The following is a 71,724-nucleotide window of genomic DNA, read 5'->3' on the forward strand; positions in this document are numbered from 1 at the left end:
TTTAAAACCATGATGATGATGATCTGCAATTAGTTAAGTGATTTACCTTAATTGTCCAGACAATACAGTTTAGGTAGGTTGGCTTTGCCGCTGAATTCCTTGGGGTCAACTAGTTGGACTATCATATTCCATACTGAACACTAGGTTCACCTCACCTAGTCATATGAGTTGTTTTAGGTATAAAAATAATATTAAAATACTTAAATTTCAAGCTAGCTTAATGAATGAAAATACATAAATCAACACACCAAACTATAAATTTAATGGGGTATTCCGATATTAAAAAACTTATGGTGTCAAACAGGCCAAGCGTGTCACACACCCTCAACCTTAACCTAAACTGTTTATATATACGCTTGGCTTGATTCTTCCCCAAATTTCATAGTCCATGGCCAAATCCATCCAAGCATGCTACCATTTTCAAAAGAAGGGTATCAAAAAAAAAAAGAAAAGGAAAGAGAGATAGGATTCGATTTCTCTCTATCCATGATGAAGAGAGAATCTCTTTATCCACCTCATCTGACCATTTGATTGGACGAGACGGGTATTTTGGAACATGAATAATAGGAAATGAGAATTAATGATGAATCCAAAATTCCAACATAGCATTACATCACCATTGGGGAAGAGATTCTTTTTACTCTGGCGAAAAGGAAACTTAACATGAACCTGGTATTTGCTAAGAGTAATGGCCCCCCCCCCCCCCCCCCCCCCACCCCCAACCAAACCCCACCCCCCCCCCCCCCCCCCCCCCCCCCCCCCCCCCCCCCCCCCCCCCCCCCCCCCCCCCCCCCCCCCCCCCCCCCCCCCCCCCCCCCCCCCCCCCCCCCCCCCCCCCCCCCCCCCCCCCCCCCCCCCCCCCCCCCCCCCCCCCCCCCCCCCCCCCCCCCCCCCCCCCCCCCCCCCCCCAACACCCCCCCCCCCCCCCCCCCCCCCCCCCCCCCCCCCCCCCCCCCCCCCCCCCCCCCCCCCCCCCCCCCCCCCCCCCCCCCCCCCCCCCCCCCCCCCCCCCCCCCCCCCCCCCCCCCCCCCCCACCCCCCCCCCCCCCCCCCCCCCCCCCCCCCCCCCCCCCCCCCCCCCCCCCCCCCCCCCCCCCCCCCCCCCCCCCCCCCCCCCCCCCCCCCCCCCCCCCCCCCCCCCCCCCCCCCCCCCCCCCCCCCCCCCCCCCCCCCCCCCCCCCCCCCCCCCCCCCCCCCCCCCCCCCCCCCCCCCCCCCCCCCCCCCCCCCCCCCCCCCCCCCCCCCCCCCCCCCCCCCCCCCCCCCCCCCCCCCCCCCCCCCCCCCCCCCCCCCCCCCCCCCCCCCCCCCCCCCCCCCCCCCCCCCCCCCCCCCCCCCCCCCCCCCCCCCCCCCCCCCCCCCCCCCCCCCCCCCCCCCCCCCCCCCCCCCCCCCCCCCCCCCCCCCCCCCCCCCCCCCCCCCCCCCCCCCCCCCCCCCCCCCCCCCCCCCCCCCCCCCCCCCCCCCCCCCCCCCCCCCCCCCCCCCCCCCCCCCCCCCCCCCCCCCCCCCCCCCCCCCCCCCCCCCCCCCCCCCCCCCCCCCCCCCCCCCCCCCCCCCCCCCCCCCCCCCCCCCCCCCCCCCCCCCCCCCCCCCCCCCCCCCCCCCCCCCCCCCCCCCCCCCCCCCCCCCCCCCCCCCCCCCCCCCCCCCCCCCCCCCCCCCCCCCCCCCCCCCCCCCCCCCCCCCCCCCCCCCCCCCCCCCCCCCCCCCCCCCCCCCCCCCCCCCCCCCCCCCCCCCCCCCCCCCCCCCCCCCCCCCCCCCCCCCCCCCCCCCCCCCCCCCCCCCCCCTGGCCTTATGTACTCTACATGTATATGGTATGCGTTTATCCACAACTTCATGATCAGATATAGTAGGGCATTCAATGAACCCAATTTTATACAAATCTATGTATCCAATTCAACTTTTTTGGTATATGGATGTGCCTATATCTATATTCAATCAAATTGATATCAGGTCACCTGTAAGGCTCTATATGTTTAGTTCTCATTAGTTACTGAGTTATATATCTTTTTTTTTTTTTTTGGGCAAGAGATCATTGCCTGATCGTGTGGCAATGCACATGGGGGCATCAACATGGGTGAAATTTTTTATTTCACAAGGGTGGGATGGTAATTTCGGTATGCTCATGTGTTTGGGCGTAAGATTCACGCGACCAGACAACATTCTTTCTCCCATATTTTTTTAGAGAAAAAGATCTCTACTTGGTGGTGTTTCCTACGCCCTCTCATAGGGCACCGTGAGATGACTCCTCTGGCCCCTGGGTAAATACCCAGGCGCGCTCACCCATCAACCCAAATGCTTGTGTAGAGACCATGTGACCAAGTAGAGATCTCTTGCCCTTGTTTTTTATTGGAGGCAGTTTTCCTTCACGCATGGTCAAGGGAGAATCCCTTGAATGAGGGGTTCAGATGGTTGGCACGCAGAGGGTTCGGAGAACAAATTGTTTATGTCAATTAGAGATTAGCTGATATGTGATCCGATCCTGTGATATTTTTTAACAGGGAAAAGGTTCTTTGAGCCGCAGGGTAGGGAACACTAGCATCTCTGTATCTATTTCTCTCCTCCTCTCATGAAATGATCAAATTGCTCTTCAATGTTCAATGTAGGATATCATTTTGCTGCACTTCATTAGTTCACTTCGATAAATAAACTTGTTGACTTAGTAGAACTCAAAATGGTCAAACAGACAATAGTGTCCATGGATGAACTCTTTTCTTTCTGCAAATTTTTAGGTAGTTATCATGTATTTGAATTTAATTGGACATCCCGCGCAATAGGTGTTCTAGAGATTCAGACCTGCCATGCATTTTCCGAGAATTACGCGTGCTCAAGAAGATACCGACCTGCCAATTTCCTATTTCTCAGGCAGTTTCAGGCTTTTCAGAGGATACGGACCCGCTTCTTTCCTATTTCTCAGCAAGTCAGGAGCTATGAGGGAGACAAATCCGGATCCTCTGCCATACTGCAGGGTGTGCGGTGCACATTGTGCAGCACACATGGCACACATAGGGCCTCTGCTTTACCGCAAGATGTGCACGACACACCCTGCAGTACGGCAGAGGATTTTTATACCAAGCCATACATGCCCATTAATTTCCTTCTCATTAAGAATTAAGAAATGCTCCTTCCTCACCAGCAGAGGCCCCGGTCCAACTTCATTGATGAGGTGCAGGGAAATTTTTTTTCTTGGGGTTCTTTGAAGAAGTAGTGCAGGAACAAGTTAAGCGTAACATCTTTCTCTCTCTCTCTGCTGAAAACCCATGTGGGATTCCTGTTTTCTTTCTGTTCTGTTGAGCAAGATTGAGGTTTTGTAACATTGACTAAGCTATATAGGTGTAAGGTTTAAGACAAGGTTTGTGGGGAAACAACATCAAAAAAACTTTCAAAATGGAAGTATTTTTCAATCCATCCACATTCCATTCCATTTATGAAAAACAGAATAAAACAAGATAAGATGTTCGATCAAAGTCTAAAACTAAAGTTGAGTTCAGCATTGGAGACTCAACTCTTCCAATCAATCAAATAGCAAAAGTTGTCCTATGAGAGAACAGTTTTCCTCCTGTTGTTCCATTTCCCCTCCTCTCTTAGTAAAACCCAGGACCAATACCAAGACAATGCTAACCTCAAATAAATGTGAATAGGACAAGAGACAATCACTTATCTTATGGGGTTCCTGATGACAAAAGATACTTTATGACATGTAGTACTACATAGGACAAGAGAGAAACAAAATAGATGGAGAGAGAGAGAGAGAGAGTGGATCTAGTATTCATTCTTTTTTTCCTATAGAGATCTATTGCAATGCATCATATGGTGTTCTTATGGTATGAAGTTCTTTATAAATCCTTGAATTTTTCTCTAATATGTTAATTCTAAAATATTTATTGGTTTGTTTAATTTCATATTTCTAAGTTTTTGTTCTATTTATTGATGTTCTTAATTATAGACTTAACTATACATAACTGCAACTTTTTCCATTCTTGATTTTTCTATAAAAATTGTACTAATTCTCTTGCTAATTTTCTATTTTCAGAAAAGAATCTTGTTTTGTTTGTTCATTAACAAGTTGAACTACGTCTAAGGGTGACATAGAGACTCCAATATTGGTCTAAGTCTTTCTGGAATACAAAAGGTGGAGATGGTTGGTATTTAGATGATCGAGCTTCTACCACAATTTTGCAAATGGGTCTGCAACAATTTAAAATGTGGAAAATTTGTTAACATTTGTGTTGGACCTACCTGAACCGAGCATCAAATTGCAAACGGAAGAAAAGAAATTTTGCAAACATGGATGGTTTTGAAGAATCAAAGAATGACTTGAATATTTGGATATTCTTTTCGCAGTCTTCTACAACCATTTTCCTACACGAGTTTTCTGCTTCTTTTCACTTTATTTTTTTATTAGTTTTATCTATTTTCTGGGCTTCCAAGAGACACAAAATGCCTGTCCCTGAAAATTCCAAACCAATGTTGAAGAATACATACTTTTACTATTCGTCAACCCTAATATCTTGCATGGGCCTATCTTTTTGTGGTCTTCTCCTATGCACGTTAAACTACCTCTCTGGGTATAGACATGGTTGGTCTGATATAAAGATTGTTGTCCAATTAGATCTTGCATTCAGAACACTCACTTGGTTTGTGATACCTGCTTACTTGCACACTCAGTTTTCCCATTCAAGTGAGTACAAGTTTCCCATTCTACTAAGGATTTGGTGTGCCTTCTATTTTCTAATATCCTTTACATATCTTGTTATACATCTTGGGTTGTATTGGAAATATTCTTCCTTACCATTCTTGCTATGGGCCTCTGATGTTTTATCCATTATTGTCGTTTTGTTATTTTGTTATGCTTGGTTGCTTGGCAAGGGACGAAAAGAAGAAGATTCTCATATTTTGGAGCCTCTTTTAAAAACTTGTTCCAGTCAAAACAATGATGATGACAGACAAGGATCAAGTGCCGATGGAGAAAGTGTAACTCCTTATGCAAATGCCAATCTTATAGATTTTTTTACTTTTTCTTGGATGGGCCCTTTGCTTGCACTTGGGTATAAGAAAACATTGGACCTTGAAGATGTTCCTCAGCTTGCCAATTGTGATAGTGCCAATGTGGTCTTTTCTCATTTTAGAAATAAATTTGAATATGATGGTAAGGACAGTGATAATGATAGTCAGGTAAGCACCCTTAAGCTGGTGAAGGCATTGATTTTTTCAATGTGGAAAGAAATTCTATGGACGGCTCTTCTCTCCATTGTATGCACATTGGCTTCTTATATTGGACCATACTTTATTGAAGCCTTTGTTCAGTATCTCAATAGCCCTAAAAAACTAAAATATAAAGGCTATGTGCTAGTGTTTATATTCTTTCTTTCAAAGCTCATAAATTGCCTCTCAAAGAGGCATTTGTTCTTTCAATTGCGAAAGATGGCAATTACGGTCCGTGCTGTCTTGTTCTCAATAATCTATAAGAAGGGTCTCAGGCTTTCGAGCCAATCAAAGCAAAGCCACACTAGTGGGGAGAACACTAATCTGATGAGTGTTGATGTTGAGAGGATTGGCTTTTTCTCTTGGTACTTGCATGATATATGGAGGATGCCTATTGAGGTTGTTTTAGCATTATTGATCTTATACAAGAGCCTTGGGATTGCTTCACTTGCAGTTTTTGTTGCCACAATAGTTTTGATGTTAGCAAATGTTCCACTGGGAAAGCTACAAGAGAAATTTCAGGGGGAATTGATGGATTCAAAAGATCGAAGGATGAAGGTGACATCTGAGGCTCTAAGGAATATGAGAATTCTAAAGCTCCAAGGCTGGGAGATGAAGTTCTTGGCTAAGATCATTGAGCTCAGGAACTCTGAAACAAGATGGTTGAAAAAATTACTTTATACATCAGCTATTAGTGCCTTTGTCTACTATTCAGCTCCCATGTTTGTATCTATGGTCACTTTTGGGTTTTGTATCCTTATAGGAATTCCGCTAGAGTCGGGGAAGATTCTATCTGCACTTGCTATAATTGAGATATTGCAAGAGCCCATTTATAATCTCCCAGACACAATCTCCATGATAGTTCAGACTAAAGTTTCCCTCAACAGGATAGTCTCATTCCTTTGTCTCGATGATCTTCATCTGAATATAGTACAAAAGCTTCCAAGAGATGGAACCGAGGTTGCAATTGAAATAGTCAATGGAAATTTTTCTTGGGACCTTAATTCCCCTAAACTCATATTAAAAGATCTTAATTTTCGAGTGCACCATGGAATGAGAGTGGCTATCTGTGGTTCTGTTGGGTCAGGAAAGTCAAGCTTACTTTCATGCATATTGGGGGAAGTGCCGAAGGTATCTGGAGCAATTGAGTTGAATGGGACAAAGGCATATGTTGCACAATCACCTTGGATACAAAGTGGCAAGATAGTAGACAATATATTATTTGGCAAGGAGATGGACAAGGAAAGATACGAGAAGGTCCTTGAAGCATGTTCATTGAAGAAGGACCTAGAATTATGTGCCTTTGGGGACCAGACTATCGTAGGAGAAAGGGGGATCAACTTGAGTGGTGGGCAAAAGCAAAGGATCCAAATTGCACGTGCTTTATACCATGATGCTGATATTTATCTGCTTGATGATCCTTTTAGTGCTGTGGATGCTCACACAGGAACTCATCTTTTTAAGGTACGGAGTTGCTCTTTAACCTTTACTTTCAAAGTTTTCTTTGATGAAATTGCCTTGAAGCAATACATCTTATTGCTTACATCACAATTTTGTTCACCAGAAGCTGAAAATGATCTAAAATTGATCTAAGAAGAATGAAATCATGGCTATCCAAACAAACAAGATATATAGACAAGTGATGCATGTTCTTGCATAAAGACTATGATTTGACATTACTTATCGTTATGAGAAATAAATTAGATTAATATGTATAACTAGTTGGCTCTGTAAGTAACTTGAAATTATTGTTGAGTGCCTAAATGTGAACATCTTAACTTTTGTGACAGGAGTGTTTGATGGGAATTTTAAGTTCAAAAACAGTAATTTATGTTACCCATCAAGTAGAGTTTTTACCTCCGGCTGATCTTATCCTGGTGAGAATATGCAGTCTTTCTTTCCCTACTTTGTTCCCCTCAACATGATTTAAGAGTGGTTATTTACCTTCTCTTGTTTTGTAGGTTATGAGAGACGGAAGGATTACTCAAGCAGGAAAGTATGCAGAAATTCTTGATTCAGGAACTGACTTTATAGAGTTAGTAGGTGCACATGAGAAAGCTTTGTCAGACTTTAATTTTATCGAACGTGGGGTTGCTTTAGATAATTTAATTAATGGTGAGGAAGATGATAATATGTTGTATAGAGTGAATTCTATTAAAAATGATGAAGAAAGGGAACCAAAAAATGACAAAACAGAAAAATTGGTTGGGCCAGAAGGGCAACTTGTCCAAGAAGAAGAAAGAGAAAAGGGTGAAGTTAGTCTTTCAGTCTATTGGAAGTATGTTACCGCCACATATAAAGGAGCTTTAGTACCATTGATATTAGTGGCACAAATTCTTTTTCAGCTTCTCCTAATATTCAGTAGTTACTGGATGGTATTGGCAACTCCCGTTTCGCATGATCTAAGACCTCATGTTAAAGGATCCACTCTCATCTTTGTATATTTTGCTTTGACCCTCGGAAGTTCCATTTGTATACTTGTAAGGTCTATGCTCATTGTAATTGCTGGATACAAGACAGCTACTATACTTTTCAACAAAATGCATTTGTGCATTTTTCGTGCTCCTCTATCATTTTTTGATTCTACTCCGAGTGGAAGGATTTTAAATCGGGTTAGTAAATATGTTTAATTACTCTTGGGATCCAAATGTTCTTATTTGATCACCATAAAAGTTATCATAATTTTAAGCTTTTAACAAACTCTATTTTTGTATACAGGCATCCATAGATCAAAGTGCACTTGATACCTCTATCCCACATGATATTGAAGGATTTCTTATGTCAGTCATAGCATTCGTGGGAACTACTGTAGTAATGTCACAGATTGCATGGAAAATGCTAATAGTTTTTATTCCGTTGACTGTGACATGCATCTGGTACCAGGTAATTCTATAGCCACTTTTACTTCTTATGATTAAAAATTAAAAGAACAATCTCAACCATATTTCCCCATGATCATAATACAAGTTGGTTCAACCTTTGTTTTGATCAATGAATTCTAAATATACTTTGTTCACACCAAAATTGATTTAACAGTAGAAGCATATATGTATGAGTGTGAAAGTGGAGATTTAAATCTTAATATTCTTGTCTAATTTATAAAGAATATAGACAAGAAATCCATTTCCCAATTATACATGTTTCATGTAAAGTAATCAAAGTTATAGTCTTTTTGCTTACCAAAATTGTTTGGGAGAAAAGGACTATACAAGTGCAACTTGCGCCTAAAGCAACTTGGCTATGCTTTTATATGCATTAAATATTTTAGATATGGATTGATAAAAATACAATCCTGCCTATTAGCTCTGTTGGTAGCTCAATTGGTTAGAGCTCATTCTAAAAATAGACTAATAATTATAGAAGTTAACATTTAATAAAGGGAGAAGGTTTTCTGGTATGGCGGTCCACATAACCAAGCCATAGTTGGGTACCTACTTCTGCCACATGGCTAATCAAACTGGGTGGAAAATTTGTAGATGGTAGATTCCAAAATCCCTTACTCACATGTTCAATTTCAGCCCAAACAAAGTTATCCATGTGGTGAAGCAGATCGTTGAAAAATATATGGATTTAACATGGGTGCAAGGGACTACCAAGGGGATGTATATACACAAATGAGAGAGTAGGGCGTTTATATGGTGGGCTAAATGATTGAATCTAAGTATGAATTTTAATATGTGGTCTATCTAGACCATCTTTTAGATATTCAATGGTTAGATTTAGCATTTGATCCTTACACATGGTGGAATTAGGTATCTCGACTAACAACCCCTTCCCTGGCCGGTTTGTCGACCAGGGCAACTTTTGTAAATACTAAATTAATAAATAAATTTTTTTTTTTTCTTTTTTTTTTAATACTAGCTAAATGATAAATATAGCAATAACTATAAAAATAAATTAGTAATTTAAAATGATAAATTGATAAATAATTCTAAACTGATAGATAAGTAAATTAATAAATAATTCTTGATAACTAAATATTAAAGGATTAAAGGAAAATGTCCTTTGCAAGGCCTAACTAAGAGCCTTGTTTTAGTGGTCCCACAATTTCGGGTCATGTGGAGGACTGCTTTTGTCAAACCGACCATTCGATAGTTGTTCCCCATTTGTATTAGTGATGTGTCAAGTTTTGGATTCAATACTCTATTGTATGCCCCACACCATGTTTAGGATTTTTATCCCTATGTAGATTCAAAGTTGCAAAAGTTAAATTTTCAACCATTCAGGGTTAAAATTTGATAGATGCATGTGTGATGATTTGAACAATCCACATTGACAAATTAAGACCCAATGGAACTACAATGTGGATGATATTTGGCCAGTCAAGAGAAGTGCCTATCTAGGAGCATCAACTTAGGAATTAGTGCCGCATTATTAATTATTTGATAAATTTCAATGGAAAAATACTTTTCTTCCTTGCTTCAAAAGATTTCTTTTCCATTTTTCATTTTTTCCCCATCTTTCCTTCATATCCTCTTACTTTCCTAAGTGGAACGTGTGGGCTATGCTTTCATTTTATGCTAAGCATGCAAAAACAATTACCCAAAGTGAATTTACTTATCTTGCACGATGCTACTTTTTTACACTAAGCTGCACATTCATGTGCTTTGACGATAAGGAATAAGGCCATATTGTCTCGTTTATCATTACAAATTTTGGATTTAACAAGGAAATGGATATAAACATATGTGGTTGTTAATTGAATTTGAAATTTGATAACATGATAAAAAGTTTTGGTGATAAATTAAAAACTGGATATACCACAAAATTTCAGATATATATTGTTATGTTCATGTTTAGTATAGATTTTATTTAAGAATTTAGGAATAGAAATTTTGGGATATAGTCAACATACAAGTAATGTACATTATTCAATCATCATATACAATTAGAAAATAGTAACCATTCAAAAAGAACAATGAAGTAAATCAAATGGAATGAAATATTTTTCTATAGTTTCATTCATGATGATAGTGTCACTATCAACCATATAAATGTAAGCACATCACATTTAGAAATATCTCATAGGAAAATGCCTATTTCATTTTCTCAGCTAGCTATACAGCCATTGCACAATTTTTTTTATTTTTTTATTTTGTACCTAACCTAGCTTTCTTTTTTATAAACCATGTCTTGTAGCGATACTACATATGCGCGGCACGAGAACTGTCACGATTATTTGGAGTATGTCATGCTCCAATTATACAACATTTTGTTGAATCTAGTTTAGGTTCAACCACAATCAGGTGCTTTAATCAAGAAGAGAGGTTTATGGACACAAATCTTAAGCTGGTGGATGGGTATTCCCGACCCAAATTTCATTTCTCTGGTGCAATAGAGTGGTTATGTTTCCGAATGGATATGTTGGCATCCATCACATATGCCGTTTGTTTGGTTTTCTTGATCTCAATGCCGAAAGGAGTACTTAGTCCTGGTAAAAAGTTGAACTTGAGATCTTATAAAACCATCCTTTAGGCAATCGTGATTGATCATACACATGCATGAAAGAATGATTTTGAATTTTGTTTGTTTTTTTTCCACTCTTGAAGGTGTTATGGGTTTAGCTGTTACATATGGGCTTAATTTTAGTATGCATGGAATCATATGGGATCTTAACAGACTTGAGGCCAAAATCATATCCGTTGAGAGAATACTGCAATACATTTGCATCCCCAGTGAACCCCCTCTATTGGTAGAAGAAAATAGGCCAAATCGTGAATGGCCATCACAAGGGAAAGTTGATATTGTTGATCTGCAGGTAACCCCCAATCTAGATTCCTCAAGTCTTTATCTCCTTACCTATTTACTTGTTTTATGGAATAGACCCATTGAAACCTAATATTGTTGGACAATTCTTCTTGCTCTTATGAAACTCTACTAAGTTTCATGATTATATTATTTGATATGTATGTAGCTCCGATATGCCCCACACCTTCCTCTTGTCTTGCCTGGTCTCACATGCACTTTCCCTGGAGGGATGAAGATTGGCATTGTTGGGCGAACGGGAAGTGGTAAATCGACTCTCGTGCAGGCTCTCTTTCGTGTGCTTGAACCTGTAGCTGGTCATATTTGGATAGATGGTATCAACATCTCTAAGATTGGCCTCCACGACTTACGGTCAAGATTGAGTATCATCCCACAAGACCCAACAATGTTTGAGGGGACTCTAAGAAGCAATCTTGACCCGCTTGAAGAGTACACTGATGAACAGATCTGGGAGGTGGGCTTTCTTTCATTCAATAAATAATCTTTAATGAGTGACTAAGATAGGATGGACATGTCCTCTACTTACTAATGATTCACAAACAAAACAAACACATTGCAATTGCCTAGTTGGGACATGTATCTGTATGAATTCCTTTCTCATGGTCATCTTTTGTTTAGGTTTTTTTTTTTTTTCGTATTTACATCTTTGCTAAGATATTGAATTAAAATCATTTCATTAGATGTATTTGACCTTCTTTAAGCCAGATTGGCCTAGAAGATTCTCTTTGTTGGAACCTAGGAAGTGCACTGTTTTAACTGTCATGTTTTCCATTTCAATTTTGCACCACCTTGCTTGTTCATTTTATATTTTTCTTAGCTCATCCTTAATGTTCAATTCTATGTCATCTTGAATAATCAAGTAGGTGGTAAGTTGACATGGACATTTTGTTGTCATAGGCTGTAGATAGAGTCCAACTTGGTGATGAAGTTAGAAAGAAGGAAATGAAGCTTTATTCTGCAGGTTGGTTTCTTATCTTTTTCACTTTACACTAAGTTGTTCAATATCAATTTATCCACACACAAGTGCATTGTTGTATGTTATAACTAAATTCTAGTGCAAAAGCCAACCTTCCAGTCCCCCAACCCCTTTTCTAACAAGAATTAGCAAAAGAAAAGTTAAGAAAAATATGATTCTAAATAGCTAACCCAATTTCATATGTTGGCTGTCACAGTGACTGAGAATGGAGAGAATTTAAGCATGGGGCAAAGGCAACTAATCTGTTTAGGGAGGGCATTACTCAAGAGGAGCAAATTGTTAGTGCTCGATGAAGCTACTGCATCAGTGGATACTGTAACTGACTATCAAATTCAACAAACTATTAGGCAACACTTCTCTGGGTCTACTGTCATCACAATCGCACATAGGATAACATCAATTCTTGATAACAATATGGTCCTCCTTCTTGATAATGGTTAGCAGCTAGCAATTAGTACACCACAATCAAATGGGTCCAATTAGTACAGTAATACTTCTTCTCATTCATTTTTGGGTGCTTTGACTAATCAGATTGACATGTTTCTTTGTCTTAAGCAGGCCTTGTACTGGAATATGATTCCCCAACCAAATTGCTTGAGAACAAGTCCTCATCATTTGCAAAGCTTTTTAAGGAGTATACTCGAACATGTAGTTCTTAGTATTGAAAGGCTAAATAAGTGGGTTTTAAATTTTCAAATGTAAGCATGCTATATTAGCCTGAGGTGTGATGCATTGCTATTTTGAGTATAACACAAATTTTGTTGGGAGAAGACGGTGGAATAGATATCGAGACTGCATGTAATTCTTTGAGGTGGCATTAATATTCAATTGAAGTATTGGGGGTAGAAACAATATGAGAAAAAAAAATGACATCTTTATTCATGAATGTTTATAAACCTTGGGAAAAATTTAGTAGTTCAACAGTGTCTCTAAACTATTACAAATATATACGACGTGGCACATTTGACAGAGCTGAAATTTTATGGACAAGTAGACTCCTAGGTCCTCTATCCACATGTTAAGTTTTAGCCAAAATGGAGATGGCCATGTGGCAAAATAAAGCTTTGAAAATCTAGTGAAAAATGAAATATTTAAAAAATGGACAGCTTAACATACAAGTGAATATGCCAATCCCTGGAAAGGTATATGCTTGAATCTAAATCTAAAATTTGACATGTTGCTGCCTATAAGATTTTCTAAATATCCATATGATCAAAATTCCACATCACCATTCCATGTGGCAAGATGGTGTCAGTCTAGAGATCCCTCTAGAGCCTGTCAAACAAAAAAAACAAAAAAAATCATAAAGCTTCTAAAATAGATTTTTTTTTTTTTTTTTGGGTGGTAAATTCTAAAACAGAAATTTGGCATATTTCTACAATAGACATGTCTAATGCCAAAATTTCCTTGAATAACAATATGTTATGGTTTCTATGCCTAAATTGTTAATACCAATTCTCGCTATATTTAATTTTCTGAGTTTCCCCACCTCTCAAAGTTTTCCTTCCATGATAGTGCATTCTAACCCAACAGTCTCAAAATTGGTTCCTCGAATAGCAATTTGAATTGTTCCTACAGCCAACCATATGAGAGGTTATATATTCTGGCCTAAGAAATGTATGGCTTTGGTTCTTGACAAAAAAGATATATTCTTAATTAAACAAAACTTTAGGGCATCAACTTTTAGTTGATGTTTTTGGTTTCTGAATTTCTAATATCCTAATTTTTGGTAAATAAGTTAGGAATGTCAAAGGAATTAAGTCTCTATATAACCTTTTAAAAAGTGAATTTTAGGAATTAACATCCTAACATTCTTAATTAACCTTTTAGTTGGTAAATACTTGAGGAGTTCATAGGAATTTGGATACTTATTTGTTGGTACTACAAAACTTTCCTTCTATATAAATTCAAATACCCCTCCGAACTCATTCCCACAAAGGCACAGATCCAACTCATTTCATTCTCTATTTCAGTTCCACCATGACACATCTCATTTTGTTGCTTGGACTTCTCATACTAGCATATTTTAGTGTAAGGAAATTTTTTTTTTTTCCATTATCCATTCATTGCAACTTGGGTTCTTGTTTTATCTTATTTGGTTGTTATTTTTTTTTTCTTCATGAAATTGCAGGGTTCTCAAGCTGAAAATGCCTTCTCACAGTACTGGGAAGAGCATATTAATGGTCTTCCACAGCCTCCACATTGGTTTGCTGCAAAAGCTTCTCCATTAAGCCTCCATCAAATGATAGTATTTATGAAACTTGTGGAGGAAAATCAATTGGCTTCCCACTTGCATTCCTTTTGTAAGCAAGCTAATGTTGCTTGTTCTACAAATGTATTGATGAAGAAGACAAAAGAAGACACAACCCTGCCACCAATAGCTCAATGGAATGGTTTAAAATTGAAATATGATGGCCTTCCAAATGAAACAACCTTATCAGTTGCCAGCCAAGGAGGAGTACCATATTTTCGAGAGTCGATGGCGAAAAAAGGATGTTTAATAAGTATCCCTGATCTAAGAGATCCAATGCCATATAAATCATTCTTGCCGCGACCTCTAGCATCAAAAATCCCATTTTCCTTTGCCCGGATCAAGGAATTGAAAAAGCTTTTTGGTGTGGTAGATGAATCAAACATGGATGAGTATATTAGAGACACCCTTGAGATATGTGAGAAGAGTCCCATTGAAGGTGAGCAATGCACCTGTGCAATTTCTGTAGAGGATCTCATCGATTTCGTTGTCGAGAAATTAGGGCACCATGTAGGTATATGGACTACTGAGAGCATAGAAGGATCTTATGAGAATGTCACAATTGGAGCTGTGAAACTCATCCATGGAAACCTCTCAGAACCACCAGTCTTATGTCATAGTCAGCCATTTCTATTTCAAGTCTATTATTGTCATGTTTTTCAGAAAGTAAAAGTATATGCAGTTGATATACATGCTAGGAAGAAAGTGAATCATATGATCATGGCATGCCATTATGACACATCAACTTGGAATCCAAACCATCTAGCTTTTAAGGTGCTAGGTTTTGGTCCAGGACTAATTGAAGTCTGTCATTGGATAAATGAGAATGGATTGGTTTGGACAAAGTCTCTAGGTTGAGCAACATTTGAAGATTTGATTATATTTTAGTTCCCTTGTTTGTGTTACATGTTGCTGTTTATGCTATTTGAAGGATAAATAATGACATCTTTTGAGCTACATTTTCATGCAAATAGGTTTGGTTATTGGTGCTTTTTTTTTTTTTTTTTGCGCGCAAAGGAGGGGGTGCTTCTTTTAAGTTGTAGAGTATCAGACCACATCCGATTTCTTTCTATGTTTGCCATTGCTTGAGTATCAAGCATGCAATCTCTCATGATCTCTACATTGTCTCCCTCAATCTTTCATTTATAGTATTGTAATCTTTTCTTTATAGTATGTGTATTATAGGTGATTGAGTTTTCAACATGTGGATTCCTTCACCTATTTATACACTCACAATTGCAATCCAAACTAAGGAATTATCACATAAAATATCACTTCTATTATGGTATCATTTTCATGTGAAGGATCTAATTCCAATCGCATTCTCCTTACGAGGCCTAGTAAAGACGGTCTCTACCACCTGCCATCTCCACCGGTCCATGCTCCCTCCACCAATAATGCTCAGGTTTCCTCTTATGATCACTGGCACCAACGTCTGGGTCACCCTCATGACCACTCCCTTCGCCTCATGGTTAATGATGTCAAGCTTCCTTCGTCTCCGCATTTGTGTTCTGCTTGTCAAATAGGCAAATCAAGCCGTTTGACCTTTGTGACTCTCATAATCGTAGTAGTTCTCCTTTATTTTTAATTTTATCCCACTATTTCATCTGATGGACATCGTTATTTCTTAATTTTTGTAGATGATTTTACTTGCTATATTTGGTTTTATCCTCTTAAGGCTAAATCTGATGCCTTCTCTGTGTTTAAGCAATTTCAAACATTAGTTGAGTGACAATTCTCTACCAAAATTAAAAATGTGCAAATTGATTGGGGGTGAGAGTTTTGATCTCACCATTCTTCTTTTGCCACCCTTGGCATTCACCATCGAATTTCTTGCCCTCACACTCATGAACAACATGGCACCATTAAAAGGCGTAATCGTCATATTGTTGAGACCGGGCTGACCCTTATGCATCATGCCTCTGTTCCTCAACTTTATTGGGATTATGCCTTTGAAACGACAGTATACCTAATCAATCGCATGCCCACTCCCACCCTTGGGAACCTTTCCCCTATCATCTTCTATCATCTTATCCACCAGATTATAGCTTTCTCAAAGTTTTCGAGTGCCTTTGTTTTCCTTTTCTTCGCACTTACAATAATCATAAAGTTGATCCTCGGTCCGCTTCTTGTATTTTCCTTAGGTACAGTTCACATCACCACGGCTACCGTTGCATGCATCTTGAGTCCCATCGCATTTATATTGCATGTCATGTTTGTTTTGATGAGCTTAGATTTCCCTTTCGCGAAACCCAATCAACTCCCCCTCCCACATCCCTCACGCCAACATAGGCTTCCCTACCCCTCACCATCTTACCCTATCCGCCATTACCTATTGTCCAAACCCCAAACCCTAACTCACCACAAACCCCCTTACCCCAAACCCCCATCCCTGATGTTGATCCCATATCTCCCTCCCGTAGTCCGCAACCCTCCCCATCCCCAACCCCTCCATCATCTCCCCCACGTCGTACATGCCTCCTAAGTGAGCTGTATGCTGATCCCTCCACAGCCCCTCATGCCAATTTTACCCAAATAACCCCTGACCCATCTCCCCCTTTAGAACCTATCTGTTACACTCAGGCTATGAAGGATTCTCAATGGTGCCAGGCCATGTCTGATGAGTTTGCGGCTTTGCTTAAAAATGGCACATGGTCATTGGTGCCTCCCCCTACTAATGCAAATTTGGTTGGTTGTAAGTGGGTGTACAGAATCAAGGGCAAGGCCGATGGGACTATTGAACGATACAAGGCGAGGCTTATGGCCAAGGGGTTTCATCAACAGCAGGCTTGGATTATGATGAGACCTTTAGCCCTGTTGTCAAACCTATAACCATCAGCACAGTACTCACCTTGGCTATCTGTAATGGATGGGGTGTTCGACAACTTGATGTCTAAAACGCCTTTTTACATGGTATTCTTAATAAGGAAGTTTATATGACTCAACCTCAGGGGTTCGAAGATGCTAATCGACCAAATCATGTATGCAGGTTGCACAAATCTTTATATGGACTCAAACAGGCCCCTCGTGCCTGGTTCAGCCGATTGTCCTAGTTCTTGATTCAATCTAGTTTTCGGTCGTCCCAAGCGGATCCATCACTGTTCATTTATACACAAGGTCCCACGACCTCTTATGTTCTTGTGTACGTCGATGGCATTCTGGTCACTAGGAATCAGCCCATGCATATTGATACACTGTTACAACAGCTTGCTTTTGAGTTCTCGATCAAAGATCTGGGCCGCTTGAATTTCTTTTTGGGGATTGAGGCAAATTAACACTCTGATGGCCTTACATTGTCTTAGTCACACTATATTACTGATCTTCTCCAACGGACTGGCATGTTGGATTGCAAGCCGGCTCTTACATCAATGACCACTATATTTAAAGCATCTACTACAGGGGGTGTACCTTTTTTTGATCCAACTAAGTACCGATCGATAGTTGGTGCATTGCAGTGTATTACTCTATACCCACCCTACCCACCCGGATGTAGGTTTCTCTATGAATCGTGTCTACCAATGCATGCATAACCCTACAGAAGAACATTGGACCATGGTAAAGCGTATTTTACACTACCTCAAACACACTGTTGATTATGGGCTCCATATCACCCAGTCTTCCTCTCAAGATCTCCAGGCTTTCTCTGTTGCTGATTGGGCCTCCAAGAAGCAGAAGATTGTTGCCCGGTCCTCCACTAAGTCCGAATACAAGGCCCTTGCTGATGCCTGTGTTGAGCTCACCTAGCTCCAGTCTCTATTTGGTGAACTTGGCTTCTCCACCTCCTTGGCTCCTGTGTTATGGTGTGACAACATTGGCGCCACGTATCTCTAGGCAAATCCTATTTTTCACGCCCGCACCAAGCACGTGGAAATTGATTTCCACTTTGTTTGTGACAAAGTTGTCAAACGTGACCTTCAAGTCTGTTTTATTTCTACCAAAGATCAGATTGCCGATATTATGACCAAAGGGCTCGGTACGCCAGATTCTCTTTTCTTTGAGACAAGCTGAAGATTCGCATGCTCAAATCTTCATCTTGAGGGGGTGTATCAGACCATATCACACCATATCCGACCATATTCAATTTCTTTCTATGTTTGTCATTGCTTGAGTATCAAGCATGCAATCTCTCATGATCTCTACATTGTGTCCCTCAATCTTTCATTTATAGTATTGTAATCTTTTCTTTATAGTAGGTGTATTATAGGTTATTGAGTTTCCAACATGTAGATTCCTTCACCTACTTATACACTCACAATTGCAATCCAAACTAAGGAATTATCACATAAAATATCACTTCTATTATAGAGTCACTTCTTTTATATGAATTTTTGGGTTCCATTAGCCTCCTTGGTTAGAATGGAAGTGAAGTGACAATAAAATTATATAATAAAACAAAGGGATAAAGTTCTTTGCACTGGGGGGCGCATGGTACACCCAGACACATGGGGGTGGGGGAATGACTAGCCCACCCCCTGAATGACCCAAACCCCACACATGTCCCGCCCCATGTGTCTGGGCACAGCTTGCACCGAGATGCGCTCTCGGATAGAACTTGTGCCCTAAAACAAAATAGAGTTTTGTAGTAATTAGTATGAATAATTGTGTAACTAATTCAACAATACGTTAAATATAAAAAGTAAATTTTGCTTAATTTTTATTCACAATATCATTGAAATTTTTAGTAACATAATAAAATTTAGTTTTCATATTTAATATGTTTTTGAATTTGCCATACAATTTGATCATAAATAACATCTAACCAAATGGGGCTTTAATGAAATTATCTTTTCAATTTTTATTTTAGAAAAAACATATCCATAGGCATTTCACAGTTCGCTGTAAAGGAATTAGGGTGATGGGAAGTATGGTAATTTAAACAAAGGTGCTCTAGGAGTTAGTTCGGGGAAAAGCAAAAATTGGGTAGAGGAAATGTTTGGGGTACTTAAGTTGACTATGATGCCATCTTTATTATAGGTCAACAAGATTGGGTCTAGGCAGATTTAGTACATGGTAGTTGTAAGGGAAAATGTTCTCTGCACTAGGGCGTAGGATGTGCCCAGACACATGAGGGTGGACAAATATAACCGGCATGTCCCCCTGAATGACCAAATTGGCTGCCACATCCTGTCCCATGTATCTGAACGTAGCGAGCTTGCACCCCCGTGCGCTCCCAAGCAGAGAACATCACCCCTTATTATAAATAAACAATAATTATTTGGTATATGATATGCTTCATGAATGTCAAAAATATGATTAATTATTTCAGATTTCCAGCACCTTCTTGAGTCATCAATGAGATCAGAAAGCTTCATCAATAAACAATTTTGAGGTTTAAGTTTGAATTTCCCTATTAGGGAGACTTGAGACCCAATTATCCCCTAAATATTGATGCTTTCACCATTGCCAATCAACCTAACTACTTCCTTTGGAGAGAAAAGTCACAGCCAGGGATCAAGCCATGCCAATAAAGGATGGTTACCAAATGTTGCTTGGAAGAAATTTGAATTAATTGGCAAAATAAAGCTTCATGGTTCATAGGGAGCTGTCATTAGTGACATAAATAAACCTTCAACCCAATTTGGCAAGGTATACAATGTTTTGTGTTTTTAAGTCTTTGAAACCTAATGCATCGGCTTCGTTGCTTCTGGTTAGCTTTTTCCAACTAATCCAATGCATTTTCTTTTCATCGTTATTTTCCCCCCACCAAAATCTGAAGCCGCTCTTGAGATCTGTTGATTGAACATTTACAAGAGGTGTAGTACCACATCGTTTATCCGAGACTTTATATATGTCTTTCCACGTGTATGTCGAAGCCATACATGAGAGGGAGTGTTGTAACAGTGTAGTCCCACATCTGAGACCTTAGATTTGTGTTCATATACTATTGGGCTATCTCTACCTAACAACTTAAGTTTGGATTGGAACCCTAAGCTGTAAATCACTCTGCTATATTTAACAAATATAAATAGAGAGCCGCTATACAAAAAGCTTTAAACGAGGCTTTAGCATCTATATGGACAAAGTCAACCTCAGGAAAATCTCTACAAGGGAGCAAATTTTTGTGTATATTGTGAAAAAAATTGGCCAAGAAATCAAGTAGCATTTTGGATTTCCTATAATGTATATACTTCCTACATGAGAAACTAGATTATTCTACCAAAATATAGAGCTTCACAAATCTTATTGCAAAACATATTTGAGGAACATAACATTTAGAGAGAGAGGTGTCCATAAAACTTGGGCAGGTTTATCGAATCCACCAAGTATAATCCGAAAAAAAAAAAAAAATTCAAGGTTGGGCTTTCTTTGGGCCTAGGGTTAGGCTTTGACTGAAACATTAGAACCTGAGGTTGGGTTGGGCTTTATTTGGGCCAAGGGTTAGGCTTTGACTGAAAAATTAGAAAGTGAGGTTGGGTTGGGCTTGGATTGAAGCCTTAGGTAACTTTACATATCTCGAGCCCAAGTTGCAATCCACAGCCTGTATCTATTTCTCTCCTCTCATGAAATGATCAAATTGCTCTTCAATGTTCAATGTAGGATATCATTTTGCTGCACTTCATTAATTAGTTCACTTCCATAAATAAACTTGTTGACTTCATAGAACTCAAAATGGTCAAGCAGACAATTGTTTCCATGGATGAACTCTTTTCTTTCTGCAAATTTTTAGGTAGTTATCATGTATTTGAATTTAATTGGACATCCCGCGCAATAGGTGTTCTAGAGATTCAGACCCGCCATGCATTTTCTGAGAATTACGCGTGCTCCAGAGGATACCGACCTGCCAATTTCCTATTTCTCAGGCAGTTTCAGAGGATACGGCCCCGCTTCTTTCCTATTTCTCAGCAAGGCAGGAGCTATGAAGGAGACGAATCCGGATCCTCTGCCATACTGCAGGGTGTGCGGTGCACATTGTGCAGCACACATGGCACACATAGGGCCTTTGCTTTGCCGCAAGATGTGCACTACACACCCTGCAGTACGGCAGAGGATTTTTATACCAAGCCATACATGCCCATTAATTTCCTTCTCATTAAGAATTAAGAAATGCTCCTTCCTCACCAGCAGAGGCCACGGTCCAGCTTCATTGATGAGGTGCAGGGAAATTTTTTTTCTTGGGGTTCTTTGAAGAAGTAGTGCAGGAAGAAGTTAAGCGTTTGCCATGCAGAAACATAGAATAATTAATTTGAAGCTTTTTCATCATCAAGGTACATCTCTCTCTCTCTCTCTCTCTCTGCTGAAACATGATAGGTATGGTTAACTACACAGAATTTGAAACTTTTATGGGAAAACAACATCAAAAACTTTCAAATGGAAGTATTTTTCAATCCATCCATATTCCATTCCATTTATGAAAGAAAAAAAAAAAAAAAAGAATAAGACGAGATAAGATGTTTGATCAAAGTCTAAAACTAAAGTTAAGATCAACATTGGAGATTCTTAACTCTTCTAATCAATCAAATAGAAAAAGTTGTCGTATGAGAGAGCAGTTCCTCTTGCCTTATTCCATTTCCCCCCCTCCTCTCTTGGTAAAACCCATGGCAGCCTGTGCAAAGGGGCAGGGGTGGTCATTGCGCCCACCCCCATGTGCTTGGGCACAACCTACGTTGCGGCACAGAGAACAACACCCCTTATTTTTTATTACTATTATCAGAACTAGAGATAGACACTATTCCTTTATAAATAACATGATTTTGTATAATGATCATATGAAATGAATTGAAATGAGTCACTCGACTTGGTAAATTTACTTAACTGGTGATTGATGTATAGATAAAATTAGGTTTAGTGTGGTTAGTTGTGGTGTTGTGTAACTAGCAACTCAAAAATATGTCACCATATGCAACAAATGAAATTGTATTGATAATAGGAGATGAATTTGAATAAATCTCTTAACTTATAGTGTATGACTCAATCTAATTATTGATTTATAGCTGAAATCATGTTCAATGTGGTTAGTAGCAGTGTTGTGTCACTAGGATCCCCCCCCCCCACTTTCGATGATCTTGAAGTTGCCATCAATGGTTTGGCAAGGTTTCTTGTAGAGAGGCCATTCTATGTCAACATTTGACTTTCCTATTCATAGGTTAATTATGTTGTTGATGTTTTTTCTTTGATGTTTATATGGATCTAGTATTCATTTTCCCCCTTTTTGTTTAGCTGTAGAAATCTATTGCAATGCATCACTTGGTGTTCATATGATATGAAGTTCTTTGTAATTCCTTGGATTTTTCTCCAATATGTTAATTCTAAAATATAGATTGGTTTATTAAATTTCATATTACTAAGTTAGTTTTTGTTCTATCTATTGTTGTTCTTAATTAACATAGACTAAACTATACTTAACTCTTTTTCTATTCTTGATATTTCTATAAAAATTTTACTAATTATTTTTCTATTTTTATGTTTTCAGGAAAAAAAAAATCTTGTTCTGTCTGTTCATTAACAGGTTGAACTACGTCTAAGGGGGACATAGAGACTCCACTATTGATCTAAGTTTTTATCGAACTCATAAGGTAGAAATGATTGGTATTTAGATGCTAGAGCTTCTACAACAACTTTGCAAATGGGTCTGTTGCAGTTTAGAATGTGGAAAAGTTGTTAACTTTTTTATTGGACCTGATTGAGCTGAGCCATCAAATTGCAAACAGAAGAAACATGGATGATTTTGAAGAATCAAAGAATGACTTGAATATTTGGATATTCTTTTCACAGTCTTCTACAACCATTTTCTTGCATGAGTTTTCTGCTTCTTTTCACTTATTTTTTTTATTATTTTTATTTATTTTCTGGGCTTCCAAGAGATATAAAATGCCTACCCTTGAAAATTCCAAACCAATGTTGAAGAATACATACTGTTGTTATTCGTCAGCCCTAATATCTTGCATGGGCCTATCTTTCTGTGGTCTTCTCCTATGCATGTTAAACTACCTCTCTAGTTATAGACATGGTTGGTCTGATCTAAAGATTGTTGTCCAATTGGATCTTACATTCAGAACACTCACTTGGTTTGTGATACTTGCTTACTTGCACTACCAGTTTTCTCATTTAAGTGAGCATAGGTTCCCCATTCTACTAAGGATTTGGTGTGCTATCTACTTCCTAATGTCCTTTTCATATCTTTTTATACATCTTGGTTTGTATTGGAAGCATTCTTCCTTACCATTCCTATTGTGGGCCTCTGATGTTGTATCCGTTATTGTTGTTTTGTTATTTTGTTATGTTGGGTTGCTAGGCAATGAGCGAGAAGAAGATTTTCGTCTTTCAGAACCTCTTTTGGAAACTAGTTCCAACCGAAACAATGGTGACGACAAACAAGGATCAAGTGTGGGTGGAGAGAGTGTAACTCCTTATGCAAATGCCAATCTTATAAGTTTGTTTACTTTCTCTTGGATGGGCCCTTTGCTTGCATTGGGGTATAAAAAAACATTGGACCTTGAAGATGTTCCTCAGCTTGCCAATTGTGATTGTGCCAATGTGATCTTTTCTCATTTTAGAAATAAATTTGAATATGATGGTAATGACGGTGGAGATGGTGGTCAGGTGAGCACCTTTAAGTTGGCAAAGGTATTGATTCTCTCAATGTGGAAAGAAATTCTATGGACGGCTCTACTCTCCATTTTATTCACATTGGCTTCTTATGTTGGACCATACTTTATTGATGCTTTTGTTCAGTATCTCAATAGTCCTCACAAACTAAAATATAAAGGCTATGTGCTGGTGTTTATATTCTTTCTTTCAAAGCTCATAAATTGCCTCTCAAAGAGGCATTTATTCTTTCAATTGCGAAAGATGGCAATTAGGGTCCGTGCTGCCTTATTCTCAATAATCTATAGAAAGGGTCTTAGGCTTTCGAGCCAATCAAAGCAGAGCCACACTAGTGGGGAGAACACTAATCTAATGAATGTTGATGTTGAGAGGATTGGCCTTTTCTGTTGGTACTTGCATGATATATGGAGGGTGCCTATTGAGGTTGTTCTAGCATTATTAATCTTGTACAAGAGCCTTGGGATTGCTTCACTTGCAGCTTTTGTTGCCACAATAGTTTTGATGCTAGCAAATGTTCCACTGGGAAAACTACAGGAGAAATTTCAGGGGGAACTGATGGATTCAAAAGATAGAAGGATGAAGGTGACATCTGAGGCTCTAAGGAATATGCGAATTCTCAAGCTCCAAGGCTGGGAGATGAAGTTCTTGGCTAAGATAATTGAGCTTAGGAACTCTGAAACAAAATGGTTAAAAAAGTTACGTTATACATCAGCTATTAGTGCATTTGTCTACTTTTCTGCTCCCATGTTTGTATCTATGGTCACTTTTGGGTTTTGTATCCTTATAGGAATTCCACTAGAGTCAGGAAAAATTCTATCTGCACTTGCCACAATTGAGATATTACAAGAGCCTATTTATACTCTCCCAGATACAATCTCCATGGTAGTTCAGACTAAAGTTTCCTTTGACAGGATAGTCTCATTCCTTTGTCTTGATGATCTTCATCCAAATATAATACAAAAGCTTCCAAAAGATGGAGCCGAGGTTGTAATTGAAATAGTCAAGGGGAATTTTTCTTGGGACCTTAATTCCCCTAATCTCATATTAAAAGATCTTAATTTTCGAGTGTACCATGGAATGAAAGTGGCTATTTGTGGTTCTGTTGGGTCAGGCAAGTCAAGCCTACTTTCATGTATATTAGGGGAGGTGCCGAAGGTATCTGGAGCTATTGAGTTGAATGGGACAAAGGCATATGTTGCACAATCACCTTGGATACAAAGTGGCACGATAGTAGACAATATATTGTTTGGGAAGGAAATGGACAAGGAAAGATATGAGAAGGTCCTTGAAGCATGTTCATTGAAGAATGACCTAGAATTGTGTACCTTTGGGGACCAGACTGTTATAGGGGAGAGGGGGATCAATTTGAGTGGTGGGCAGAAGCAAAGGATCCAGATTGCACGTGCTTTATACCATGATGCTGATATTTATCTTCTTGATGATCCTTTTAGTGCTGTGGATGCTCACACAGGAGTTCATCTTTTTAAGGTAGTTGCTCTTTAACCTCACTTTCGATGTTTTTCTTGTTTTTAATGAAATTTCCTTGAAGCACTACATCTTATTTCTTACATTACAATTTTCTTCACCAAAAACTGAATATGATCTAAATATGTATAACTATTTGGATCTTTAAAGTAATTGAAAATTATTGTTGAGTGCCTAAATGTGAAAATTTTAACTTTCGTGCCAGGAGTGTTTGCTGGGAATTTTAGGTTCAAAAATAGTAATTTATGTTACCCATCAAGTAGAGTTTTTACCTTCTGCTGACCTTATCCTGGTGAGAATATAACATCTCTCTTTCCCGACTCCATTTCCCTCAACCTGGTTTGAAAGTGAATATTTACCTTCTCTTGTTTTTGCAGGTTATGAAAGACGGAAGGATTACTCAAGCAGGAAAATATGAAGAAATTCTTAGTTCAGGTACTGACTTTATAGAGTTAGTGGGTGCACATGAGAAAGCTTTGTCAGATTTTAATTTTGTTGAACATGGGGCTGCTTTAGATAATTTAGTTGATGGTGAAGAAGACAATAATATGACGTGTAGAGAGAAATCTACTCAAAATGATGAGGAAAGGGAACCAAAAAATGGCAAAACAGAAAAATTGGTTGGGCCAGAAGGGCAACTTATCCAAGAAGAAAAGAGAGAAAAGGGTGGAGTTAGTCTTTCAGTCTATTGGGAGTATATTACCACTACATATAAAGGGGCTTTTGTACCATTGATATTGGTGGCACAAATTCTTTTTCAGCTTCTCTTAATATTTAGTAGTTACTGGATGGTATTGGCAACTACCGTTTCAACGGATAAAAGACCTCATTTTAAGGGATCCACAATCATCTTTGGTTTTTTTGCTTTGACCCTTGGAAGCACCCTTTGTGCATTTGTAAGGTCTATGCTCGTTGTAATTGTTGGATACAAGACAGCTACTATGCTTTTCAATAAAATGCATTTGTGCATTTTTCGTGCTCCCCTGTCATTTTTTGATTCTACTCCAAGTGGAAGGATCTTAAACCGGGTTAGTAAATATGTTTAGTTACTATTAAGATCCAAATGTTCTTGTTTGATCACCATAAAAGTTATCATAATTTTAAACTTTAAACAAATTCTATTTTTGTATACAGGCATCCATAGATCAAGGTGCACTTGATACCTCCATCCCACATGAAATTGAAGCATTTCTTATTTCAATCACAGCGCTCATGGGAACTATTGCAGTAATGTCACAGATTGCATGGAAAATATTAATAGTTTTTATTCCTATGACTGTGACATGCATTTGGTACCAGGTAATTCTATAGCCACTTATACTTATGATAAAAACTTAAAAAACCAATCTCTATCATATTCCCCCATGAGTAGTAGGTCATTATACAAGATGGTTCAACCTTTGTTTAATCAATTAATTCTGAATTACTTTATTCACACCAAATTTTTTTAGCAGTAGACGCATATATGTATGGGTGTGAAAGGGAGAAGGTTTTCTGGTATGACATTCCACATAACCAAGCCATAGTTGGGTGCCTACTTCTACCACATGGCTGATCAAACTGGGTGAAAAGTTTTTAGATGGTAGATCCCAAAGTCCCTTGTTGACATGTCCAGTTTCAGCCCAAACAAAGTTATCCATGTGGTGAAGTAGATCATTGAAACATATATGGATTTAACATGAGTGCAAGGGACCATCAAGGGGTGGATGGACATAAATGAGAGGGTAGACATAGGGCATTACATGGAAGAGGGTAAATGATTGAATCTAGGTATGAAATTTAACATGCAGTCTATCTAGACCATCTTTTAGATATTCAATGGTTAGATTTACCATTTAATCCTTACACATGGTAGAATTTGGTGTCCCAGCTAAGAAGCTCGATCTGTCTGTTGCCAAGGCAACTTCGGTAAATACTAAATTAATAAATAATTTCTCAACTTTCATACTTGCTAAATAATAAGTGTATTAATATTATGAAAGTAATTTAAAATGATAAATTGACAAATAACTCTAAAATAATAGATAGATAGTAAATTAACAAATAATTCTTGACAACTAAATATTACTGGATTAAAAGAAAATGTCCTTTGCAAGGCTTAACTAAGAGTCTTTTTTTTTTTTGGATAGGTAGGGAAGGATGTAGGATGTGAACCAGGAGACTTGAACTCAAGACCTCCAGATAGCAATGGGCCTTTATGCACCACTAGCTACCAAGTGCGCTAGGCACTTTACCACCTTAACTAAGAGTCTTGTTTTAGTAGTTCAACAATTTCGAGTCATGTGGAGGGATTCTTTTTTCAAACTAACCATTCTATAGTTCTTCCTTGTTTGGATTAGTGATGTGTCAAGTTTTAGATAATACTCTATTGTATGCCCCCACCTAGTTTGGGTTTCTAGCTATCACTATGTAGTTTCAAAGTTACAAAAACTTTTTACCCAAAAAAAAAAGCGAAAATTGAATTTTCATCGATTCAGGATTCAAATTTGATAGATGAACGTGTGATGATTTGAACAATCCACCTCGACAGATATATGAAACCTCAATGGCACTGCAATGTGGATGATATTTGGCCAGTCAAGAGAAGCCTATCTAGGAGCACCACCTTAAGAATCGGTTCTGCATTATTAATTAATTGATAATTTTCCATGGAAAAATATTCTCCTTCCTTCCTTCAAAATATTTTCTTTTCCATTTTCCTTTTTTTTTTTAATCTTTCCTTCACATCCTTGTTCTTTCCTAAGTGAAGTGTGTGGGATATGTTTTCATTTTATGCTAAGCATGCAAAAGCAATTAGCATAAGTGAATTTACCTAGCTTGCATTGTGTTGCGTGTTTTCACTAACTACACATTGATGTGCTTTAGTGATAAAGAATAAGGCCAAATTTTCTTGCTTAGCATTGAAAATTTAGATTTAGCGGAAAAAAAAAATTGGATATAAATATATGCGGTTATTAATTGAATTTGAAATAATATTATAAAAAGTTTTGGTGATAAATTAAAACCAATAATGCCACAAAATTCCAGATATATATAGTTATGTCCATGTTTATTACAATTTTATCTAACAATTTAGGGATATAGTCAACATACAAGTAATGAAGATTATTCAATCCTCATACACAAACAGAAAATAATAACCATTCAAAAAGAGAACAATTGAAGAAAATAAAATAGGATGAAATATTTTCTTATTGTTTCATCCAGATGATAGTATTACTGTCAACCATATAAATGTAAGCATATATCATATTAGAAATCTCTCATATGGAAAAACCTATTTCATTTTCTCACTAACTGTACATTCATTTCACATTTTTTTATATTGTACCTAATTTTCGTTTTTCTTTTTATAAACCATGCCTTGTAGCAATACTATAGATGTGCAGCGCAAGAACTGACACGATTATTTGGAGTATGCCAAGCTCCAATTATACAACATTTTGTTGAATCTAGTTTAGGTTCAACCACAATCAGGTGCTTTAATCAAGAAGAGCGGTTTATGGACACAAATCTCAAGCTAGTGGATGGGTATTCCAGACCAAAATTTCATTTCTCTGGTGCAATAGAGTGGTTATGTTTTCGAATGGATATGTTGGCATCCATCACATATGCCATATGTTTGGTTTTCTTGATCTCAATGCCAAAGGGAGTACTTAGTCCTGGTAAAATGTTGAACTTGAGATCTTATAAAACCATTCTTTAGACAATCATGATTGATCGCTCACATGAAAGAATGATTTTGATTGATCGCTCACATGAAAGAATGATTTTGAAATTTCTTCTATTTCTCTTTTTTCTCTTGAAGGTGTTATGGGTTTAGCTGTTACATATGGACTTGGTTTTAGTATGCATGCAATTGTATGGGGTCTTAACATACTTGAGACCAAAATTATATCCGTTGAAAGAATACTACAGTACGTTTGCATCCCTAGTGAACCCCCTCTATTGGTAGAAGAAAATAGGCCAGATCATGAATGGCCATCACAAGGGAAAGTTGATATTGTTGATTTGCAGGTAACTCTCGATCTTGATTCCTCAAGTCTTTATCTCCTTGCTTATTTACTTGTTTATTGTTGGATAATTCTTCTTGCTCTTATGGAACTCTACTAAGTTTCATGATTTTAATATGTATATAGGTCCGGTATGCCCCACACCTTCCTCTTGTCTTGCCTGGACTCACATGCACTTTCCCTGGAGGGATGAAGATTGGCATCGTTGGGCGAACGGGAAGTGGTAAATCAACTCTCATACAAGCTCTCTTTCGCATGATTGAACCTATAGCTGGACAAATTTGGATAGATGGTATCAACATTTCTAGGATTGGCCTTCACGATTTACGGTCAAGATTGAGCATCATCCCACAAGACCCAACAATGTTTGAAGGGACTCTAAGAAGCAATTTTGACCCCCTTGAAGTGTACACTGATGAACAGATCTGGGAGGTGAGCTTTCACTTATTCTAAGATAGGATGGACATGTCTTCTACTTACTAATGATACACACACACACAATAAACACATTGCAGTTGATTGGGTGGCACATGTATATATCACTATGAACATCTTTCTTGTGGTCATCTTCTGCTTAGTATTTTTTTTTTCTAGTTTTTAAATATTTCTCTTTAAGAGATTCTCTTTGTTGGAACCTAGGAAGTACACTATTTTAACTGTCCTGTTTTCCCTTTCAATTTTGCACCCCGTTGCTTGCTCACTTTATCTTTTTCTTAACTCATCTTTAATGATCAATTCTGCCACCTTGATCAAGCAGGCAGTAAGTTGACATGGACTTTTTGTTGTCATAGGTTGTAGAGAAAGTCCAACTTGGTGATGTAGTTAGAAAGAAGGAAAAGAAGCTCTATTCTGTAGGTTGGTTTCTTCTCCTTTTCACTTTACACTAAAGTTGCTTAACATGAATTTATCTATGCACAAATGCATTATTATATGTTATACCTGAATTCTAGTGGACAAGCCAACCTCCGAGGCCCCCAATCCTTTTTCCAACAAGAATTAGTGGAATAAAAGTTAATAAAAATATACTCCTAAATAGCTAACCCTTTTCATATGTTGGCTGTCACAGTGACTGAGAATGGAGAGAATTTGAGCATGGGGCAAAGACAACTAGTCTGTTTAGGGCGGGCATTACTCAAGAGGAGCAAATTGTTAGCGCTCGATGAAGCTACTGCATCAGTGGATACTGCAACTGACTATCAAATTCAACAAACTATTAGGCAACACTTCTCAGGGTCTACTGTCATCACAATCGCACATAGAATAACATCAATTCTTGATAATGATAGAGTCCTCCTTCTTGATAATGGTTAGCAACTAGTAATTAATTCACCACAATCAAATGGGTCCAACTGAATTCAGTAATACTTTTTTCTCAACCTTTTTTGGTACTATGATTAATCAGATTGATATATTTCATTGTTTTAAGCAGGCCTTGTACTGGAATATGATTCTCCAACCAAATTGCTAGAGATCAAGTCCTCTTCATTTGCAAAGCTTTTTAAGGAGTATACTCGAAGATGTACGTAGTTCCTAATTTTTGAAAATCTAAATAAGTAAGTTTGAATGTTCAAATGTAAGTATACTATATTAGGCTGAGATGCGTTGCTATTTTGATTATAACACAATTTTGTTGAGAGAAGGTGGAATTAGATAACGAGACTGCATGTAATCATTTGTGGTGGCATTAGTATTCAGTTGAAGTGTTAGGGGTAGAAACAAGATGAGAGAAAATAATGATATCTTTTTCTTCATACATGTTTATAAACCTTGGGAAAATTTTAGTAGTTCAACGGTATCTTTAAACCATTAAAATATATACAACATGGCACATATGATGGAGCTGAATTTTATGGAGAAGTAGAATTCTAAGTCTCTATCCACATGTTAAGTTTTCGCCAAAACGGAGATGGCCGTGTGACAAAGTAAAGCTTTGAAAATATAGTGAAAAATGTAATATTTAAAACAAAAAAAAAACAAAAAAAAAAAAGATAGCTGAAAATTAGGGGTGTCAATTTCAGGCCTGAACCGGCAAGCCTGACCGAGCCCTCCCGGTTAATGCCCAAACCGGCCCAACTAGTAACCATGTCCGGCTCAAGCCCGGCCCGCTTATAATCGATCATTCCCAGTGCACACCTGAGAACCATCGGGCACCCAACCGGTCCGACTTTTTATTAGTGCGACTGAAGTCTGATCCTTTTGCCCCGTCTAAACCTGACCCTTTATTTAATTTTTTATTTTTTCAAACAAATCCATACACTCTTTGTTTTTTTTTTTTTTAATCTTGTTATTGAACATATAAAATTGTCATAGTCAAGGTCTGGATCCATACTCAGGATCCATTTAAATGGAAGTCCAAATGGATCTGACATGCTGCTGAAATTAGGGGGGTAAATGAATAGCTGAAATCCGTATCCGTTTAGCACTATCCGAATCCGTCCAAAAGCTAAACGGATGCGGATACGGATAGGCTATAGCTATCCGAAAAGCTATATTTACATGTAAACGGATAAAATATCCGATCCATATCTGTTTTGTACCATTCAAATCCGTTCGAAAGCTAATCGGATGTGGATGCGGATATAGCACTATCCGAGCCGAATCCGATCCATTTACATCCCTAGCTGAAATAGGGGTTGAATCTGAATACCAACTTGAGATCGTTTAGAGTTAAATGGCTTACTAGCCCGCCTTAGGCCCGGTTTGGGCCCGTTTAACCCGAATATGAGTAGCCTGATTAAAGACCAAATACCGACCAACCGAAATAAGACAAGATCATGCCAGCCCAATGCAAGTCCGAATACTTAAACGGTCCTATACGGTGCAAGGGTGAAAATTAGTGGGGCCCGACTAGGCCCAATGGGTTGACACCCTTACTGGAAATACAAGTAAATATTCCAATACATGGAAGGGTATCTGCTTGAATCTAATCTAAAAGTTGACATATCGCCACCCTGTAAGATTTTCTAAATTTTCCATATGGTTGAAATGCCCCACCACCATTCCTTTGTGGCAAGATTTGGTGCTAGTCTAAAGATATCCTCTATAGCCTACCCAAAAAAAAAAAAAAACTTTTGCCATAAAACTTCTAAAACAGAAATTTGGCATATTGCTACATTAGACATATCTTAATATATCTACTGCCAAAATTTTCTTGAATAACAATATGTTATATTTTTTTACCAAAAAAAATAAAACAATATGTTATGTTTTCTATGCCTAAATTGTTAATACCAATTCTCATCATAATTATTTTTCTGAGATTCCCCACCTCTCAAAGTTTTCCTACTTTGGTCATGCATTCTAACCTGACAGTCTCAAAATTGGTTCCTTGGGTGGCAATTTGAATCATTCCTAGAGCCAACCATATTGGAGGTTTTTCTGGCCTAAAAAATGTATGGCTTTGACTCTTTATAAAAAAGATATATTTTTAAGGGAAAAAGAATTCTGTTTGGGATTGTGGCCTACGCCAGCACCACCATGAGTCAATCTCTCTCCTCCCCATATGAAAAGACAGTTCTGCCCCCTTATTTTGAGGAAAAATAGACACATGAGAGTGCCGGCATAGTCCACACTCCCGGACAGAAAACTATTTTCCTATTTTAAATTAAGCAAAACTTTAGGACATCAACTTTTAGTTGATTTGTTTTAGTTTCCGAATTTCTAACATCCTAATTTTTGGTAAGATAGAAATGTAAAGAAAGTAATCTATCTAACCTAAGGGAAAAAGATCTCTACTTGGTGGTGTTTTCTATACCCTCTCACAAGACACCGTTAGATGACACCTCTACCCCCTAGGTAGATACCCAGACGTACTCACCCATTGGCCCAGCTGCTTGAATAGAGACCATGCAACCAATTAAAGATCTCTTGCGCATAACCTAATTAAGAGAAGGTTTGGGTCCCTTTGTTGAACGTGCTATTCTCAGTCTCATTTTCTTGTTTTCAATTTCAGTTACCTTTTAGCTGGGAAATACTGGTTGAGTTGATAGCAATTTAGATTTCTTATGTTATTATTGCTTTAGTGGGTGTAATATTTTAATAATTACGTTTGTAACCTATGAATTTTTATCATCTACGATTTCTTGTTCGGTACGATTCCTACAGTCCTCTAACAAGAGGGGGGTGGACCCCACTCGAGCAGAGTGTTCGATCAGAGAATGGAATGATCATTTCGCCCCCTTTGTTAGAGAATTATAGAAACTATACCAGGCAAGAAACCGTAGGCGATAAAGGTCCTGTAACCGATATCTTTGTTACCAACAACGTTTTTGGACAGTAAACACTCTTTCTGTGTTGAATGCTATACAAAAACAAGTGTAGAGAATGAATTAATTGGGCAGAATGGTCATACTTTGGGTCAGCCACGTGTAAACAATTAAAATTTCAGACTTTTTTTTTTTTTTTTTTGGTAGAATTAAAATTTCAGACTCGTCTCCTTTATATGGTCCACTATGACATGGTTTCTATCCTTGCATTTAATGGCTGCCCCATGTCTGTCAAAGTTACGTTTTACTAATTTTTGTCACATTATGTCTCTAAGCGGGAAAACTAGATTGGGTGTTTTTTAAAAAAAAAAAAACTAGATTGGGTTAAAACCTTGCAAATGGATAGATTATCCTGTAGTATATTTCCCAATAGAGATTGTCTTGGAAATCTAATTACGAATCGTTATCCTCTCCTGTTACAGTACGGTGATGTAACGCATCGTGCGGGGTTGCAGAGGGGCAGGGTTGCAGAGGCCATGTGGCACAGCAGGCCCCACATGGTGCACATGGCCTCTGCAGCTGCCGCACGATACGTTACAGCACCGTGCTGTAACAAGAGAGGATAAAAATTTTATAAATACGGGTACTTTAATGTGTTAAACAATAATTTAGGACTGCAACAGGGTTGGGTTGGGTCAGGCTTTTGAAAACCCCAATCCAACCCTGAGCCCCCTTAGCTGGGCCCAAGCCCGACCCAACCCTGACTCAGGGCCTGGAAAATCCAATCCTGACCCACCCTCAGGGTTGGGCTGGGCTGACCCTGATTGGCCCTGATCATGAAGTTGGGGAAGGGAGAGATGCATGGACTAGACTGAGTTGGGCTGGGTCGGGACAAAATTAACAATTTCGCGTAAAATAACACTATAATAAAATATATCATTACTTATTATCTTCATATTTATAATATATTATGTAACAAAATATATGTGACATTTGACGTGGTATATATGTATATATATATATATATATTATGGTATAACTTAAAACAGGTATATATTATGGTATAACTTATAACAGGGTCGGGCTAGGCCGGGCTGGGCTCAGCTTTTGGCCTCAACCCTAGCTTGACCTAACCTTGACTTTGGGCTAGAAATTTCCAGCCCTGACCCACCCTCACGGCCAGGTATCTCAGCCTAGGCCCTGTTCGGGCTCAGGGCGGGTTCAGCCCGGCAAGGCTAAACTTGCACTCCTATACTATACTGATTCATTAAAATTCTGTAATGGTTCGTTGCCACTTATGTTTGGAAACATGAATTTCTGGTAGTCTCTTTTTTCCATGCCTGAAAGGTATTTATTATTGCATTTGTATTTTGTGCGTTTGTGGTGTGCTAATAATTGATGTCTATCGACAAAACTAACTACATATTGGCCACTCGACATATACGATATAAATGGTGATGGGATGACACAGGTTTCAACTGCTCGTTTGGGAAAACATCCAAGAGAGATTTTTTGGACTATGACTGGTCAAAACCCATGGCCTAGTAATTGTTTTGTAAAGTGTTTATAAAAAATATTTTATTTTATATTATTAAATAAATTATATTTAAAAAATGTTCTCAAATTTATTTACAATGGACTTAATTTGACGACGATTATTTTATTCTATGTTTGATAGGTCCATTATTGTGAAATGTTTGAAAGTTTCTATCACTAAGGTTTTTAGGTTGTGCTTTTTGTAGTATTGTCATTTAAAGCAATTAAAGACAACTTAAAGGTTATCCTTTAGGATTACATCATTTGGCGTGATCGAGTCTAGTAGACTGTAATCTCACAATTTAGCTAGACTATAAAAGAAGTGTATGGTTGAAACTCTTATTTGTAGCTCAAAATTTTCTTTAACAATAGTCAGAAAAGAGAAGTTTTTCATTTTTTTCATAGGAGATATTGACAAAAATATACCCCCTTTTATTTGTTGGTATTACAAAATTTTCCTTCTATATAAATTGGAATATCTCTCCTAACTCATTCACACAAAGGCACAGACCCAACTCATTCCATTCTCTCTATTTCAGTTCTAGCATGACGCATCTCATTTTGTTGCTTGGACTTCTCATACTAGCATATATTAGTGTAAGAAAAATTATGCTTTTTCTATTATCCATTTCATTGCAACTTGGTTATTGTTTGTTCTTTTTTCTATCTTTCTTATTTGGTTATAATTTTTTTCCTTCATGAAATTGCAGGGTTCTCAAGCTGAAAATGCCTTCTCACAGTATTGGGAAGAGCACATTGATCTTCCACAACCTCCACATTGGTTTGCTTCAAAAGCTTCTCCATTAAGCCACCATCAAATGGTAGTATTTATGAAACTTGTGGAGGAAAATCAATTGGCTTCCCACCTACATTCCTTTTGTAAGCAGGCTAATGTTGCTTGCTCTACAAATCTATTATTCAAGAAGACAAAAGAAGACACAACCCTACCACCAATAGCACAGTGGAATGGTTTAAGAGTGAAATATGATGGCAGTCTAAATGAAACAACCTTATCAGTTGCCAGCCAAGGAGGAGTACCATATTTTCGAGAGTCGATGGCGAAAGAAGGATGTTTAATAACCATCCCTGATCTAAGAGATCCAATGCCATATAAATCATTCTTGCCGCGACCTCTAGCATCAAAAATTCCATTTTCCTTTACCCGTATCAAGGAATTGAATAAGCTTTTTGGTGTGGTAGATGAATCAAGCATGGATGAGTACATTAGAGACACCCTTGAGATATGTGAGAAGAGTCCCATTGAAGGTGAGCAATGCACTTGTGCAACTTCTGTAGAAGATCTCATCGATTTCGTTGTCGAGAAATTAGGGCACCATGTAGGTATATGGAGTACTGAGAGCATAGAAGGATCTTATGAGAATGTCACAATTGGAGCTGTGAAACTCATCCATGGAAACCTCTCAGAACCACCAGTCTTATGTCATAGTCAGCCATTTCTATTTCAAGTCTATTATTGTCATGTTTTCCAGAATGTAAAAGTATATGTAGTTGATATACATGCTAGGAAGAAAGTGAATCATGTGATCATGGCATGCCATTACGACACATCAACTTGGAATCCAAACCATCTAGCTTTTAAGGTGTTAGGTTTTGGTCCAGGACTAATTGAAGTCTGTCATTGGATAAATGAGAATGGATTGGTTTGGACAAAGTCTCTAGGTTGAGCAACATTTGAAGATTTGATTATATTCTAGTTCCCTTGTTTGTGTTACATGTTGCTGTTTATGCTATTTGAAGGATAAATAATGACCTATTTTGGCTTGCTTGCCGTGTCTTTTAGGTTTCAATATAAATTTTGTTCATTTGTCTAGCATAATAGATAAGGAGTAATTAAGTTTCCCTCCGCCCATAGAGGATGGTTCACCCACCATCCTAGTTAGGGTTCACAAACCTCTCCTAGGGTTTTAGTATGTTCCCAAAATGCCATCCCAATATCCTTTCCCGCCCTCTCTCGCCCTATGGTGAATGGGATCCCATTCATCTATGAAATGAAAGTCTACTACACACGACCAGTTCTACAGTACAAAAGGAAGCCGAAAGTTGCAGTCACTTCTTCTATATGAAAATTTTTGGTTCCATTAGCCCCCCTTGGTTAGAATGGAAGTACAGTGACAATACAATTATATAATACAACAAAGGGCAAGAGATCTCTACTTGGTCGCATGGTCTCTACACAAGCATTTGGGCTAATGGGGGAGCACACCTGGGTATCTAGTTATCTACCCAGTGTGTCATTTCACGGTGCCTTGTGAGAGGGTGTAGGAAACACCACCAAGTAGAGATATTTTTCCCTAAAACAAAATAAAGTTTTGTGGTAATTAATAAGAATTATTGTGTTACTAATTCAACAATATGGTAAATATGAAAAGTAAAATTTGCTTAATTTTTATTCATAATATCACTGAAATTTATATAATAACATAATAAAATTTAGTTTTCATACTTAATATGTTTTTTAATTTGCCATACAATTTGATCATAAATAACATCTAACCAAACGGGGCTTTAATGAAATTATCTTTTCAGTTTTCACTTTAGAAAAAACATATCCATAGGCATTTCACAGTTCACTGTAAAGGAATTAGGGTGATGGCAAGTATGGTAATTTAAACAAAGATGTTCTAAGAGTCAGTTCGGGGAAAAGCAAAAATTGGGTAGAGGAAATGTCTGGGGTACTTAAGTTGACTATGATGACATCTTTATAATAGGTCAACAAGATTGGGTCTAGTTATACCGAGAAAAAAAAAACAAGATTGGGTCTAGGCAGATTTAGTACATGGTAGTTGTAAGGGAAAATGTTCTCTGCACTAGGGCGCAGGATGTGCCCAGACACATGGGGGTGGATGAATATAACCGGCAATGCCCCCCGAATGATCGAAATGACTGCCATGTCCTATCCCATATATCTGGACCCAGCTAGCTTGCACCCCCGTGCGCTCCCAAGCAGAGAACATCACCCCTTATTATAAATAAACAATAATTATTTGGTATATGATATGCTTCATGAATTTCAAAAATATGATTTATTTCAGCTTTCAAGCACCTTCTTCATTCATCAATGAGATCAGAAAGCTTCATCAATAAACAATGTTGAGGTTTAAGTTTGAATTTCCCTATTAGGGAGACTTGAGACCCAATTATCCCCTAAATATTGATGCTTTCACCATTGCCAATCAACCTAACTACTTCCTTTGGAGAGAAAAGTCACACCCAGGGATCAAGCCATGCCAATGAAGGATGATTACCAAATGTTGTTTGGAAGAAACTTGAATTAATTGGTAAAATAAAGCTTCATAGGGAGCTGTCATTAGTGATAAAAAAAACCTCCAACCCAATTGGCAAGGTATACAATGTTTTGTGTTCTTAAGTCTTTGAAACCTAATCCAGCAGCTTCATTGCTTCTGGTTAGCTTTTTCCAACTAATCCAATACATTTTCTTTTCATCGTTATTTTGCCCCCATAAAAATTCTGAAGCTGCTCTTGAAATCTGTTGAAGCGTTGATTTTGGGAGCTTGAAAGTGCTCATGGCATGACTAGGGATCGTTGTATTTATAATTGAACATTTACAAGAGGTGTAGTTCCACATCGTTTATCTGAGACTTTATATGTCTTTCCACGTGTATGTCGAAACTATACATGAGAGGGAGTGTTGTAGAAGTGTAGTCACACATCTGAGACCTTAGATTTGTCTTCATATACTATTGGGCTATCTCTACCTAGCAACTTAAGTATGGATTGGAACTCTAAGCTGTAAATCACTCTGCTTTATTTAACAAATATAAATAGAGAACCGCTATACAAAAAGCTTTAAACGAGGCTTTGGCATGTATATGGACAAAGTCAGCCTCAGAAAAATCCCTACAAGGGAGCAAGTTTTCGTGTACATTGTAAACAAAATTGGCCAAGAAAATTTTATTTTTTTTTTTGGGTAAAATTGGCCAAGAAATAAAGTAGCAAGTTAGATTGCCTATAATGTATATACTTCCTTTGAAGGTGAATGTTTATCACCTCAAGTACAGTACACCCTCAAGTGCACCAAAAAGGTACATCTGACGGTGCACCTTAAAGTACACTTCAAGTACAGTACACCCTCAAGTGCTTTTGCACTATCAGATGTACCTTTTTTATGCATTTGAGGGTGTACTGTACTTGAGGGAATAAAGGTCTGATAAAAGTAGGGGTGGACACTTGGGCAGGTTTATCTCCACCAAGTATAATCCGGAAAGAAAAAAAAATTCAAGGTTGGGTTTTCTTTGGGCCTAGGGTTAGGCTTAGGGGTGTAAATGAATAGTCGAAATCCATTTCCGTATCTGTGTCCGTATTCATTTAGCACTATCTGAATCCGTCCGAAAGCTAAACGGATGCAGATACGAATAGACTATAGCTATCCGAAAAGCTGTATTTACATGTAAACGGATAAAATATCCGATCCGAATCCGTGTCCGTATCCGTTTAGCACTATCCGAATCCGTCCGAAAGCTAATAGGATGCGGATGCGGATATAGCACTATCCGAGCCGAATCCCATCCGTTTACACCCCTAGTTAGGCTTGGACTGAAACATTAGAACCTAAAGTTGGGTTGGGCTTTATTTGGGCCTAGGGTTAGGCTTTGACTAAAAAATTAGAACCTGTTGTTGGGTTGGGCTTGGATTGATGCCTTAGGTAACTTTATATATCTCGAGCCCAAGTCGCAATTCACAGGTAACACATTAATTGTCCTACCTAAAAACTTCCAGAAATGAGAAAACTTGAAGGGGAAAATAATCATATTATATTAGGGTTTTTTTATTTTTTTTTTAAGATATTAAAAACAAAGGAGTGGTTATTCTGAGCAAACGATATAGAAGAGTGCACCAATTTAGTGCAAGAGAATGGTTTCATATATCTAAGGGCAGTGAAGTCATTTCAAGTTAGGAGGAGAGAGATAGAGAGAAACTGTCTTAGCATTAGGGGTGTAAATGAATAGCCGAAATCTGTTTTTGATCAGTGTCTGTATCCGTTTAGCACTATCTGAATCCGTTCGAAAGCTAAACGGATGCGGATACAGATAGGCTATAGCTATCCGAAAAGCTATATTTACATGTAAACGGATAAAATATTCAATCCTTATCCGTTTAGCACTATCCGAATTCGTCCAAAAACTAGTCGGATACGGATGCAAATATAGCACTATCCAAGCCGAATCCGATTTGTTTACATCCCTACTTAGCATACCGTGGTGCCCTCCCTAGCGACTCACGGTAGATGATTCAACAAAAAAAAATATTTACCTTTAAGTAATTTACTAAAGGAGACTTGTGGTTCATTGGTCTAGATTTATTTTAATAAATTAAAATCTTTATTAAACAATGTTTTATTTACTAACTTGTTTTGAATAATTACTTAGATTAAAATATGTTGTTTTGAACTTTTGGTAAATGCCAAAATAAAAGCTGTTTGACCTTTCGAAAATGGAGTCTTCTGAATTTCATTAACCCATGTGCTCTTTTCTCTCTTAAAAATATCCTATGCAAATAGGAGCCTTTAAAAATCTTCCCATGGTATGATTAAAAATAAGCATTTATTTAATTTATTATTTAATTAATAAACACTTATTTGAGTTTACCAAACAACTCAAAGAAGTATTTATTTTAAATTTAGCTTAACAGCCAGTTAGTTAGCTCATCCTCCTCCCCCCTCCTTGTTTTGGGGTAATTAAAATATTCATTATGAAGAAATAAAAATAACAAAAATATCTCGAGAATATCCGTAAGCTTCAACGGTGCTTTAGGGGTTGTGTGTTTCAACATTATGTCAGGGAAATAAACTCTTGTGCAGACTTCCTAGCTAACTTTGTTTCTAACTGCCAAGAACTCCATCTGTGTGTGCGTAGGCTCCCGGCGGCACTTTCCAACCTATTACGGAATGATGCCAATGGAAAGAAGTACTATAGGTTGTAAATACCAAATTATCTAATATATTCTCTCCTTATTCCCAAAAAAAATCATAAAATGATCACTCTCAAGCCAAAAAGGCTGGAGGAGAAACTAATAACAAAGGAGCTCTTCCATCCCAAATGCAGTCATGGAGTGAGTTACATTGTTTGTTGATCTAATAATGTGTAAAGTAAACACAGGAGAGAAAGCAGGTAAGAAGCAAAATGTCGTCAACATAGAGAATGGCTTCAATATGAATATTGATCTTCTTGATGGCATTGATTACTTCAATGGAGTCATATTCAACTTTCAGGTATTGGAGTCTAGGTTTACGAGTTAGAAGGATTCTTTCTCTAACCACTTTAGCTTCCAAGATCGTGTTATTTTTAGCACAATTAGGAGACACATAACCTACCACAAAGTGCTTGAACTATTAGGAATAATTATTATAAATGAGACGAGACTGTTATGGGATGGGTTTTCCAACGGGTCAAGAATTGAAAAACCAATAAGGTTCCATAGGAATTGAATTGCAAGGACCCATATAAGAGGTATATTCTTACCAAAAAAAAAAAAAAAGAAGGTGTATTTAATATAAGAGGTATATTCTTACCAAAAAATATATATAAGAGGTATATTTAATTTTAATTAATATTTAATATATAATATAAGAGATTTATTCCAATTACAAAGAAAACAACAAGTTGATATTTTTTTTGGGTAAGGGAAATAAGTTGACATTTGACATATATATTTAATTATTTAAATGTTAAGAAGATTTTTATATATTATCTTACCAAAAAAATTATATGTTAAGAATTTTAAACTTATTTTGAGTACTTAGAGCCGTTGCGTGAACCGTCCTCTATGTGTGGAGTAATACTTTGTCCTTTATACTATGTAGACTATATACATTTATGTATGTCATATGCATGGTTTTATTTAAATAAAGGGCTTGGTTTTTGTACATTTTTTTTTGTTGGGCTTGGGCTTGAGAATGTTTCAAGTTTACCTAAGGCATCGATCCAAACCCAACCCAACCTTGGGTTCTAATTTTTCATTTCAAGAATAACCCTAGGCCCAAAGAAAGCCCAACCTTGGGTTTTTTTGGGGGGTTAGACTTGGTGGGTGCGAACAAAGAGATGCGACAGAATGGTTTCAATTTTCTAATTCATGTTAGGAGGAGAGAGATAAAGAGAAAGGGTCTTAGCATACCGTCTTACCCTCCCTAGAAGTTCAAAGAATCATTTTCCTAAAAACAATCACCTTTAATAAGTGATTCCATAAAAAAAATTACATTTAAGTGATTTACTAATGGAGACTTAGGGTTCATTGGTCTAGGTTTATTATAATAAATAAATCTTTAGTAAACAAGGATTTGTTTAACAATTTGTTTTGACTACTTACTTAGATTAAAATATGTTGTTTTAGAACAAGGCAAAATAAGAGTTGTTTGTCCTTTTGAAATGGAGTCTTTTGAGTTTCTATTAACCCATGTGCTCTTTTTCTCTCTCTTAAAAAGTTCCTATACAATTAAGAGCTTTAAAAAATCTTCCCATGATATGATTAAAAATAATCATTTATTTAACATATCATTTAAGAAATAAACACTTGTATTTGATTTTAAACTTAGCCTAACGGCCAGTTAGGTAGGGCTGGCTGTAAACGGATCGGATTTGGCTCGAATAGTGCTATATCCGCATCCACATTCGCATCCGATTAGCTATCGGACAGATTTGGATAGTACGGATCGGATATTTTATCCGCTTACATGTAAATATAGCTTTTCTGATGGCTATATTCTATCCGTATCCGCATCCGTTTAGCTTTCGGACGGATCCGGACACGGATACGGAAACAGATTTCGACTATTCATTTACACCCCTACAGTTAGGTAGCTCATCCTTTCCCCTCCCCTCCTTTTTAGGGGTAGTTAAAATATTCATTAAGAAGAAAGAAAATTTACAAATATATCACTTTCAAGCTAACAAGGCTGGAGGAGAAACTAAAAGCAAAGGAGCTCTTCGTCCCAAATTTAGCCATGGAGTGAGTTACATTGTTTGTTGATCTACTAATATGTGTGATGAAACAAAGGAGTGAAAGAAAGTACGAAGCAAAATGGCATCCACATAGATAATGGCTTCAATAGGAGTATTGATCTCCTTGATGGCATTGATTACTTCAATGGAGTCATATTTAACTTTCAGGCATTTGAGTCCAAGTTTTCGAGTTAGAATGATTCTTTCTCTAACCACTTTAGCTTCCAAGATCGTGATATTTTTACCACTGTTAGAAGACAAATAATGTACCACAAAAATGCCCGAACCATCACGAATAATTGTTATAAATGAAACGAGACTATTATGGGATGGGTTTTCTCACGGGTCAAGAATCAAAAGACCAATAAGTTTAGATAGGAATTGAATTGCTAGGACCCATATAAGAGGTATATTCTTACCCACAAAAAAAGAAGTATATTCTTACCAAAAAAATATAAGAGATATATTTAATTTTAATTAATATTTAATAACTATAATATAAGAGATTTATTCCAATTATAAACAAAAAAATAAGTTGATATATTTTTTTTTGAGTAAGAGAAATAAGTTGACATTTGGCATTTGACATTTGGCATATATATTTAATTATTTAAATATTAAGAAGTTATTTGTATATTATCTTACCAAAAAAATTATATATTAAGAATTTTAAAATTATTTTGAGTACTTAGAGCCGTTGAGGAACAAGAACCGAATTGTCCTATTATTTATAATGGGAGTGAATCCTGTTGTTTTTATCGCCCCAGAATGCGACATCGACCTAGAAGGCATTCTAAAACGGATCGAATCCCTCTATGGTGTGGGGTGCTCCAATGGCCCTGCTACACGAACACAAGGCTGTGCATAATGATTGCTTTACTTCTGCTCAAACAGGGATAAGGTGGATATTGCGCATGACCTTGTGTCTACATAGTACGGTGCAGTTGGGGTTGCAAGCAGTAGAGTATCCGGATCCTTCCAAAAATGCATAACAGCCCTATTTTCTGATTTTGAGATTAGCTGCTTAATACTTTGGGAAGAAAAAAATTAGCTGCTTAATACGTGGTGATTACGTGACTTATGTTATTATAAAGGGAGAATGTTCTCCGAGCCGTAGCGTAGGCTGCATGTCACACCCCTATTCCAACAAGGGATAAAGTACAATATCAGGGTATGATTGGGGTGACACGCGTCATCCCACCTCACCGTCAGGATCTCGATGCAGTGGCCAACTCACAGTCATAAACCAATATTAAAATACAATAATATCAGAGTGCGAAAGACAAAGGAATATTACATTCCAAGATAGGTCAGAGTTTGCGGAAGTGTAAATGAAATAATTATAAGATATTCATTGGCTAATGATAATAAGTAACATAGTTACAAAATTCCTATGACCATCAAGTAGCTACCAAAAAGGTAAAACATAAAAGTTTATACAAAGCACAAGACTCTCAAAAATAACAAAACGGGAACGATCCCAAGTAACAGTACAGCCCGTAGGCACAATCATCATGGGCAACCATCGCCATGATCCTCAGTCACGGTCTCTGACTCCACAGTAATCATCTGCATCAAAATCTAAAAAGAATGTGTACACGGGGGTTAGCTCCACCGAGCTAGTGAGAGAGAAAAGGGAATGCACAATCACACAATCACAAATAGTCCATGGTGCATGCCATTATTAATTCATTTACCACCTGACACACAATGCTAAGTCAATGGGTATATGCTACTGCAATAACTCGGGAAGACACTGTGGATCCTTCCATTCTCACCACAATGCAACCTCAATTATTACTATGGAACCCACGCCGGTCGTAGTCATCACCACCCAGAGGCAGACCCCGATAACCATTACTACCCCTGGCCTGGCCTCTCTAACTCTCCACAGGCAACAGGTGCTCTGGCTACCCAACACCTAAACCCCTGTTGGTAAGGGTCGTAGCATAGGGAACTGAGCCTAACCACAGATATACTATATGAATCCTATCGTGTTGAGAGGTATATCCGGGTGTGTCAACGTCCCATTCCATCTAACACCCGGGTACCAGCACAACACGGCGCATACAAGCAAGAATAAGATGCAATATATAATTCCACATAACCCAACACAAATCCATATCATCCTAATCAATCATCATCATCATCGGATAAGAATAAATGCAAATATGCAATCATGCTTGAATGATAATGTCACAATATAATTCATAAATGCATGAATAATCAATAGTAAACAAGCTCAATAGTCACCTAAACCCACTCACCAATTACTTCAAATAGAATTTGTATAAGCGCAACGATTTCCGCTCAAAATCACTCAATTGCACATATGTTGGGGCCTATAAAAGTGAATAAGAGTGTGAGAGAGTGTAGGGGAGGCCTCATAGAGAAACCCCACAGTTTACATAAGTTATAAGCCTTGAAAACTGCATCGGAGGCAACGTCGGACTCAGCAGAGATCTGCCTCCGACCTTGAGTCCGACGTTCACTGCAGGCTCTGGCCACATCGGAGGCAACGTCGGACTCAGCAGGCTTGCCTCCGACCTTGAGTCCGACCTTCCCTGCAGGCTCAGGCCACATCGGAGGCAACGTCGGACTCAGCAAGCTAGCCTCCGACCTTGAGTCCGACCTTCCCTGCAAGCTCAGGTCACATCGGAGGCAACATCGGACTCACGCAGAGCTCTGCCTCCGATGCAACCTAGGTGCGATTTTTAAGGTCTTTAACAGCCCAAATTTGCCCCATTTGGTTCTTTAAGTTCCAAGGGACTAGGGAGGGGGTGTCATATGGTCTATTAAGGTCTTAGAAGCACCCATCATCAAATGATTGAGGGATTTAAAGAATCAAATGCTCAAAATTCAGATTTGGGGCTTCCTTTGGTGGTTGAAACTCTAGAATCAAAATAGGTTCAGTAGGAGGTTAAAATAGAGGTCTTTATAGGACTGAAATACATTAATGGAGTCCCAAAAATACAGCTTAGGCTAAGCCATTTGGTTCCAAGAGGAAACCCAAACTCAAGACTGAAATTAGGTGAGTCATCTAAGCTCAAAAAGAAGGACATGGAGGGCCTTCCAAGCTCAACCGAAAAGAAAAAAAGAGAAGGGAGAGAGGCAAGAGTGTTCTTGGCCTACCTGATTTGAGGTACACAAGAGGTCCTCCTTGTAGATCCAAGCTTAAGCAGCCGATCCCACCTTCTTCTCCTTCATCTCCTTCATCTCCTCCTTGCTGCCTCCTCTCTTCAAAACTCTCATCTCCTTTCACGATTAGGTTAGGAAAAAAAATGAGAAAGACTAAGGAATAGCCATAGCTCTTATATCTATAGATGTGCCTTACTAAGGCCTGTTTGGCTAGGGCCTCTTAGCTATAAATCTAGGGCTTGTTTGGGTTGGGTAGTTTAAATGTCTACTTAGGTGTTGTTTGGGTAGGGTCTCTTAATGAACCACAAACATATTACCCATCTAAACTCATTACCCACTTAAACTCAATTAAACACCATTAAAATACAACTTGGACCCAATGGGCTTCATTTTAGAATAAAGATTGGGTTTTGTTTGGCTAAGGTCTTTTAATGTCTAAAGTACATTAACATATTTCAAGCATGACTTAGGCCCAAGGGTCCACTTAAGAGGTCACCAAAATAGAAGGGAGGCTAGGATAGTAATCAACCATGACAAGGCATCAACAACATCCTCGATAAAGGGAATGTGGGCCCCACATAAGGTCTCACTCAAAATAGCCACGACAACAACATCGGATGCAGGGTCGGATACACATAGGACCCTGCATCCTATGCAATAAAAAGGGCAGATAAAGTATCAAAAAGGTCCGAGCTTGGGCCCACACCTCAAGGACTTCGAGAGGAAGTAAACAAGCAATAAAATAGGTTTAGTAACCTACCCTTTGACCATCACGATGAAATACTCACAGGGAAACAAGGCAGCACAGTCTACTTACCACAAGGATAAATAATAAACAAATAGACTCTCGGGTGCGGATGTAACACTGCACTCAGGCACATGGGCCTGCCATTCAAGGGAGCAGGGTGGTTATTGCGCCCACCCGCAGCGTAGGCACAAAGAGCAACACCCCTATTATTAATTAAGGAGAATGTTCTTTGTGCCAGGGCAGACTGTGCCGAGACACATGGGAGTGGACACAATGACTACCCTGCCCCCTCAGTAATAGACCCATGTGTCTAGGCGCAGCCTGCACCGCAGCACAGAGAACATGAGCCCAATTAATTATGATGGGATTCTATAGTGTGGCAGCATATCAAAATCAAATCTGGGATCCACACACTCACCAGATTGTAGTGGAGACGTCATGGTCATGTGTGAGAGAGATGTCCACCATTCTTTTGATACAGTGACAGGTTTCATTCAACTTTGAACATCTCTTACACGTGGTTGGGTCGTGCCATTCTCCTCTCTTCACTCACCAACCACCAGCCTTCTCTTATTTTTAATAATTTTTTTATAAAAAATATGAACTATTGTTGTTACCAGTTTTTTTTCCTATTATTTTCAAATTTCACAAGATATCTGTTTTATTTAAGAGAAAGAGAATGTTACCTGGCTGCGTGAGGTGTTCGATCCCTACATGTCTAGACATAAAGCTATGCAAAATGACCATTGTGTCCTCAAAAATTTTTGTCTTCACATAGATACGTGAAGGTTTGACTAGATTGCATTGTCTCTCATTTGTTTTTTAATAGATAGAATTTTATTGGTCAGAAGAATACAAAACTTCATTCACACGCAACACGTGAAACTATGGAGTGGAATGAAACCAAATTGTCTTACTTGTTATAGATAGGTTCTTCGTAAGTAGGGAGTACGTGGGCCACACTATTGGCAACTCTAAGAAATATGAGTAATAAAACGTGGGCCACACTATTGGCAACTCTAGAAATATGAGTAATAAAACAATCTCCAAAGTCTTGATTCAGGGGAGTGATATGATGGGTGATTGGTTCCATATGAACATGAGTGATGCCAGTCTCTAAACATGAATTAAGCCCAAACGGATTGCAAGGGCCTCTCTCCAATGATCCTTTCATTTCATTGATATTGCATGAATTTGATATTGCAAAGAGTTGGGCTCCCATGGACCTTCTGGCTATAACAGCAATCCCACCTTCTGAGGTATTCTGAGATAGAACTACATCGCAATTTATTTTACATAATTCATTAAGAGGGGGAACCCATCGATCGAAGAGTTCGATTTCGCTGCACATATCAACAGGCGAATGTACATGTGAGAGCCAACCATCTGTCCTATTTTTACCATTTACAAGGGGAGGAAGGGATTTTATGGAAACAAAATTAAAATTTGATTGGCTCTGAGATGTACGTTCACCTGTTGGTATGTGCAGATGATCCATTCTCTCGCTTCTTGCAATCCAAAGAAATCAGCAAATGAAACCACACAGACTAAAGGTCTCTTCTAATCTTCTCTCATCCAAAGATCTGATTTTATCCTAATAAATAAACCATAAATAAAGCTTTGGATTTCCATTTGATGGAATTATAAAAGATAGAAGGCTACCAAACCAAGTCACTCTTGCGTATGGGCAATCCAAGAATATATGGTCATTCGACTCCATCAAACTTTCGAATCTCATAGAAGAAGGATCAACTGGGAATGAGAGATCTTCTCCTGAAGCAATTCCTTGGGCACATACTCGATCTGCATAACAACGGCACCATTCTTTTGGTGGAGATTTGCAATTGAAAATCCATTTTCATACTGATGCAGGAATGAGCTACCATTATCTAATGCCGGAGGCTAATGCCTGAATAGCCCGATCGATGCTCATTTCTTTGATTGGACATAAAGTGGTAAGCTGTTTTGACCAAGAAAACTCCATTTCTAGCATCATCCGCAACTTGTGGAAGAAGTCCTAAAATTGATTTTTATGATTTCTCTTTTGTGAACCACAAATTCTAGCATTGAATCGTTCCAAGTTCTATTCTACTGGTCAATAAGATCGAAGACTTTAAGATAGTTACATTGTTAAGACTTTGGTTATTGAACCTGATATTTTTTTTAGAATTGGTATCCAATTGTCTTCCCAAATATTGATAATTTCTTCGTTACTAACTTATCATAAATGACTTTTAGATGAAAAAAGACATCATGATCTGAATTAATCATGTATTAGATTTTAGAGTCTCGGATTTAATCTAATACTTTATTTTGTATTAGCACACATCCGAAGTAAATCTATGTATTTGTATCAATACTTTAGACATTATTTTATCATCTCTCAAATCTATAAAAAAATAATTAAATAAAAAAAACATTGACTCATAATTGACTTTGTGATTTTAGAAAAAGGCTATTGTTTTTTAGGTGGGACGTAGGGGCGATGCTGCATGAGCCACCAGCCAATGAAAGTGCACTTATTGGCACAAAAAGATACAAAATTTCTGCTACACATAAGGGGCATGGCAGTCATTCCAACCCTCGTTGTGCGTGGGCGTGACCTCTACGTCCTAAGGGGAGAACATTCTCCCTTTAGGAAAACATCACTTACTTTCCCAGTAAAAATGAGAGAACCTTTTCCATCTATGTTTTACACTTTTACTTTGGAAAACTCTCGGCCGACGCGCGTCACGGAATATGTAAAATATGACGACAGCGCATATGCAAAATGCAAGCGCCAGCCAGGGTCGTTTTACTATTCACAGTTCACAGAGCACAGTAATCAAGCAAGAAAGTCATGTGGTGGGGCTTTCTCTCTATTTCAGACCAACTACCGACGTCAGCTGAGCTATCGTACAGAATTACAATTTTAAATTGGAACATTCACACGTATCTCCCTTGAGGTAAGGCCTAATTATAGATCTATCCATGAATTATGGATATTTATGCATATCATCCCCGTTTTCCAAAATAATTAATAAGTAAACTCATTTCGTTAATTTTCTATTTTAGTTGCGGTAAGAGTGTTTTATACATTTTATGATCAATACCCTTGATAGGATAGAATGACATTAATGCCCTCTTCTTCTTCAACTTCATTGAACCTCTTTCTTCCATTACATGGTCCGTGGAGCAAGAATATCCTAATTTCTTTCTTTCTTTCTTTTTTCTTCCAAGAAATAGTCAGAGGTCTGGTTATTGCAAGAGAGGAAGTTTTAGGAGACGAAATGCAAGTGGATTAGTCGCCCCAAATAGATGAACTGATTCCCAAAATTTCAAACCAAAACGGTCAATTACACGAGAGATCAATTAAACCCTTTACAATCTGGTAACGAAACAGTAGCAGGAAAAGAAGAAAACAGAAGATAATACACATTGAGTAGCAGGAAAAGAAGTAAACATAAGATAATAAACATAGAAAAAAAAGACAGAGAACTTCCATAAAATTGCATTCAAATCTTTGAAAAACTACCCAACAATGGAAATAGCCATGGGCTTATAGCAGGAGATAATAGAGAGAATAGGGGGAGAAGGAGAGATTGTAGCTGAAAATGCCCTAGTAGAGAAGAAGAGGAGAAGAAGATGGAAGGGAGAGGATAGGACTTACCCTAGCAGAGAAAGGCTTACAATGACCTAGCAGAGAAGAAGAGGAGAAGAAGAAGATGGAACAGAGAGGAAATCAATTTTCATTTTTTTTTATTTGTTTAAATCTAAAGGGTAAATATGTCATTGCACTTTTTAGTTTGATTTAAGTTAACACCGTTACTATAGAGGGGGACGGTTGAGTATTTTCAAAAAAACAGAGGGTGAGTTGAGTATCGTTCGATTTTCAGGGGTTGTTGTGTAATTTACCCTTGCAAATTTTGTTATAATCAATGTTGGTGAAAAATTAGTTATAATCTTACTTTTTTACCCTTTTAGTATAATTTTCTTTTTTCAACGAGGGTAAATCATATCATTTCACATGGATAATGAAAACTCATGAAAGTGAAATGATGATAAGTTATTTTTCAATTTAAAAATATTTTTTTTAATCCTCAACTTAAATAACTTTTAAGATAATACAAGGGGCAATCAAAAGAAGTTTACAATTTCTCGCTTCACTTTTTAGTGACAACATACAATGGACGTAGCAATAAGAGAGAGAGCGAGATCTTATTGTATAAAAAGGTAAAGGTTGGGCACGCAGGCGTTGTCCCCAACCTAAGTCTGTCTCTCTCCCACCCCCTATTGAAATGATCTCCCTATCCTCCCCTTCTCACCCTCTCCATTGGGCACAACTAATAGCTCCAGGAAAGCCATCGGCCTGCCCAACCCTCTCCCCATATAAAAAGAAGAGTAGGAGATTTTATAGCAAACAAAAGATACCGAAAGATAAGCTTATGAGAGTGTGAAGATGAAAGGGAGAGATGTATGAGAGATAGGAGGTTGGGGTTGAGAGGGACAAAACGTTGCTGCTACACTTGTAGCAGAAATGTTCCTATTAAAAGGCTATGAGATCTTAAAGGGTATTTTAGAAAATACTAAAACCTAAGAGGGTATTTATGAACCCAAAGGGGAAGTGAATTAATTTCATTTCCTTGGCTGCTAGCCTTTTAGTAGGAACATTCTTGCTACAAATGTAGCAACAAAATTTTTTCTGATCAAGATAGTGTGAGAGAGTGAGTTTTGAAAGATTCTTAAATTGTTAAGGAGTTTTGTTAGAAGGAATGCGAGTTACAAAAAGATTTAAGAGTTAGAGATTAACATACTTAAAGTAGTTTAAAAAAGAAAAGAAAAGTAAGTTATACAGAAAAAAAAACCAAGAAATAAAGAAAAGAGAAAAAGTAGGGAAAACAAAGAACCTATAAAGATCTATCATAAAGGGATTATAAGGAGAGGAGAGAGGATAAACATTATATGATATATTGGTAATTGGTGTTAGGAGAAGGGTTCTTTACCAAAAAAAAGGGTCAGGGGAAGGGTTTTTTGGACCACCAGTGTAGCCTATGCCTCCTCCCCCCCCCCCCCCCTTGAAAAAAAAACTCCATGTGAGAGATGTAAATTACGCTAGTGGTTCAGAGGCACTTTTCCTTTATTTTTTAATATTATTATTTTGGGAGGGGATCACTGTCTGTGTGACCCCTAACACTAACACGGGACCAATAAAAGTGCATGCGGGGCATTCAATAGAGTGGGATCAATGGCTGCTTGGCCTTGCCTATTTTTTTAAAGGGAGAATGTTCTCTGTGCCGCAACGCAGGCTGCACATGGGCCTGCCACTCAGGGGGGCAAGGTGATCATTGCGCCAACCCCCATGTGTCTGGGCGCAACCTAAGCTACGACATAGAGAACAGAGCCCTTTTTTAAAAAAAAGGTAACTTATTATTCCTACAATCTCTAATTCTCTCTTATTGCTATTTACATCAACTTTAAATAAGTTTCATGAGTGCATCTTGCTATGGCAACAAATGATGAGAGAGAGTACATTCCCTGATTGCTCCTTTTTCCCTTCATAATATAAATTTCAGTTTGATCAAATGATTAGATCGAATCACTTTTTGGATAATATGATAATCTATCCCAATAAATATGTATTTTAAAGAAAAATATTTCCGAGTTGGGATTCCTTCCCACACCCTTTCATACAATGAGTCGTAAAGTTTACACTGATACTCTCTTTCCTCAGACAAAATATGATCATTTTTTTGAACGAATCCATCTCCCGTCCTTTCATTGTTGCGATTTTCCACTGCAATTTTGTTAGCAACCTTTGTCTTGCATTGTCATATGAAAATAGGTTGAAAAATACTTGAATAAATGCATCACACATCATGGTCTTAGATAGCAATACCCATATATCCAATTATTCTACCACTCTACCTTTGGTTTTTGGCCATTTAATCCTCCCTGGTATCAATACTATCACTCCAATATCAATCATAGCCAAGGGTTTCAAACGGTACAGTTTCAATTCGTTGCACATTTTGCAAGGTAGAAATCAAAACTGCACCGGATAAGAATCACTCAAAATCAGAATGGTTTTATATGCAGTGTGGTTTTAACGGTTTCTATTCGGTTTTCATTATTTGATTAACAATCGGTTTAGATGTGGTTTGAAATGCAGGTTCACATTTGGTTTCACCTTTGTACCTTTTAATTCTATTTTCCATTTCATTGTTATGGGGTAGAAATTATATTGTTTCATGCACATATAATTTTGGGTAAAGTTTTGATTGTAATGATTATTCAAGACCACAAAATACCGCAAGGGAAACCAACCTGAGGACATCATCAATCCATACCTCACTCAATTTATTAACAAAGTTCACTTAGACATGCTTGTTGCAATGATATTTTAGAGTGATTATCAAGAATTTTTATCTTGCTCGGTACAGTTGTCCAGTTCCTCTCATAGGGAGGCAGAAATGACGGCTTAACCTCACTCGGGCAGTGTGTTCGGGCAGGGGGTTAGGTCGTCATTTCTGACCCCCTATGAGAGGAATCGGACAACTGTTCTGGGCAAGGAACCGGAGAGGATAATGATCCAATTTCCAGCACCCTCTGTCCCTTTATGAATTTAGCATTCAAACTGAAATTCAAAAAAATCTTATTAAGGAGTCTTAATATTTTAGAGTGCTTAACCCCTTTCTTAAACAAATTAGAATAATCGTAATCTCGATTTTCTATCCGGTTTCTATGTGGTTAACCGTTATTTTTTTTGGGTTTTAAACTAAAACAAACCGATAATAGAACCTATGAAATCAGAATCACGTCATTTTTTTACTATGTGGTTCGGTTCATTCGTAAACAATCGGTTCCAGTTTCAACAATCGGTATCGGATCCATTTTGACACCCTTAATCAAAGCGGATCGATCTGACAAAAATCAGTCCATACCATCACCATGTATCATGTCAAACATGGCCTAATGAGTTTTTTTGTTTCCCTTAAAATTTTCCAATTTGTGGTCCTCAGAGTTTTTTTTTTTTGGTAAAGGGGAATTATACTGAATCAAGGAGTGTGTACAATTAGCAGCTTCATGAGCACATAAATCATGAAGCCACTGAGTGGATAGAGGCCAATCTGTCACACACACAAGTGACAGGGCTTTCCTTGATAGGGCATCGGCTACCCCATTAACAGCCCGTGGAATACAAAGGAATGATACAGAAGAAAAGGAGGTAGATAGTCTTCTAATATTAGATAATAACACAGCGGAATGAGTTGGAGGAGTGCGATTTTGCTCGACGATATAGGTCACAGCTTCTCTACAGTCAGACTCGATCTGCCCTTGATTATACCCCAAATCTCGAGCCCTCCTTAATGCAAACCGAATTGCCATAAGCTCCCCTTGTGTTGTTGAACCAAAACTGTAGGGTATGGAAACAAACAATCGCTGGGCGCCTGCATGATCCCTAAATACCAAACCAAGACCTCCTTTCGAACTGTTCTGAGGGAGGGCAGCATCACAATTAATCTTTATAACTCCATTTGGTGGAGCACTCCAAGCAGCAGATGGTGAAACACTTCTAGATTTGACAGAGTTGTTGCTACTCCTCGTGGGCATCCAAATTTCTGCATACTCTAGATAAGCCTTCCCCGCCATAGAGATAACCTCTAAAGGAGTCCAAACTATAGAGTTGAAAGCAAGCTCATTACGTGCTCGCCATAGGTACCAACAGATGAAAGATGCTCTAGCCAAGGATTCATGCGCCGCTCTCTTGTCCTGGCAAAATAAGTCATCCCAACTATTCAACCAGTCAACCACAGTTGGCCTTATATTTGAAGGTGGAGAATACTGCAGTGTGCTTCCAAACCAAACCGCTCTTGCAAAGGAGCAGTCCAGCAGTAGGTGATCACGGCTCGACGATATAGGTCACAGCTTCTCTACAGTCAGACTCGATCTGCCCTTGATTATACCCCAAATCTCGAGCCCTCCTTAATGCAAACCGAATTGCCATAAGCTCCCCTTGTGTTGTTGAGCCAAAACTGTAGGGTATGGAAACAAACAATCGCTGGGCGCCTGCATGATCCCTGAATACCAAACCAAGACCTCCTTTCGAACTGTTCTGAGGGAGGGCAGCATCACAATTAATCTTTATAACTCCATTTGGTGGAGCACTCCAAGCAGCAGATGGTGAAACACTTCCAGATTTGACAGAGTTGCTGCTACTCCTCGTGGGCATCCAAATTTCTGCATACTCTAGATAAGCCTTCCCCGCCATAGAGATAACCTCTAAAGGAGTCCAAACTATAGAGTTGAAAGCAAGCTCATTACGTGCTCGCCATAGGTACTAACAGATGAAAGATGCTCTAGCTAAGGATTCACGCGCCCCTCTCTTGTCCTGGCAAAATAAGTCATCCCAACTATTCAACCAGTCAACCACAGTTGGCCTTATATTTGAAGGTGGAGAATACTGCAGTGTGCTTCCAAACCAAACCGCTCTTGCAAAGGAGCAGTCCAGCAGTAGTTGATCACCAGTCCCCATCTCAACTCCACAGCGTCGACACGATGGATCGATGGGAATTTGGCGCGAATGAAGGCCCGAGCATGTGGTGAGTCCTTCATTGTAGGTTCTCCAAATAAAAGCCTTAATCTTTGGCAAGGTTTCAATTTTCCAGATTCAATTCCAAACTGATTTTGGAATCATCTCCCATTTATGAATTCTAGAAGTAGCTGCCTTTGCTCACTGGACCTCCTCCTCCTTCTTGTTCAACAACACATAGGGACTTCACAGAGAAGCCCCCCGCCCCCCCCCCCCCCCCTAATATTTGTGTATCTTCTTCTGCAAAGAGACTTAGTGAAATCTGCATAATAGCATTCACTTCAGAAGGTTTCAAGAACTTGTGCAAGAGATTAGTCCTCCAAGTTCGGCTTAATGGATCTATAAAATCTGCCACAAATATAAGATCACAATCATCAGGCTTTAAGGTCTGCACTTTAAAATCTAGCAAAGAAGGAATCCATTGATCGTCCCAAAACTTCGACCTTTCTTCCATCTCCAATTTTCCATATCAAACCATTTAATAACGACACAGCCTTCCCTTCCAAAAGGCTCCTCCAGCCCCATGAGGATCGGTTACCAAATCTGGCATGTGAAAAATCTGTTGCAGGGAAATAAATAGATTTTGAATTGTACCAAAATTAGTCACGTGCTTTTATTTAAAAAGAAATATAAATTTCTGCTTTTTTGGTAGAAAAATATAAAGTTCTAGATGTTTCAAATGCTTTTGGTTTTTGGGATTTGGAGATTTTTTTTTAATTTATTCATAGATAAATAGATTTGGGGGATCTGATTATAATGGCTATGGGACCAGAGTGGATGAACTGTCAACTATATATTCCCATTTACCTGTTTTGAGGGTTGGGGGGAATATGCATCCCTCAGTTGTCAACTAGTTATGCTCAGAAATTATTTAAAAAAAAAATTAGTTATGCTAAAAAACTATTAATGCGCGTATATACCATATATCATGCACTGCATCACATTGCGCGTATATACCATATATCATGCACTGCATCACATTGCATATTCTCTTCTTTTTATTTATTCTTTCTTTTTCTCTACCTTTTTTTTAAATAAATTCTCCCATTAATAGGGATGATCAAATGGCATCTTACGTCCTTTGAATCTGGGTGGGCCATGTTAATCACGATCTAAACCAAATTGATAACAACTAAAAAAATGGACCGGATCAAAACCGAAAATAAACTAATGTAAAGGTTTATTAGTTTCGATTTGAATTAATATCAAATCAAAACCGGATTAAATCGACCAATTGATAACAACTCAAAAATGGACCGTATCAAAACCAAAAAATGAACTATTTTAAAGGTTTTTTTTAGTTAACTTAATATTAAACTGAAATCGATTCAATATGATCCAAAGCGGACCAAACCGACCAATTGATACCCGAAAGATCCATGGACGACCTTGGTGCTGCTCAGCTGTGAGGGAGGGGTAGGGGTAGGGGTGGGGGGGGGGGGGGGACGATAAGATTTAGCTTTATTGCGTGAGACATGCAAAAGTGACATTTATTTCATGTTGGATTGTCACATTTAGAGAGATATATATACAAGTAGACAAAGTATGGTGGGCTTTTCTATCAGAAAAAGAAGACATGGATGGGTTGTCATCATGGATTCGAAATTCATTTTGATGCTCAAAACGTGTAATTGGTATCTCAAATATGGAGTTAGGTATTGGTATTCGGTATTGTATCTATTGTATTGGTTGATATGTATCGGTATCAATAGTGATTGATATTGTATTGATATGTATCGAATCAATTGATACGACTAAAATATAGCTTCTTGTACTGGAATCATTTTATTACATACTAATCCATATCAATTTCGGAGATAATCGATATCGGTATCGATACGATGGATTAAAACTTTGATCTCAAGTAAGGACTATACAAAACTCTCCGGTCGAGAAAAAAAAAATTCTTGCTCTCTCTCTCTCTCGCTCAATGGCGGATTAGTCTTCAACCACTGGTTCACAATGAAATCCAAATAGTGTTAATTAGGTTTAAAATTCTTAGTTTAAGGTTGGGATTTTCTTACTAACACTCCCTAAGGTGTCCAAAAAGTAATTTTACTTTTTTGGCCTTTTAATAAAACACATTTTTTTATCAATAAAGATAGATATTATCATTTCACATAAAAAAATATATATAATATTCTTCATTAATACAACTCCCCTATTTTTGGAAGCCCTTTCTTACCCTTACATTAAATATTGCATTAAATATCTTTTGAGAATAAAATAAGGTGTTAAGTTCTAAACACCCGTGTAAAGATGTCATTCACACACTCTCTTTAAGGTTGTTATTTTTTTCCTAGTAAACAAAACTTTACTGATAAAAACGTGTAATACACATGGATTTCGAATTACAAACTACATGAAACCATAGAATATAAGTGGTCAAACAGTTCCACACATCAAGAGTCGGGTCCTCCTGACAAGGAAGTCAGCCACGTTGTTTTTCTCCTTTAAAATAAAAATGAAAATACATGATTCCAAAGTAGATGTCAAATGAACTGTAACGCCTTATTCGTTGGGGCATTACTCGTAGAGAGTCCTTGTAACGCTACCGCATTTGACATACTGTTGGCACCTGTGCCATTATGATTGTTGAGAAATTGAAGGTTACTATATATAATTGATTGAAGAAGCTCATTGCCACTAGAAAACTGCCTGCCACCTATAATAGAAGTGTTACCACTCTTTACTTGTAGGGATTGATGAGCTCCATAATGATCCTTAAGTTACTTATTCCCACTAGAAGATATTGAGATTAAAGAAATTGAAGACATATAACCACTAGTCAATTCTAAAGATTGACGAGCTTTAACTATTATAGCATAGAATGTGATGGTGTAACCTCTGATCGCATATTGAGCATTTAAATATGTAAGGTATTAGAACATATTTTTTTTTTCCTTTTTTAAGGGATAATGATTGGGAAACAACTGACCTCTCCCTAAACTTATGCTAGACCTCCACTACCTAATTGCGACCACTCAACTAGAAGCTCATCTTCATTAAGATATAATTTCACGGATTGCACAGTTGATCAAGTCTATGTACAGAATAGGAATATCGGAAAGATAAAATAGAGAAGAAGAAGCATCGATCAATAATGTTGTGTGTCTGGTTCTTTCAAGCATCAATCACAATCAACCATTAACAATATCATTGACTCTTTGTACCCAGAAAAAACAGTAAGAATAGTCAAAATCATATAATGTATATATCTACACTATCATGACAAGACTTAAAGCACATCATAGATTTATGGGAGAATGTTCTTGGGGTCGCAACGCAGCTTACACCCAGGCATATGGGCAGTCTGTGCAGGGGGCAGGGTGGGCATTGTGCCCACCCACATGTGCCTGGGCGCAGACTGTGCTGTGGCACAGAGAACAACGCCCCTAGATTTATTGCTTATTTTCAATTTTAATAGCTTACGCTATGTTTGGAATTCAAGAAATTGAAATTTTTTTAAAAAGAAAAAGAGACATTTATCTCAATTGGAAGACCCAGATATTTGGAAGGATCATCTCTATAAGGAACTTTCAAGATACAGGAAAACCATCTCATAAAACTGATCAGAGTATTCGGAGTGAAAGTTAAGTTAGATTTCTTCAAATTGATCTCATGCGCACTGGCTTTACAATAAACTTCGAGGCAATCTTTAAAGTGAGATTTCTCAGAGTCTAACTTCTGAGAAGATGAGGCAATTGTTGGCGGACAACAGATGTGAGATCTAGGGGGCGCGATTTCTAACTTTAATGCCACGAATAAGATGATTACTTTCAGCTGTGTTGATGATCGAATTGAGAACTTTAGAGCACAAAATAAATATAAACGGAGACAAGGGATCTCTTTGGCGAATCTCGCTTGAAGGGGAGAACTACCTCCTCTCCGCACCATTAACAAGCAAAGAATATGAAACGGAAGAGATGTATTCCATAATTAAATCAACAGAACAAATACAAAATCCTAATTCAAGCAGAGATTCTCTAATAAAGTACCACTCCAGCCTATCGTAAGCTTTTTCATATCAAGTTTGAGCGTGAGAAATTTCTTTTTACTTTTATTACGATGTTTGATGTAATGAAATAGCTCATGAGCGATGATGAAGATGTTATCCGAAATCAAATGCTCAAGAACAAAATGTTGACTGAGTGAGAGAGATAACACAATGGAGAACCCCTTTGAGTCTTTCTGCCATGATTTTGACAATGACTTTCACCACTACCATGGTGGAGAACCCCTTGAGTATTATTGGACTTGACATGAATATAAAAGCAAGTCTTTTTTTTTTTTTTTTTTTCTGTGATAATATAGAGGCAACGTGATGCTTTTTTTTTTTGTGGGTAGAAAGCGTGATGCTTAAACCATTGCAAATTTAACATCGGGAGAGTAGAAATCGAGTATATATACCATTCACACACACACGCGCACACAAAAAGTGTTTACATATGAATAGGATGTCATGGCAGCTAAACTTGACTAGCAAGGAGGTGGTAGCCTCCTCTACTAATATGCACATTTAATTGATCCCATTCACCGTGGGTGGAGGGAAACTTGATCCTTTTATTTTTTACCATGCATACTACTGTTTAATTAATCTACAGATTATCGTACTAGATTTGGCACAAGAGACACATAGACTCGATAGACACATAATTTTATGGGGACTCATGTGGTGGAGTACAAATCCACACCGGGAAGCCAATGCTAGATTTAATTTCTATGAACATGGGACCCTTAAAACTTGCTATATCTCTTAGTTGATTATTCATTGTGGACTAGTCTTGCCATCTAAAACATGAACTTGGGTAAAAGTCAGCTCAACCGAATGTTTTTAAATTTGCCTTTGTTTTTTTTTTATCATCTATGTTAAAAGCCTAAAACAGTGGACTAATTTTTTTTTGGGTAAAAGACTAGAATTTCAAAACAGTATAAAATAAACATTTGGTAAATCAAATTGTTAGAAATCATATAATCATATTTAATTTTAGAGAGAAAGATCTCTGGGCAAGTGGCATGGAGGAGTGCGCCAATGAGGTGTGATGAAACATTTTCATATATGGGAGGGCACCGAGGTCATTTCATGAGAGAGAGCTAAAATGCCACCCTCCTTTATCAGTTCAAAGAATATTTTCCCTTATTTTTAATGTAAACACACTTGTCTTTCAACTAAAATTCTTCTAGTACGGAAAATATTTTGTTATTGATTTTTTAAAAACAATTTTCAGGGGATTATAGTAAGTCCTATTCATATAAAACTTGACAGATTTCCAACTAAACCGATGTGGACAAGCTGAAGGAAATTTGGTGCCAACTAAATGGCTGCCATGTCACAATTGAGATGGATCCAACAAATCTTCTCCCATCCCCACAACCAAAAAAAAAAAGGAAGAGCAAAAATGTTGAGATCCTCCTCATATGAAAATGAAAGAAGAGTTTCATAACACTCTTAAAAATAAAAATTTACTAAAAATTAAATGGTTAAAAATCATTTGATCGTGTTTATATTTAAGGTAGTTATTAGTGTCTCATGAGTTTGTGACGTTTTCAGAAGTTACAAGATAGATTTGGATCGTCTATTTTCATGGTTTTTCTTGTTCCTGTTCAAGATTGGATTAGTGTGTAGTAATAGCTAGAGCATCGATTGATACACATGCACAAAATTTATACTCTAAAATTTAACACATGGCTAATCTAGATAATGTCCTCTCTATGTTAATTGTCAAAATGAACACATTATCTCTCTACGTGGAAGAATAAATGTCGTGTAATATTTTGAAAAATAACACTCTTTTGATAATAATATTTTGCCTTGTTTTTAATATGAACCCACTTATTTTTCAATTAAAATTCTTCTAATCCAAATGTTTTGTGATTGATTTTTCTTTTTATAAATTATATTATCATAAGGGTTTGTAATTTTACAAAACATTACAAAGCATATATTTCGCCACGTAGACAAATGATATAATCATTTTGACCGTTGGATAGAGAGGTCATGATTTAAAATAGCCACATGTCAAATTTTAAAGTCTAATTCAATTAAGCACCTTGTTGTACTTAGCATAAATCCTATATATCTCTACGCTTTTGTACCTGTACTCTAAATATTACTATTTACTTTTTGAGCATGCCTAGTTATCTACCCAGGAATAATTATCATCTCCAATTCCTCTAATAAGGGAGTGGACCCCACCTTGGCAGTGTTTTTAAGTAGGGGATAGGGTGGTCATTTTTGTCTCCATCTGAGGAATTGGAGGGGGTAGCGAATTGGAGGGGACAACGATTCATCTATCCACGGGATAGAGACGTCATTTCATGGTGCCATGTGAGAGTGCATAAAAAACACCACCAAGTAGAGATTTTTTTTCCCTTACTTTTTAACTCTAAATAATAACATAAAATTTAGATAAAAATTCGTAAAAATAGATACTCAACTTTTTTTAAACGTAAAAATAAATAATCAAAATTTTTGTAACTATAAAAATGGATACCACTTTTCTTGTGATTTCTGGAAACAACATATTCCAATTTTGGTAAAAAACTTTAGAAATATATAATAAGTCCAATTCACAGATACCCAATTAACGATGTAGACAACATGGATAAAAACATGATTCCATTAAATTACTGCCATGTGGCAACTGAAGTGGATCCCACAAAGCTTCCTTCCCCATCTTAAAATAAAAAAGAAAAGAGTAAAAAAGGGTTAGATCCTTCGCACATAAAAAAAATGTCTTTGGTGGGGACCCATTTTGGTGGTTTCCTGGTATGCTAGTGATGATTCAAAACAAATAAAAATTCACCGAATCAAAACTTTAGAAGCGTAAAATCATGGAATCGACGCTGCAGGTAGATGAATCATGCATGGCAAGAATATATACATGAGTTGCCGTCCAGTGGTCCCCACTACTCCTTTTTTTATTTTCTCATGGGTCCCACTGAGCGTCCCGAGATCTCCACAGCGCGTCAGATTTGCGCGCGTTTAGGTTTTACCTTCCCCCTTAAACTTTCTCACTTACCAAACGTGTAAGATCTTAGCAGTTCACACATGCCTTCTGTGGTGACGTACGGACAAAGATGCCCTTTCAGTACAACATTATAACCCCCTTTACTGTTATTTTTCTTTCTAATTTTTGGCAATATCTATTTTCCTAGATAAAAAGACGAGAGGTTGTGAACTTCAATTTCAGAGAAGAAAGCTCCAAAGCTCTCTCTCTCTCTCCCATCCCTGTCCTCTTCCTCCTGATTCTTCTTCATCTTCTTCTTCTTTTTCTTCTTTTTCTTGTTCACCTTCCTCTTCTACTTCTTTCTGCTTTCTTCTTTGTTCAGTAAAGAAGAGAAACTAATTTTTGCTGCAGAGTATATATTGTAATTTATAAGTTTTTAGAGTGAAAAAAAGGGAAAATGGGAGTGGTTTCTCAGGACGCGATCAAGCAATTCCAAGCTTTAATCGACCAGAGTGAGTTCACTTGATCTCTTTCTTACATACACTGATCTTCGATTGACTAGTACTAACAGTTGTTTCTGTTTCTCATTTTTTTTTCTTCCATTTTTCTTTTCTTTTATGTTTGCAGTCGACGAGCCATTGAAGAAGACCTTTCAGGTTGGTATCGAAGTGTCTGCGTTCTTGTAAACTTTAGATTTTGTTTTCAGTTTTCAGAACAAATATGGTCCCTTTTTTTTTTTTTTTTTCTGAGTGGGAATTTCGGCGTTTATTCTTTGATCGTTTGAGTGTTCCACACTAGATTTGATCTCTGATTTGTTGCTTGCGTTGTACAGCTGTAGGAACTTTATTTGCTTTATTCCACTTGTTAATTTTAAGAACAGTGAGAAATTTTAAGCTTTTTTTTTTCCTTTCACTAGACTTATGTTATCCTTGAAGTGCCGCTGTGAATGTAGTTAGTTGAGGTGATACTTTGTTTCTTCTTCTGTTGGGGATCTGTGTAATTGGTTTTTCCATGTGTGTTATGGTACTTTTTCTGTCAAGTTACCTCATTTATAGAGAAGCAATTGGAGGATCTGACTTGCTTTTCAATTTCAAGTGAACCTGTTCTCTGTAACTATACGATGCTGGGTTTTTTGTTGGAATTAGCTCATCTCTTTTCAGTAGGCTAGTGATGATGTGATATGTGGCTGCCTTGCGAGCTCCCCTCCCTCCAGAATCTGCTACTACTTTTTTCTATTTGTTTCTTTCTGTGGTTTAAAATTTGTCAACTGCCCCTCCTCCGCACGGTGATAGAACCGCTCAGAAATATTTAGGTTCCCATATTCTAGTTTGTTGTTTCACATCAAGTTATCTTAAGCTTAGGTAGTCTAGCTTGGTCCTGAGTTGCTGGAAGGAGCAGGAAAGAGTCAGGAGGAGTATCAAGAGGGTAAATTATGAAAGTGGGAGAATTCTTGTCTGTTGAACTACAGAATACATAATCAGCACCCTTGGTATAAAAATTATTCTAACTGAAGACTTCGTTGTGTTTTCTTGCAAAAAAAATCTTACATATAATTATTATTATAATAATAATTATTTTAAATAAATAAAAAATAAATAAAGATTGGTTTGTGGGGAGTCACTGCATTCAATCAGAAGATGGTCTAGACCTCATATTGTTTGAATGAAGTAGTTGGCCATAGTGAGTGTTGCCATCCGTGTTGTTGTCTTGTGTCCTGGGTTTGATGCTCTTTTCCATCCTTCTGAACAACCTTGGTTTGTGTGTTTTGCAATACCTGATGGATCTTCCTTGAGTGGGATAGTCTTTCTTATTCATGATTTTTAGAATTAGATTTTCATCTTAATGTTTGTTTCTTAATGGCTCAGAATATTCATCAAGGGTATCCAACAGAATCGTTGGTTCGGTTTCTCAAGGCAAGGGAGTGGAATGTTGCCAAAGCACATAAAATGGTGAGATTCAGTTATTTTCAGATCTGTTTTGTTGCCAAAGCATAAAGTGTATGCGTCCTCTCTTTTCTTAAGGTATACTGATAATGCTTCTATTGTGTTCCAGTTGGTGGATTGTTTAAACTGGAGAATACAAAACGAGATAGACAATATATTAGCGGTGAGATTTTATGTTACTTGATAAATAATATCAAATTTATATCTTATACCGTAACCAATCCAATTCAAAGACTTTCCCATTTTTGTGCCCGTGTACAATCATTGCTGCTTTTTTTGTCAACCAAATGTCTTTATATGGCCCTCTAGTTTTTAATTGAATGGATGTGGTTAAATTGTTGCATGTCATAACTAATGGGATAACTTATTTTAGAGAATTAACATAATTGTCTACCTGGGTTGGTGTTGATAGCTGGTGTGAGTGTGACTATTGTGCATAATCAGAAATATGGATAAAATTTAAATAGATAATTATGTAATGTTACCTTTTATGGAATGATATTTCATCTTCATCAAGGTTTTATGATTGACTCATAAGCAAATCCCTGGAACTGGCACATGTGTTGGCATATATTCATGCTATTGTGGAAAATATGATGGCATCCAGGTTTGAGTAATCAAAACCGGCACCGGAATCGGTCCCCATTGATTCTGATCCAAATTGAGATGAATCAGCCATGAATCGGCAAAATACCCTAAAAAACCGATCTGGATTGCCTGGAATCGGGATCAACCACGACTAATTTTGATCCAAATCGGCTGATCAAATCCCGATTCCTAGAACATTGGATGGTATATAACCTTGTTTAGATTATCTTTTTTGACACATGGCAGTTGTGTACTTGTGCCTGGGTTTGGGAAACCAGGCTGTAGAACTTGATATTACCTTAGTTACCTTAGTTAGTTACGATCTACAAACAGGCTGGGGGGACTTTGCTCGAATCAGCAAGATTGTGTCCTGCATCCTTAACTGCTCTTTTGAAAAATTATGCAAGATGGCAACAGTTATACTGTAGTATTATTATTGTCATTTTGAGTAGATTCTTGAATAAGCAAGGTTGTGTCTGTGTGCTACTAATTTTGCTATTCTTTCTTTACACAGAAACCCATACTTCCTGTGGACTTATATAGGGCATTGCGTGACTCACATCTCATAGGAATGTCAGGTTACTCGAAGGAGGTATACATGCAGTTTTATTGAATTCCACCTGGCATCTTACTATTGGCTCTAATGTACTGATAAGTAGTGCTCAGTCAGCTTTGTTGATGAGTTCAACTATTCCACAGGAAGAGTTTTGTGAGAATTTTTTTTTTAATCTCCTTAGTGTCCACATTTTAAGTTTAGCCTCTTTGATTTTTTTTTTCAGGGCCTCCCTGTTTTGGCTATTGGTGTTGGGCTCAGCACATTTGACAAGGCATCTGTAAGGCTTATTATATTTCTTTAGTTCCTTTCTACTGTCTTAATACTCTAATTCTGATTTTTGTTGCTGGAGTACAGATCCTGACCTTGGTGTGCAATGTGGGGAAACAAATAAAACTCATTTTGAATTTATCAATTAGTATCTGAAAAAAAAATTCATTCTGTTTGTTTAGATTCTAGATGATGTAATGATTTTGATCTAGCATCTAGCATTTGGAATGCTGAAACTGTGTGGTTGGTCTTATATTATTCCGTGTGGATTCTTCTTTAGTTTCTCAGTAAAGAGAAGGGGGGGGGGGGGGAGAAATAAAGACCCAGAGGATAACAAGCTTTTGGTTGCTAGATTTTTAGATAAAAAAAACAAGACTGGTAGACTGCAGACCCCTAAAGATAAGTACATTTCTTCATAAGTAGCATCTGATCAGATAAGATTGATGATAACTTATCAACTATCTATGTGTTGTACTCTACCTGAAATTATATATCCCTTTTGCATAATATATTCCCTTAATGTTATTCTGTCTCCCTGAGGCTCTGAAGATTAAAAGTCATCTTTTTCATTCAGATTTCTATTCTGTGTCAGCTTTAAAATGTCCAGCTATGGTTCTCAAACTGGTAGACTGCAAACCCCTTGTTGTGGACTGGGATGAAGAAAAAGGTTATGTGCTGTCACTAAGAAAGTGTGCAACTTGGATATGGGAAAGTGGTTGGACAGAAATCTGCCTACACCAGAGAGAAATGTCATACCTGAATGAGTCGAAGTTTAGGATGTCTGAAAAAACTACAACACCATCTCCACTTGGATTTTTTGAAGCAACTCCTAAAGAGTTGATACATATGCCAAGTAATCTTTTTTTGGTAGAAACATATTCCAAATAATCAGTGAAATGAAGATACTCTGATGAACTTTATTTAAATATAATTGAGTCCGTTTAAAGAAAGATTAATGGCTGATGCTTTTATTGTGCCGTAAATCATTGAGGCAAACAAAGAAACAAGTGTTCAACTTATCGTGTAGTTATACTACATAATTCTGATGGCTGTGACAAAAACTTGTGTTGGGGTTGGAACATGAAACCCTGTAACGCTAGACATATGGATACATCCGTGCATTTATATTTTTCCGCTGATATGAGGCAGTCATCTAAGTGACTAGAATTATATATCTCTTTGCCAATGCATATATCTATGTTTCCCTCCTGGATGCAATCTCTCTCTCATAAGTTTCCAGCAGTGTGGACATGTTGTCAGTGTCCAACATGTGGAGGGTCAGGCATAAAATGCCAAGTAGGACTCTTATTGTGAAATAATTTGAGGGGCATATGCTTGTATATGCAAGATGAATGGTTGATCTGCTTCAATAGGTCCTGCAAATTGAGATTTGCTTCTTTTATGGTATTGTCTTACCATTTGTTGTGTATGCATGTCTCCATTAATTTCAGTTTGGGAGATTTACGCACATCTCTTTTCTATAGGTTCATTACTATGTTCAGTCACACATCCAAATTAATGAATATCGGGACCGTGTAATTTTGGTGAGTATAGTATCCACAAGCTGCTTAGTTTCTCTCCCTATTCCTTTTTTAACTTATATCTTTTGTTGTAGCCTTCGGCAACAAGGAAATATGGACGGCATATTAGTACCTGCATTAAGATTTTGGATATGACTGGTCTAAAGCTTTCAGCACTCAGCCAAATTAAGGTATTTTTGTGCTTTGTTGACTTGTAATTTTTTTGAGTGGGATGTTTCCGTGTCTCTTGGGGAAAGGGAAGGGGGAAAAGCAAGCAGGACCTCACTCCACATCATTCCCCTACCATAGTTGTCATGGCGTCGCCATGGAGTCCTGGCGCTGGAGGTCTGTGCATATTGACCTACGCCATGGCATCCTGTCTCTCTTTCCCTCTTCGATTTCTTCTTCTTAAATTTTTTGTTTCTTCCCCAACCTTAGACCCATTCCCTGCTTCCCAAAATCTCCTATTTTAGCCTTGGTTTAGTAACCTGCAACTAAGACATCTGCCAGATCTAATTTCAGATCTCACCATTTGGTTGCCAGTAGAATTTTGGGGCTATTTCTCGTTGGGATCGGCAGACCTTGGTGCTGCGATTTTGTTCCAGAAATTGCAGGGAGAATCGTCTTCATAAAGAGTTTCCTCTGCTGGAACTACTCCAGTTCACCGCCTTTCTGCCTCCCTTTCTATCATGTTATTGCAAGGTTGAAGAAGACATTAAGTCTTTAAAATTGCAAGTAAGGACAACTTATATTATTTGTATAAAACCCCTTATATTCTCTATTCTGTTTAACCCATTCAGTTTTCTGTTTAACTCCATTAAATTACAGTTCTGCCACTCCTTTACAACTTCAGATTAATTACAATTCTGCCATTGCTCTTATAAATCTTGATTTATCTACTAGTTTGCCATTCAACTTTGCCATTCAACTTTGGATTTAATTACAATTCTGCCATGGTCGACATGATGCGACGTGTCGATATATCGATCAAACCCCCCCTCCACCGACTTGGATCGCCATGACGCCATCACAACTATGTCCCCTACCCAACTAGAGTGAAGGGGGAGGAGAGAGAGAGAAAGAGAGAGGAGAAAAAGCATCTTAGGACCTCCCTCCTCATTATGTCCCTTCCCATCTACGGCCTCTTTACAAGGGTACTTTTATTCCAACTCATTGACAAGCCTGAACTCATTCCAACTCATTTAATTGGGTCATTTTCCTAGCAAAATTGCGTAGTCCTCGTGTAGCGAACCAACTGAGCGTTAAAGAACCTGTTGAGCAATCTGTATTGAATTCTTGAGAATAAATGAATTTCAAGCCCATTCCAAGCCAGCATTATGTCAGGTTGGCATATTCCTCCAGTCCAAGTGTGTACCCAAACCAGCAAAGATTGAGATGGGTTGACTCAATTGATTTGGGTTCCCCCCCCCCCCCCCCCAAACAAAAAAAATCATCAATGTAGCAGAGCGTGTAGGATTTATGGAGGTTTAAATGCACATTTTGAACACTCCCCCACCTAAAAAAATGGTTCCGCCCTACAATAATCCTTAAATGAGATTTATTATAGAATCCATATGATTGTGATTTGTTAATTCTCAGCAATAAGCAGCACTAATGTTAGTGTCGTGATGTTAAATCTCTGCACACTTCCTTCCCCCACCCCCCCTTCCTCCTCCCCTTTCCCCCAACAAAAAAAAAATCAATGTAGCAGAGCTTGTGGGATTTACGGAGGTTAAATGCACATTTTGAACAAAATTTGAGATCAAAGCACAATTATCAGTACAGAGTCTCTAGCAGGGTTGATGTTTTACTGGGTAACTTGGTACTTCCAGAGTGAAATATTCCCCTTTCATTTCCCTTTCCCCTTAAGACCCAAGTTGTAGGGGAAACTTTAACACCCCTTTATTCCGCAACAAGTGGTGAGCAATGAGTCTATATTCTCTTGCTGATGCCTTTGTGGGCCTTAGCTTGGTTGAACTGTTCTGCCCATTTGAACGTGAGCTTTAAGTTGTCGGGAAGAAGTCTCTTTTTAGTTGCTGAGATTGGTGTTAGATTGATATACTGTTTGAGTTGCAACATTATACCCGTCAGGCATGGTTTTCAGGTGCTGACAAGAAACAATACCATTTAAAGCTGCACCTCTACTGAATGGGATCTAGAACAGAGAAAGCTAATTTGGTCCCGAAAAACTGAATCCCATGGGGAAGGGTTTATTCTCTATTGATAGACTTAATTAAGGCGGGAGACATGCTTATCCCGTTCATTCTGACTAAAGCTTCTCTTAGAACAAGGCATCTTATCAGTAGAGCTGTAACTGGGGAAAGATGATGGCCTCATCAGTCAGGTACACCTTCCTCACCCTGGAAGACCAATGACGGTCCAATGAAGTTACCTTACAGTTCATGCGCACATGTATTAGAGGGAAATGAGTGTTTCCTGGGTGAGATGACCCTTAACCCTTAGAATCTTGTCCATGAGCAATTAAGAGCAAAAACATGCAGAGAATTGATGTTAGTTCATCAATAACCATTAACAAGTATATTTCCCGATTATGTATTTCATTTTTGATCCTATGATTCTTTTATTTGTCTTCGTTGACTCACGTTAGTAAGAGTTACATGATCAAAAAACACTTTTCATAGTAAAACTTTTTAGAAAATGACATATTTGCATTATTCTTTTTTACATATGGATGTTCTTTCCTAAACCAGTTTGCTCAGTTGCTTCAGTGTGTGTTTGACGTTATTGCAAATCATCTTTCAATGCAGTTATTGACTGTCATATCTACTATTGATGATCTGAACTATCCCGAGAAGACAAATACGTATTACATTGTGAATGCTCCATACATATTTTCAGCTTGCTGGAAGGTTAGCCTTTCTCTTCTTCTTTTTGGGATTTGAAGCCCTAATGTTCCTTTTTGTTAGAATTTTCTCAGTTTGCGTACAGTCCTCGTCTCCCATCAGCTGTTGTTTTTGTTAGTTTATGCAAGAGTAGGATCTTTGCGTTTCTTTCCTGACACAATATATAGCCCATCTGGTTTATTCCAACCGTTTGCATTCTCCCCAACCTTTGATAGGTAGTAAAGCCGCTATTGCAAGAGAGAACGAGGAGAAAAATTCAGGTGCTGCAGGGTTGCGGGAGAGATGAGTTGCTGAAGGTATGGTCTGTGGTTTATACTTTGGAGTATATGACTCTTTATATTAGTCCTCACTTCAGCATATGCTTATGGAAGTCGTTGCACTTGGCTGATGATTTATTTTCAGACACTTGGTCTTTGTCCTTTGATCAAGTGCAGTTAGGTCATGTATGTCAGTTATTCTCCAGACTTGCTGCTTCTTCATATTCCAATAGTGGAGCTTTAACTTTTGGGAGCTTGCATGTTGTTTGTAGATAATGGACTATGCATCCCTTCCGCATTTCTGCGTTAGAGAAAGTTCGGGTTCATCCCGGCATTCAAAAAATGGAACCGATGACTGCTTCTCATTGGACCATTCTTTTCATCAGGAGCTCTTTAACTACATCAAGCAGCAATCCTTGAGCCTTGAACCTATTGCACCCATCAAACAATGTTCTTTCCATGTAGATGTTCCTGATCCGGACCCAAAAGGCACAAAGATTGTTATGACCATAGAATCTGAGTTACACAAGCTTGGGGATCAGAATGGGCTCTGTCATTCAATAGATGACCTGAAAATCAATGGCGACTCTGATGGAAGAAAGAAATGGTCAGTGATTTAACAATATCAAATCTTGGAACTTGGAAACTCTCAATCATGTTGTGACAGATCTTAACATGGGAACCACTGGTGGCGTTTCGTAGCTCCTGCCAGATTGTGAGTGTCCATGGTTGAGATGTAATGGTAATTGCTTGCATTAATTCAATGCAGGCTTTTGTTGGAAAAGCTAATTGATTTATATAACTTGACATGTTACCCATTATTAGGGCGGGCTAATTTAAAACTGTCTTAAATATGAAAATGGAAGTGAAAGAAAGATCTGTATAATAAGTCTCATTCAGTAAAATGAGCTGCAGTGGGTTTCTTAACGTGAGATTTTACCATTTTGGTGGTTAATTTCAGTCGGTCGCGATTTGAGTTTCTTATAAATTATTGATGGTCATGTCCTTGGAGCATACCATCAACTTTACAGAATTGTTCTTATCTAAAAGCTCTAGGCCATCGACAGAACAATCTATCTGGGGTGATCCCGTTGCAATTGGTTCAGTTACAACAGATTCAGACATTGCACCTAAATGACAGTAGTTTATCTGGGGAGCTTCCATCATCCTTGCAGAATCGCTTTAGTTTGGAAACAACAAATTCTCAGGTAACATTCTACCTTGGATTGGAGGAAGGCTGACCACTCTTCAAGTTTTACGCTTGAGATCAAATGCATTTTCAGGAAGACTACCTCAACTTTCAAATCTGAGGTCATTGCAAGTTCTGGATCTTGCAAATAACAATTTGGTTGGAGACATTCCAG

General features: G+C 38.1%; 5 protein-coding genes across 9 annotated transcripts; all 5 read left to right on the forward strand.

Annotated features, from left to right (window-relative positions):
* Window positions 1-4,780: 4,780 nt before the first annotated feature.
* LOC122644143 (ABC transporter C family member 3-like) lies at window positions 4,781-30,786 on the forward strand. Of its 4 annotated transcripts, none has more exons than XM_043837756.1 (10): window positions 4,781-6,670; window positions 6,997-7,083; window positions 7,168-7,818; window positions 7,925-8,089; window positions 10,346-10,640; window positions 10,756-10,964; window positions 11,121-11,426; window positions 11,870-11,933; window positions 12,145-12,384; window positions 30,670-30,786. In XM_043837756.1, exons 1-10 carry the CDS (start codon window positions 5,027-5,029, stop codon window positions 30,768-30,770), a joined length of 3,762 nt encoding a protein of 1,253 aa, XP_043693691.1. In that variant the 5' UTR covers window positions 4,781-5,026; the 3' UTR covers window positions 30,771-30,786. The 4 variants fall into 4 exon arrangements, with proteins under 4 accessions (XP_043693691.1, XP_043693690.1, XP_043693693.1 ...); XM_043837755.1 differs by lacking the exon at window positions 30,670-30,786 and adding an exon at window positions 12,507-12,643 and having other exon boundaries at window positions 4,783-6,670; XM_043837758.1 differs by having other exon boundaries at window positions 4,785-6,670; window positions 30,673-30,786.
* On the forward strand, window positions 13,865-15,144 carry LOC122644144 (polygalacturonase non-catalytic subunit AroGP2-like). The gene is made up of 2 exons (XM_043837760.1): window positions 13,865-13,979; window positions 14,080-15,144. The coding sequence occupies exons 1-2, from the start codon at window positions 13,929-13,931 to the stop codon at window positions 15,055-15,057; spliced, it is 1,029 nt and encodes a 342-aa protein (XP_043693695.1). The 5' UTR covers window positions 13,865-13,928; the 3' UTR covers window positions 15,058-15,144.
* On the forward strand, window positions 23,287-26,541 carry LOC122642159 (ABC transporter C family member 3-like). The gene is made up of 4 exons (XM_043835583.1): window positions 23,287-25,233; window positions 25,436-25,522; window positions 25,608-26,258; window positions 26,365-26,541. Exons 1-4 carry the CDS (start codon window positions 23,302-23,304, stop codon window positions 26,539-26,541), a joined length of 2,847 nt encoding a protein of 948 aa, XP_043691518.1. The 5' UTR covers window positions 23,287-23,301.
* Window positions 30,787-35,490: 4,704 nt separating the features above from the next.
* Window positions 35,491-36,771, forward strand: LOC122644145 (polygalacturonase non-catalytic subunit AroGP2-like). The gene is made up of 2 exons (XM_043837761.1): window positions 35,491-35,581; window positions 35,695-36,771. Exons 1-2 carry the CDS (start codon window positions 35,531-35,533, stop codon window positions 36,667-36,669), a joined length of 1,026 nt encoding a protein of 341 aa, XP_043693696.1. The 5' UTR covers window positions 35,491-35,530; the 3' UTR covers window positions 36,670-36,771.
* Window positions 36,772-62,807: 26,036 nt separating this feature from the next.
* Window positions 62,808-71,176, forward strand: LOC122642909 (phosphatidylinositol/phosphatidylcholine transfer protein SFH1-like). 2 transcript variants are annotated; one of them, XM_043836524.1, is made up of 11 exons: window positions 62,808-62,877; window positions 62,993-63,021; window positions 64,231-64,314; window positions 64,418-64,471; window positions 65,411-65,488; window positions 65,676-65,729; window positions 67,204-67,263; window positions 67,335-67,430; window positions 70,008-70,109; window positions 70,319-70,399; window positions 70,633-71,176. In XM_043836524.1, exons 1-11 carry the CDS (start codon window positions 62,823-62,825, stop codon window positions 70,978-70,980), a joined length of 1,041 nt encoding a protein of 346 aa, XP_043692459.1. In that variant the 5' UTR covers window positions 62,808-62,822; the 3' UTR covers window positions 70,981-71,176. The 2 variants fall into 2 exon arrangements, with proteins under 2 accessions (XP_043692459.1, XP_043692460.1); XM_043836525.1 differs by having other exon boundaries at window positions 62,808-62,872; window positions 62,988-63,021.
* The last annotated feature ends 548 nt before the right edge of the window (window positions 71,177-71,724 follow it).

This window comes from Telopea speciosissima, chromosome 10, assembly GCF_018873765.1.
Source record: "Telopea speciosissima isolate NSW1024214 ecotype Mountain lineage chromosome 10, Tspe_v1, whole genome shotgun sequence".
In the NCBI taxonomy this organism is placed as follows: domain Eukaryota; kingdom Viridiplantae; phylum Streptophyta; class Magnoliopsida; order Proteales; family Proteaceae; genus Telopea; species Telopea speciosissima.

Coding starts and splice junctions, on each gene's coding strand:
- LOC122644144 (XM_043837760.1), top strand. CDS start 13,929: ATGACACATCTCATTTTGTTGCTTGGACTTCTCATACTAGCATATTTT. Junction 13,980..14,079: donor TCATACTAGCATATTTTAGT/GTAAGGAAATTT, acceptor ATGAAATTGCAG/GGTTCTCAAGCTGAAAATGC.
- LOC122642909 (XM_043836524.1), top strand. CDS start 62,823: ATGGGAGTGGTTTCTCAGGACGCGATCAAGCAATTCCAAGCTTTAATC. Junction 62,878..62,992: donor CCAAGCTTTAATCGACCAGA/GTGAGTTCACTT, acceptor TTATGTTTGCAG/TCGACGAGCCATTGAAGAAG. Junction 67,431..70,007: donor CAGCACTCAGCCAAATTAAG/GTATTTTTGTGC, acceptor CTTTCAATGCAG/TTATTGACTGTCATATCTAC.
- LOC122642159 (XM_043835583.1), top strand. CDS start 23,302: ATGTCCTTTTCATATCTTTTTATACATCTTGGTTTGTATTGGAAGCAT. Junction 25,523..25,607: donor CTTCTGCTGACCTTATCCTG/GTGAGAATATAA, acceptor TTGTTTTTGCAG/GTTATGAAAGACGGAAGGAT. Junction 26,259..26,364: donor GTGGAAGGATCTTAAACCGG/GTTAGTAAATAT, acceptor TTTTGTATACAG/GCATCCATAGATCAAGGTGC.
- LOC122644145 (XM_043837761.1), top strand. CDS start 35,531: ATGACGCATCTCATTTTGTTGCTTGGACTTCTCATACTAGCATATATT. Junction 35,582..35,694: donor TCATACTAGCATATATTAGT/GTAAGAAAAATT, acceptor ATGAAATTGCAG/GGTTCTCAAGCTGAAAATGC.
- LOC122644143 (XM_043837756.1), top strand. CDS start 5,027: ATGGGCCCTTTGCTTGCACTTGGGTATAAGAAAACATTGGACCTTGAA. Junction 10,641..10,755: donor GAAAGGAGTACTTAGTCCTG/GTAAAAAGTTGA, acceptor CCACTCTTGAAG/GTGTTATGGGTTTAGCTGTT. Junction 12,385..30,669: donor GGTCCTCCTTCTTGATAATG/GTTAGCAGCTAG, acceptor CATTGTTTTAAG/CAGGCCTTGTACTGGAATAT.